The 72,089-nt window shown below is 41.6% G+C and overlaps 1 pseudogene; it reads right to left on the bottom strand.

Moving 5' to 3' along the window:
- Positions 1–11,700: 11,700 nt before the first annotated feature.
- On the bottom strand, positions 11,701–70,858 carry LOC138851671 (zinc finger protein 84-like; annotated as a pseudogene).
- Between the last annotated feature and the right edge of the window lie 1,231 nt (positions 70,859–72,089).

Here is a 72,089-nt window from a genome sequence, read left to right as displayed (position 1 = left end):
GACTAGGTTTTGGTTCTCGACCTTTACTGCTAAAACTTCCACTACATCATTTGAGGCATTAAGCAGTTCTGTGCAAACAAGTGACTCTGCAATGTACAGGCCAACCCCCCCCTTTTGCCTGTTCACTCTGTCACATCTGTATAGGTTGTAACCTGGGATCCATATTTCGTTGTCCAAGTGATCCTTTATGTGGGTCTCAGTGAAAGCCGCGAACATTGCCTTTGCCTCTGCAAGCAGTCCACGGATGAAAGGTATTTTGTTGTTTGTTGCTGGCTTTAGACCCTGTATATTTACAAAGAAGAATGTCATCGGACTGGTTGTATTGTTGGTAATGGGGTGGATTTTTTTTCCGGCATTAGTATCTGTATCTGTTGGTTTGGAGTGGAGGCCATCGACTGTGGTTCCACTCCAGGAATGACTGGATTTGGTGTACGATTTCTGCCATTTCCTGCCAGCTTTTTTTCCTTCCTGGTACTAAAAAACCTCTCCCTATTGAGTGGCTGTGGTTACCCAGGTTTTCCCATGGCCTGGATGTTTTGTATCTTTTTGTTCCCTTTAGATGGTGTGCCTGGCAATTTAAGTTATAGCACAGTCTTTCCTCTACTGAAGAGGTACACATTTCAGGGTGAAAAAGTTTACATGTAGGGAGTTTGCATTTTCCTGTTGTCATATGGGCATGGCATTTTCAAGGGTGGTCATAGTTACACGTAATTTTAGAGTAATGAGCAATTCACACTTCCACACCCGGTCACAACTGTAGTGAGTTATTGGTGCAAATGTTGATTGCTGAGTCTCTCTCTCTCACACACACACACACACACACATACAAATTCATACACACACACACACACATATCCAGACACACATACACTCCCCCCTCACCCCCGACCTCTCACTACGGCCCCTGAGCCCTCCCCTCCCTCGATCACCCTCCCCTCCCCCGTTCACCCTAAACCCTCCCCACCCCTCCCCACTCAGCTCCCACATAGCCACAGTTCCTCCACTACTTCCCCCCCCCACACTCTGACACACACACTACTAACCTAACATACAGAACTACATAGGTTTCCCACTCTAAGGCAATCAGGATAAAACAAAAATGGGTTGCCAGAGAGCAACAAGAAAAACCAAGGGACAGGAGGAGGAAAATGCAAAGGAAGATTGGGCAGCAGAGCTCATAAAAAGGGATCATGAATGGGAAAAGAAACTAGAAGAACTTAGCATGAGAATGGAAGAGAGGATAGATATGGAAAGCAGGAAGTGGGAGGTGCATGTCAAAGCAGCAGAAGCTAGGATACAGAGTTTAGAAGAGGAATTGAAAAATCTGAAACAGCCTAAAGAACTAAAGAACATTTTGGGATTGACAACAGAGACTGCTACCTCAGCCACAAATAAGGGGACTGTAGGGAAAGAAGGGGCACAACTGCATGGAGATGCTCTATCAGAGGAGACTGTAGCAAATGAAAGAGCTAAGCTTTATGTGGAGGCCCTAACAGACAACAACAGAGCCCAAGGAAAGCCGAGAAGGGAAAATGACAGGCCACTGAGCCCAAGTACATTAGTCAGTGAAACTGATGAAAGGAAAGCTGCAGTGGAGGAAACCAAATTAAATGAGGGGATACACAGGGATATGCAGTGGGAGAATGAAAGGGTGAGGTCAGTCTTTGTGTATGGGCTCCAGGAAGTCGAAGGGGAAACATATGAAGCAAGAAAACAAGGGAAAAAAAAAGCAATTGAAAGCATCATGAAAGCAATAGAAGACGATATGACCCAGCTGGAAAATTTTCGGAGAATAGGGGGGTTTGTAAAAAAAAGAACCCGGCCAGTGAGAGTGACCTTCAAGGCAGAAGTGACTCGGACCAGGATCCTGCAGGAGAAAGCACGATTAAGGGACATGACGGCATACAGGAGGGTGTATCTCGACCGCGACAGAACACAAGAAGAAAGGAAGAAACTGAGAGAGATGGTACAAAGGCGAAAGGAGGAAAGAGAGGGGATGGAGAAGACAGACAGGAGATCCCAGACCAAGGAAGAAGATCAAATACAGCCTCCTTCACAACTTTCTATAGAAGCCTCCCAACCAGGTCAACCCCAGTGCAACCAAACACTCTAAATCAAAACACCCATGCCACATCCAATGCCCCCACCCACTACATTACAAACTTCACCCCCACAGGAACAACCCATAGTTCCTTACCAGGTCTCCCACTTCCCCAACCCCAATATACTTTCCAGACCACAGTCTTAGAAAAGAAGTTGAAGGTGTGGTATACAAATGCAGATGGAATAACAAACAAGTATGAGGAGTGGCACGAAAGAATCAAAGAGACATCCCCAGACATAATAGCACTCACAGAAACAAAACTCACCAGAATAATAACAGATTTAATCTTTCCATCCGGATATCAAATCTTCAGGAAAGACAGAGGGAGGAGAGGGGGAGGAGGAGTTGCACTGCTCATTAAAAACCAGTGGGGTTTTGAGAAAATGGAAGGAATGGATGGCATGGGTGAAAGGGACTACTTAGTAGGAACAATCCAGTCTGAGGGACATAAGGTGATAATTGCAGTAATGTACAACCCACCACAGAACTGCAGGAGGCCAAGAGAAGAATACGATGAGAGCAACAGAGCAATGATCAACACACTAGCCGAGGTGGCCAGGAGAGCACACATGGGGGGAGCAAAGTTACTAGTTATGGGTGATTTCAATCACAAGGAGATTGACTGGGAAAACCTGGAGCCCCATGGGGGTCCCGAAACATGGAGAGCCAAGATGATGGATGTGGTACTGGAGAACCTCATGCATCAACATGTTAGAGACACTACCAGAGAGAGAGGAGAGGATGAACCAGCAAGGTTGGACCTTGTATTCACCATGAGTAGTTCGGACATCGAGGGTATCATGTATGAAAGGCCCCTGGGAGCTAGTGATCATGTGGTTCTGTGCTTCGACTACATAGTTGAGCTCCAAGTGGAGAGAGTAGCAGGAATAGGCTGGGAAAAACCAAACTACAAAAGGGGGAACTACTCAGGCATGAGGAACTTCCTTCAAGACATTCAGTGGGAGAGGGAACTGACAGGAAAACCAGTACAAGAAATGATGGACTACGTAGCAACAAAATGCAAGGAGGCAGAGGAGAGGTTTGTTCCCAAGGGAAACAGAAATAATGGGAAGAACAGAACGAGTCCTTGGTTCACCCAAAGGTGTAGGGAGGCAAAAACTAGGTGTACTAGAGAATGGAAAAGGTACAGAAGACAGAGAACTCAGGAAAATAAAGAAATCAGCCGAAGAGCCAGAAACGAATATGCACAGATAAGGGAGGCTCAGAGACAATATGAAAATGACATAGCATCAAAAGTAAAGACTGACCTGAAGCTGTTGTACAGCCACATCAGGAGGAAAACAACAGTCAAGGACCAGGTAATCAGACTGAGGAAGGGTGATGGGGAATTCACAAGAAACGACCGAGAGGTATGTCAGGAGCTCAACACAAGATTTAAAAAGGTATTTACAGTGGAAACCAGTAGGACTCCAAGAAATCAGAACAGGGGGGCACACCAGCAAGTGCTGGATGAGGTACATATAACCAAGGAGGAGGTGAAGAAGCTGCTATGCGAACTTGACACCTCAAAGGTGGTGGGACCAGACAACATCTCTCCATGGGTCCTTAAAGAGGGAGCAGAGATATTGTGTGAGCCATTAACAAAGATCTTCAACACATCATTTGAAACTGGGCAACTTCCTGAGGTATGGAAAATGGCAAATGTAATCCCAATTTTTAAAAAGGGAGACAGACATGAGGCACTAAACTACAGACCTGTATCACTAACGTGTATAGTATGCAAGGTCATGGAGATCATCAGGAGGAGAGTGGTGGGGCACCTGGAAAGAAACAAGTGTATAATTGACAACCAGCACGGTTTCAGGGAAGGAAAATCCTGTGTCACAAACCTACTAGAGTTTTATGACAAGGTGACAGAAGTAAGACAAGAGAGAGAGGGGTGGATCGACTGCGTATTTTTGGACTGCAAGAAGGCCTTCGACACAGTTCCTCACAAGAGGTTACTGCAAAAGCTAGAGGACCAGGCACACATAACAGGAAAGGCACTGCAATGGATCAGAGAATATCTGACAGGGAGGCAACAACGAGTCATGGTACGCGACGAGGTGTCAGAGTGGGCGCCTGTGACAAGCGGGGTTCCACAGGGGGTCAGTCCTAGGACCTGTGCTGTTCTTGGTATACGTGAACGACATAACGGAAGGGAGAGACTCAGAAGTGTCCTTGTTTGCAGACGATGTGAAGTTAATGAGAAGAATCGAATCGGACGAGGATCAGGCAGGACTACAAAGAGACCTGGACAGGCTACAAGCCTGGTCCAGCAACTGGCTCCTTGAATTTAACCCTGCCAAATGCAAAGTCATGAAGATTGGGGAAGGGCAAAGAAGACCGCAGACACAATATAGTTTAGATGGCCAAAGACTGCAAACCTCACTCAAGGAAAAAGATCTGGGGATGAGTATAACACCGAGCATATCTCCTGAGGCGCACATCAATCAGATAACTGCTGCAGCATACGGGCGCCTGGCAAACCTACGGATAGCATTCCGATACCTCAGTAAGGATTCGTTTAAGACTCTGTACACCATCTACGTCAGGCCCATACTGGAGTATGCAGCACCAGTTTGGAATCCACACCTAGTCAAGCATGTCAAGAAATTAGAGAAAGTGCAAAGGTTTGCAACAAGACTAGTCCCAGAGCTACGGGGATTGTCCTATGAAGAAAGGTTGAGGGAAATTGGCCTGACGACACTGGAGGCCAGGAGGGTCAGGGGAGACATGATAACGACATATAAAATACTGCGCGGAATAGACGAGGTGGACAAAGACGGGATGTTCCAGAGATGGGACACAGACACAAGAGGTCACAATTGGAAGTTGAAGACTCAGATGAATCAAAGGGATGTTAGGAAGTATTTCTTCAGTCATAGAGTAGTCAGGCCATGGAATAGCCTAGAAAGTGATGTGGTGGAGGCAGGAACCATACATAGTTTTAAGGCGAGGTATGATAGAGCTCATGGGGCAGGGAGAGAGAGGACCTAGTAGCAATCAGCGAAGAGGCGGGGCCAGGAGCTGTGACTCGACCCCTGCAACCACAAATAGGTGAGTACAAATAGGTGAGTACACACAAACTCATACACACATATGCACACACACTCATACACACACACACACACTCATACACACACACTCATACTCACACACACACACACACACACACACACACTCACACACTCATACACATACACACAAACACACACACACACACACACACACACACACACACACACACACACACATGCACATATGTGGTAATGCTTTATTTACAGCTAGCAAAGTCAGGGTATTTCTCCAGAATGGTCTGTAATATACCACTGTGGATAAAATACTTAGCCATTTCTTGAACACTTCTGAGTGAGTTGTTTCTAAATTCATTAATTTTATCGCACTCCAGTACATAATGACGCAGGGTGTGACAATAATCCATCTGGCAAAGTTTACATTTCGTTTGGTCTACATCTGGTGGTGGTGATTTAACCTGCCAAAGATACTTGTAACCCAGCCGGAGCCGGGCGGTAGTGACATCCAAGAGTCTGCTTATTTTGTTGGATGCACCATAGACATGTGGCTCCTCCTGCATGATAGAATGATGATAGATGGACTCACTGGTGCCAATCTCCCTGAGCCTTAAGTCCATAAAATTCAGCTGAAGTTCTTTTCGTATTATTGTTCTCAAACTACTACCTGACAAGCAAAGATTGTAATCTACTCCCTCTTTGAAAGCATACAGCTTAGCCAATTTATCAGTTCTATCATGCATCTGAAGACCAATGTGAGATGGAATCCACAGCATGTGCACTCTGACTCCACTATACGATACATCCCTCTAGCGCCAGGAACCAATCTTGGGCGGAAAACATTATATACTGAGTCAAAAAAGGAGAATTAGTGTGCACTACCTAGCAGAGTTTACTGCCAGAGGGGAATCAGGCCTGTGTCCTGTGTGAAAAAATAATAATAATTGAACTTTGTGTCAGAGGAAAGAAAGTCTCCCTGAAAACATTGAGTATACATAATATATAGTGTATACTACAGTGCCTCCCTAGTATATTGATGATAAAGGCTAAAGTGTCATTTGAAAACAGGTGAATTTGTAAATGAAGTGATAAGCCTATAGAGGCAGGTGCCAGAAATCGCCAGAAACTTACCACAGGTCAGCTGTTTTTAATAATCTTCCTGGCCTGCTAGTGTACTCGCATATAATCTAGTGATACCAGTGAATAGCAGAATACAGTGTTGTAGTAGCAACTAACCAGTGTTATAATGGTACTTAGTGGAGTGGAGTGACTTTCATTAGTTTCTTTTTTCATGAAATACCAGACGTATACTGTGAACTTCATATAACCTGTAGTTACCAGCGGTCGCAATATACACAAAGAGAAGCAATTATTACTACAGAAAAAGCGTCCTTCCTCCAAAATTTGCACCAGTCAACTATAGTGATAATATAGCATTTATTGTGGTGGAGACGGAAAAAAAAAATAGAAAAGCTAGATACAGCGATTGATAAACAAGGGTGGAGGTCGACCGTTCGTCATTGTAGGAGTGCCAGCAGTCACCGGCTCTTCAACACGCAAGTTATACTTTTGTATCAATCAAATCACATATTACTCGGGTAGATAATTTCCAGTAGATCCTTCATGTGTTAGCTCAAATCACCGACCAGTATGGTTTAAATAAGTGACCCACTGATCAGATCAGAAAGACTGGTCCGAACCCTTGACTGGTCCGAAACCTTGACTGGTCCGAATCCTTGACTGGTCCGAACCCTGGACTGGTTTCAAACGGTTTCGTTGTGCACTACCTAGCAGGTAATTAATAGAATATTCAAGAGGTTGCTAGTAGAATTGCAGTAAATCAACCATTCAAATCATTATGAAGCTGTGTGTAGTCTGTGGTCAGTCAAACAAACGGGCTTCCACATGCATAAATTGTCATTTTTGTGGAAATTGGTGTCACGCCCCTTGTGCAGATATCCAAGAACTAGCTACAAGCAGTATTAAAACAGGGAAGTGTTTTTGGGTATGCCCAAATGAGATAAATCTGTGGACTAAAATCACAAGGGTATTAAAAGAGGTCAACATCAAAGCTGCTTTCATAGAAAACCTGGAAGCTTTCTACAACAGATGGGAACATAAAAAGTCTGGGCTGAATGGTACTGCCCTTGATACTGGCCATGTAGTCAGAAACTGTAAGGCTGGAGATGATGTCCTGGTAGTCAGTAAATGGGGGGCTGATAGTGCTGTCCTGGGAGACAGTAATGGTGAACCTGGAGGTGCTGTCCTGGGAGACAGAAATGGTGAAGCTGGAGGTGCTGTCCTGGGAGACAGTAATGGTGAAGCTGGAGATGCTGTCCTGGGAGACAGTAATGGGGAAGCTGGAGAAGCTGTCCTGGGAGACAGTAATGGTGAAGCTAGAGATTTTGTCCAGGTAGTCGGGAATTATACGCAGGAAGGAATACATATAAATGACCTCATAGGGGACAGGAGCCATAGTAGGGAAACAAGTGTAGTCAAAGATAAGATAAAACCAATATTGCAAACTAGAAATACTGCAGGAAATAGCAAACAAGAGGACTCCACTAGCAATAGTGAGGATATACTACCAAAAACAACTGGTGGGAGCTCCATTGTTGGTGCTAGGGAGGATAGAAGTAAGACAGGGAAACATGCACCAACAGGGAATACAGTCACAGAAACCCAAGGCAAACGGAAACCAAGCCTGTGCACATACTATGCACTCGGTATCTGCTGGCATGGGAAATCTGGAAAAACAGATGGGACGTGCAACTATGACCACCCTAGAAAATGCCATGCCCATATGACAACAGGAAAATGCAAACTCCCTTCCTGTAAGCTTTTTCACCCTGAACTGTGTACCTCTTCAGTACAGGAAAGACTGTGCTATAACTTAAATTGCCAGGCATACCATCTAAAGGGGACAAAAAGATACAAAACATCCAGGCCATGGGATAACCTGGGTAGCCAGAGCCACTCAAGAGGGAGAGGTTTTTTAGTGCCAGGAAGGAAAAAAAACTGGCAGGGAATGGCAGAAATCGTACACCAAATCCAGTCATTCCTGGAGTGGAACCACAGTCGATGGCCTCCACTCCAAACCAACAGATACAGATACTAATGCCGGAAAAAAAATCCCCCCCCAGTACCAACAATACCACCAGTCCGATAACATTCTTCTTTGCAAATATACAGGGTCTAAAGCCAGCAACAAACAACAAAATACCTTTCATCCGTGGTCTGCTTGCAGAGGCAAAGGCAATGTTCGCGGCTTTCACTGAGACCCACATAAAGGATCACTTGGACAACGAAATATGGATCCCAGGTTACAACCTATACAGATGTGACAGAGTGAACAGGCAAAAGGGGGGGGGGGTTGGCCTGTACATTGCAGAGTCACTTGTTTGCACAGAACTGCTAAATGCCTCAAATGATGTAGTGGAAGTTTTAGCAGTAAAGGTCGAGAACCAAAACCTAGTCATTGTGGTAGTCTACAAGCCTCCGGATGCAACATCCCAGCAATTCCAGGAACAGCTGTTAAAAATTGACCACTGTCTGGAAAACCTTCCAGCTCCTGCACCCAACATCTTGCTCCTGGGGGATTTCAACTTAAGGCACCTAAAATGGAGGAATATAGCAAATAATATTGTTGCAGTAATGACACCAGGAGGCAGCTCTGATGAAAACTCACACTCACGCGAGCGTTTAAATGTCTGCACAAAATTCAATTTAAACCAGCAAATAATAGAGCCTACTAGACTGGAGAATACACTAGACCTCATCTTCACTAACAATGATGATCTGATAAGAAATGTCACCATATCAAAAACAATATACTCAGATCACAACATAATTGAGGCTCAGTCATGTATGCGCGGAGCCCCAGACTGACATAATGAGATTAGTCACAAGGGAGCATTCACCAAATTCAACTTCAATAACAAAAACATAAAGTGGGACCAAGTAAACCAAGTCCTAACCGATATAAGCTGGGAAGATATACTAAGCAACACAGACCCTAACTTATGCCTAGAACAGATTAACTCGGTGGCACTCGATGTATGCACAAGGCTTATTCCTCTAAGAAAAAGGAGGAGTAGATGTAAAACAGAAAGAGACAGACGCTCCCTTTACAGGCGACGGAAAAGAATAACAGAGCGGCTAAAAGAGGTCAATATATCTGAAATGCGTAGGGAGACACTGGTCAGAGAAATAGCAAGCATCGAACTTAAGCTAAAAGAATCCTTTAGGAGTCAGGAATCGCGGGAAGAACTAAAAGCCATAAATGAAATCGAAAGAAACCCAAAGTATTTCTTCTCCTATGCCAAATCAAAATCGAGAACAACGTCCAGTATTGGGCCCCTACTTAAACAAGATGGGTCCTACACAGATGACAGCAAGGAAATGAGTGAACTACTCAAGTCCCAATATGACTCAGTTTTTAGCAAGCCGCTAACCAGACTGAGAGTCGAAGATCAAAATGAATTTTTTATGAGAGAGCCACAAAATTTGATTAACACAAGCCTATCCGATGTTATCCTGACGCCAAATGACTTCGAACAGGCGATAAATGACATGCCCATGCACTCTGCCCCAGGGCCAGACTCATGGAACTCTGTGTTCATCAAAAACTGCAAGAAGCCCCTATCACGAGCCTTTTCCATCCTATGGAGAGGGAGCATGGACACGGGGGTCGTCCCACAGTTACTAAAAACAACAGACATAGCCCCACTCCACAAAGGGGGCAGTAAAGCAACAGCAAAGAACTACAGACCAATAGCACTAACATCCCATATCATAAAAATCTTTGAAAGGGTCCTAAGAAGCAAGATCACCACCCATCTAGAAACCCATCAGTTACACAACCCAGGGCAACATGGGTTTAGAACAGGTCGCTCCTGTCTGTCTCAACTATTGGATCACTACGACAAGGTCCTAAATGCACTAGAAGACAAAAAGAATGCAGATGTAATATATACAGACTTTGCAAAAGCCTTCGACAAGTGTGACCATGGCGTAATAGCGCACAAAATGCGTGCTAAAGGAATAACAGGAAAAGTCGGTCGATGGATCTATAATTTCTTCACTAACAGAACACAGAGAGTAGTCGTCAACAGAGTAAAGTCCGAGGCAGCTACGGTGAAAAGCTCTGTTCCACAAGGCACAGTACTCGCTCCCATCTTGTTCCTCATCCTCATATCCGACATAGACAAGGATGTCAGCCACAGCACCGTGTCTTCCTTTGCAGATGACACCCAAATCTGCATGACAGTGTCTTACATTGCAGACACTGCAAAGCTCCAGGCGGACATCAACCAAATCTTTCAGTGGGCTGCAGAAAACAATATGAAGTTCAACGATGAGAAATTTCAATTACTCAGATATGGTAAACATGAGGAAATTAAATCTTCATCAGAGTACAAAACAAATTCTGGCCACAAAATAGAGCGAAACACCAACGTCAAAGACCTGGGAGTGATCATGTCGGAGGATCTCACCTTCAAGGACCATAACATTGTATCAATCGCATCTGCTAGAAAAATGACAGGATGGATAATGAGAACCTTCAAAACTAGGGAGGCCAAGCCCATGATGACACTCTTCAGGTCACTTGTTCTATCTAAGCTGGAATATTGCTGCACACTAACAGCACCTTTCAAGGCAGGTGAAATTGCTGACCTAGAAAATGTACAGAGAACTTTCACGGCGCGCATAACGGAGATAAAACACCTCAATTATTGGGAGCGCTTGAGGTTCCTATACCTGTATTCCCTGGAATGCAGGAGGGAGAGATACATGATTATATACACCTGGAAAATCCTAGAGGGACTAGTACCAAACTTGCACACGAAAATCACTCACTACGAAAGCAAAAGACTTGGCAGACGATGCACCATCCCCCCAATGAAAAGCAGGGGTGTCACTAGCAGGTTAAGAGACCATACAATAAGTGTCAGGGGCCCGAGACTGTTCAACTGCCTCCCAGCACACATAAGGGGGATTACCAACAGACCCCTGGCAGTCTTCAAGCTGGCACTGGACAAGCACTTAAAGTCAGTTCCGGATCAGCCGGGCTGTGGCTCGTACGTTGGTTTGCGTGCAGCCAGCAGCAACAGCCTGGTTGATCAGGCTCTGATCCACCAGGAGGCCTGGTCACAGACCGGGCCGCGGGGACGTTGACCCCCGGAACTCTCTCCAGGTAAACTCCAGGTAAACTGTCCACAATACTACCATACCTGTGTCTGGCTTCTGACACAAGCATGCCACAATTGATGCTTAATGAGTTGAGAGCATTTATGGATGACAGAGAATCAGTTACAATTAAACTGTCAATCTTTGATACATAGATGCATTTCAGTGCAAGGAGTATGGCAAACAGTTCTGTCTGAAGGGTAGAGGCCCAATTATTGATGCATGCTCCAATTTCTTTAAGAGAGCCATCACTCTGTACGACAACAGCAGCACTACCAGCTGCACCAGTGGATTGGTGAACAGAACCATCAACGTAAATAATTTGCGAGAGTGTGTGCTGTGTGACTAAGTTATCAATACAGCTTAAGGATGACTGATCTTTTTACATAATATACAAAATATTCTGAACATTAAAACAACTTATCTCCTCTACGAACTTATATGATTTATATGACTGATATTTCATTAACATATTTCACTCTCAACACTGTTATTGTATATCACTTTTATGTATTCTGATGAGTTTATAACTAAAATATTTCTTGAAACATTAAACACTAACATGTTTTATCTCCTGAATGTTCTCGTGCATGTCTCACAAGACTGCTTTTTTGACAAAAGCATTTCAGACACTCAGAGCACTGATGGGGTTTATCTCCTGTATGTACTCTCATATGAGTCACAAGACTTCTTTTTTCAGTGAAACATTTCAGACACTCTGAACATTGATATGGTTTATCTCCTGTATGTACTCTCATATGTGTGGATTTTTTGACAAGACTTCATTTTTTTATCAGTACTCTCATATGAAAAGATTTCAGACACTCTGAACATTGATATGGTTTATCTCCTGTATGTACTCTCATATGTGACACAAGATGGCTTTTTTGACTAAAACATTTAAGACACTCTGAACATTGATATGGTTTATCTCCTGTATGTACTCTCATATGAGTCACAAGACTTCTTTTTTCAGTAAAACATTTCAGACACTCTGAACATTGATATGGTTTATCTCCTGTATGTACTCTCATATGAGTCACAAGACTTCTTTTTTCAGTAAAACATTTCAAACACTCTGAACACTGATATGGTTTATCTCCTGTATGTACTCTAATATGTGACACAAGATGGCTTTTTCGACTAAAACATTTAAGACACTCTGAACATTGATATGGTTTATCTCCTGTATGTACTCTCATATGAGTCACAAGACTTCTTTTTTCAGTGAAACATTTCAGACACTCTGAACATTGATATGGTTTATCTCCTGTATGTACTCTCATATGAGCCACAAGATTTCTTTTTTCAGTAAAACATTTCAGACACTCTGAACATTGATATGGTTTATCTCCTGTATGTACTCTCATATGTGACACAAGATGGCTTTTTTGACTAAAACATTTCAGACACTCTGAACATTGATATGGTTTATCTCCTGTATGTACTCTCATATGTCTCACAAGATTACTTTTCAGACTAAAACATTTCAAACACTCTGAACATTGATGTGGTTTATGTTCTTTATCTTTCTCCATATTTTTTAAATAAAGATATTTCATTTAAAATATTTTAGTCATACAACAGTGGTATAGTTAACCTTCCTTGTGTACTCACATGTCTATTTCAAGAATTTTTTTAATTTTTTAGGACACTGAGCACAGTTTTTCTTATGAACATATTCCCATGTTAAGATATATTCAGGAAAACTTTTTCTACTTATGAGCAACAATAAAGTTTATATTGTGTGTTAAAAGACTATTATAATTTTTATTTTGTGTCACAAGATTAATATATGTACTAGAACACTGCAGATACACTCAACAACATTTGTATTATTATTTTCTTTTGTGTTCATTAAATAGATTTTTCTGAAAATTATTACAGTTTTAGTAACTTGTATTGATGTATTAACTGCAATGGATATTTAGATAGAATTCCCAATATCAAAAACAAAATTGTTTAATTAGCAATACTTGGCAAGTCACAAATTCACAAGAATAACAGGTGTTGCCTTGAAGTACTGAAGATATAGTGTCTGGCAAGACACAACCTGCAGTTGTTGTTCAAGACACACTGGTGCTTCTTGAAGTACTGAAGATATAGTGTCTGGCAAGACACAACCTGCAGTTGTTGTTCAAGACACACTGGTGCTTCTTGAAGTACTGAAGATATAGTGTCTGGCAAGACACAACCTGCAGTTGTTGTTCAAGACACACTGGTGCTTCTTGAAGTACTGAAGATATAGTGTCTGGCAAGACACAACCTGCAGTTGTTGTTCAAGACACTTACACTGGTGCTTCTTGAAGTACTGAAGATATAGTGTCTGGCAAGACACAACCTGCAGTTGTTGTTCAAGACACACTGGTGCTTCTTGAAGTACTGAAGATATAGTGTCTGGCAAGACACAACCTGCAGTTGCTGTTCAAGACACACTGGTGCTTCTTGAAGTACTGAAGATATAGTGTCTGGCAAGATACAACCTGGTAGTAAGACACACTGGTGCTTCTTGAAGTACTGAAGATACAAGACACAACCTGCAGTCAGACAATATGCTTCTTGAAGTACTGTTGTTCAAGACACTTACACTGGTGCTTCTTGAAGTACTGAAGATATAGTGTCTGGCAATACACAACCTGGTAGTCTTCCACAAAATACTTCTGCAATATCAGTTGTTCAAGACACACTGGTGCTTCTTGAAGTACTGAAGATATAGTGTCTGGCAAGACACAACCTGGTAGTCTTCCACAAAATACTTCTGCAATAAAAACCTGAGTCAGAATAGTACAATATTTCACAATTACCAACACAACATACAGAACAAGAAAATAATTTTTTCTATTATCACATGTTTCACTAAATAAAATTGTCACTTTTAACCCATTCACTGTCAGTCCCATGATACAGTATTAGGGCTTAGAAACCAGTGTTGATCCTGTAATACTACTCCAAAATTATAGTGGCTTCCAGTCTTGCAGGAGATAACTGGTAGGCCTACATATGAGAGAATGGGTCTGATTGGTCAGTATGCATAGCATAAAGAAAAAATCCTACAGCACTAGGTGCATGAGAAAAAAACTGGGACCATGTTTTGGTTTAAAACAGCAAATTTGCAGTGTATTTTTGTATGGTATTTATGGCTGTATTCTCCTAGGTAGTAGGTTGGTAGACATCAACCGCCCAGGGAGGTACTACTGTCCTGCCAAGTGAGTGTAAAACTGAAACCTGTAAATGTTTTACATGATGGTAGGATTGCTGGTGTCTTTTTTCTGTCTCATAAACATGCAAGAGTTCAGGTACATCTTGCTACTTCTTCTTACACTTAGGCCACACTACACATACATGTACAAGCATATATATACACACCCCCCTGGGTTTTCTATTTTCTTTCTAGTTCTTGTCTTGTTTATTTCCTCTTATCTCCATGAGGAAGTGGAACAGAATTCTTCCTCTGTAAGCCATGCGTGTTGTAAGAGGCGACTAAAATGCTGGGAGCAAAGGGCTAGTAACCCCTTCTCCTGTATAAATTACTAAATTTAAAAAGAGAAACTTTCGTTTTTCTTTTTGGGCCACCCTGCCTCAGTGGGATACGGCCGGTTTGTTGAAAGAAAAGATTTATGGTTGTATTCTCATTTTTCTTCATGTCATTTGAAAGAATGGGAGATATATTACAGAAATAGAGACGATTTTTGAATTGTTAACAGACAAAAAGTAGCTTGAAAGTGAGCTCAAATTACTGGAAGTGTTCGAGTTTTGACGATGTTCAGGAATAAACAAATCATGTCACACATCCAATACACATCAACTGGTTGGACTAATATGCTTTCACAAATGCACTGATATTATTTATATTATTTTTTACAATAATGCAGTAGTTTGCATAACAATAAATTTTATATTTTTTTGTGAATAAAAATTCAATATGGAAAGCAAACATAATATAAAAGTGGCCTGGAGACATGACTAATGAACAAACAAAATGCTATTTTAGTGCTAGGTATGAGAGCTTTGTTTATTATAGGCCCAATTTTGAAATATTGGCCTTTCTTGAATTTTGTATGAAATTGGCCAAATTACCAATTTCTCATCACTTTATTGGGTAGAAGAAAAGGAGTTTTAATGAAACTGCTATAAGCTTGATCAAATGGAACAATGGAGTAATATTATACTCAAATAAAGCTTAAACTGACAAGGGTCATGCTGCGCTGAAGGGCAGAAAATAGTGCTGGGGATATATAAACAGCTAGGTGGAGAGGGGATCAGAGGTGAGGGGAGAAAAGGGCTGGAAGAGACACAAGGGGCTATTTGTCAAAGTTTGTATAGTAAAGCAGCTGCTGACAAAAAGTAAAAATGTGATTGTAAGTCAAAGGCAGAGCCATCTGTAAGAAGGGAAGATAAGGTAAGAGCGACAGGGCAGTGGTGTCAGTGGAGGTAACTCCTGCAAATTTGCTTGTAAACCAGACAATCCACAAGAAAGTGATGAACTGAAATAGGGACCTGACAAGCCTTGTAGAGAGGGACAGGATGTCGTTCCATTGAAGGTAGGAAATCACTTCTCTGTTCTTCAGAATGAGTGTACTTCAGTAGCCAGTGAAGGTAAAGGTACTACTTCCCCTGCTAATAGAGGTAAGTAAATTCTTGTTGTTGGTGACTCACAGCTAAAATATATGGACTGTGCTTTCTGTAATATGAATAAGAAGGTGAGAGAGTGTGCATCACTGGGGCTGGTGTTGGTGACATAGTCAACAGGTTGGATAATATGTCAGGTAATGGGAACAAGCCCATTATCTGTTACAGTGCTGGTGGAAATGATGTTGGGAAGGGTAGGAGAAAAGAGCTGCTAGATAAGTACAGGTCAGCTTTGGATTTAGTTAGGGCTAAGGGAGGTACCCCAGTCATATGTAGCATCTTGCTAAGAAGGGGTGTGGGCAATGAATGGTTATCTAAGGCAATTGGTGTAAATTGCTGACTGGACAGATACTGCAAGGAACTTGCAATTCCATTCATTGGCAACTGGAACAACTTTTATGGCAAACATGATATGTATACAAGGGATCAGGTACATCTTTCTGGGGCAGGACCATTGCTGACATATCTAAGATTTTAAACTGATAGAAGATAGAGGTATGGGTGTGTGTGGAAAACAGTCAAGTTGCAATGCTAGGGTTGAAAACACTAAATGTTTAAAAGACATTCATCATAAAATTACAAATAGAGACAATGGATCAGGTCAGCAAAGGGAGACAGCAGAAGGCAGCCAATTTCACACAAATTTCAAAAGATGCCAATTTCCAAATAGGGTCCAGAATAAACAAGAAAGACATTCCTGGCACTAAAATGACATTTCCTCTAGTCATTAGTCACGTCTCAAGGCCCCTCTTATATTCTTTTGCTTTCCACTTTGAATTTTTATTCTCACAAAAAATATAAGATTTACTGTTATGCAGACTACTGCATTAGTGTAAAAAATGGTATAAATATTATTGGTGCACTTGTAAAAGAATATTAGACTCACCAGTTGACGTGTATTGCACGCTTGGCACGATTTGTTTACTTTTGAAGTTTGGTAAAAATCGAACATTTCTGCTACTTTGAGCTCAATTTCAAGGCACCTTTCATTGTAAAACCAGTCAAAATCATCTCAATTTCTGTAATATGTCTTCCATTCTATAAAATGAGACCAAGAAAACTAGAATACAACAATAAATACCATACGAAAATACACTGCAAAGTCGCCGATTTATTAAAAAAAAATGGTCAAAGTTTTTTTTTTCTCATTATGCACTGTGTGCTGCAGGATTTTTTTTAGACTGTGCACACTGACCACATAGACCCATTCATTCATATGAAGGCCTACCAGCTTTCTCCCACTAGATTTGAGGCCGCTAGAATTTATGAGTACTAGTACGTCAAAAACCCCTACGCGTAAAACGTACTAGTACGACCAAAACCCTCAAAGGGTTAAGGGGATAATGTGCCAAAGAGTGATTATTATTATGTACACTTGACTGTTATTTAGCTCGGTAGTTACATTCCTGAAAATGCTGTGTTAGGTAAAAATCGAGCTAAATGAACTGAAGAGCTTATGGGAAAAATAGGGTTATGTTCCTGGGAGCCCCAAAAAAAGCCAAACAACTTTTTATAGACCAACTGGTATTACAAAAATAAAAGTGAACATGTAATTGTAGTTCATTGTCGTGATATATTACTGCTTAAGACTACAAATGCAATAGAAATAATAGTATTTCTTACTTTAACCCTTTAACAGTCCAAACGTATATATACATTCTTATGCGCAGCACCCGAAACGTATATGTAAGTTTTATTTTTCCTGCCTCCAAATTTGGCACGATTGGCCTGAGATGCCTGGTCAGCATAGAATTGGTCTTAACACTCAGTGTGCACAGTATTAAAAAATCTGTGACCACTTAGTACCTTGTGGGAGCGCCAGTTAAATTGAGCCCCAGCTAGAGCAAACAGTGTCGCAAACATCGAGAATTCACTGATGTAATGTCATATTAACACTCCTCTTTTAAGAGGAAAGTGATGTTAACCCCAACTTTATGGTTTGTCGATCTCTATCTCTGTCTCTGTCTATCTGTCTGTCTGTCTCTATCTGTCTCTGTCTCTATCTGTCTCTGTCTATCTGTGTCTGTCTCTGTCTATCTCTTTCAATCTGTCTTTGTCTATCTCTGTCTCACAGATACACATAAATACAAGTACACATAGTGTAAATTACCTAGGATAAACCCAAAATCCAGACAAAGTGCTATATCCTGCTTGAAGATGTGAGTAAATGTGATGACGCAGTCTTGTGGCTCTCTCTGACACAGAGAGCTAGACAGATAGACAGACAGACAAGGAGCTTGACAGACAAATAGACAGAGAAATGTTTGTGTACCAGCAAAAACAAAGCCAGGGCAATGCTCATCAAATTTCACCTCTAATCTTTTCTTATCAGCTGCACCCTCCTCCACCCTCTCAGCTCTTATCAGATGTTATCTCCTCTTATCATGTCATTGTCAGGAGTGGACTTTGTTTTCCATGCTTCAAGGCAACTTATTATTACCTATTATTATTATTGTTATTATGAATTCTTCTCCTCCTCTCCTCCTGCTCCTCCTCCTTCTCCTCCTCCTCCTCCTTTTTCTCTTCCTCCTCCTCCTCCTCCTTTTCCTCCTCCTCCTCCTCTTCTTCCTCCTCCTCCTCCTCCTCCTCCTCCTCCTCCTCTTCCACCTCCTCTTCCTCCTCCTAATCCTCCTCCTCCTCCTCCTCCTGTTCCTCCTTCTCCTCCTCCTCCTCCTCCTGCTCCTCCTCCTTCTCCTTCTCCTCCTCCTCCTTTTTCTCTTCGTCCTCCTCCTCCTCCTCCTTTTCCTCCTCCTCCTCCTCCTCTTCCTCCTCCTCAGGTCTCCCCTCATTCTTCGTCTAACAAGTGAATGTAACTTAAGAGTCTTCAATCTTTCTTCATAAGGAAGATTTCTAATGCTATGTATTAATTTAGTCATCCTACGCTGAATGTTTTCTAACGAATTTATGTCCATTTTGTAATACAGAGACCAGAACTGAGCTGCATAATCTAGGTGAGGCCTTACTAATGATGTATAAAGCTGCAGTATGACCTCTGGACTTCTGTTGCTTACACTTCTTGATATAAATCCCAGTAATCTATTTGCCTTATTACGTACGCTTAGGCACTGCTGTCTTGGTTTAAGGTTGCTGCTCACCATAACCCCCAAGTCCTTTTCGCAATCTGTATGGCTAAGTTCTACATCATTTAACTTATAAGTACTAGGGTTATGGGCACTCCCAAGCTTCAGAACCTTGCATTTATCTACATTGAACTGCATCTGCCACTTTTCTGACCAAGAATAGAGTTTGTTTAAATCCTCCTGAAGTTCCATAACATCTACGTTTGAATCAATTATCCTACCTATTTTTGTGTCATCGGCGAACTTGCTCATATCACTAGTAATTCCCTCATCAAGATCATTGATATATATTATAAACAACAACGGGCCCAAGACTGATCCCTGTGGAACGCCACTTGTTACAGATCCCCACTCGGATTTAACCCCATTTATGGACACTCTCTGCTTCCTGTCAGAGAGCCATGACTCGATCCACGAGAGCACTTTTCCCCCAATGCCATGAGCTGCCACTTTCTTTAACAGTCTATGGTGCGGAACTCTATCAAAAGCCTTACTAAAATCTAAGTAAATAATATCAAATTCTTTATTGTGGTCAACAGCCTCAAAAGCTTTACTGAAGAAAGTTAATAAATTAGTTAGACAAGACCGGCCTCTTGTGAATCCATGCTGAGTATCATTAATCAAGCTATGCTTATCGAGATGGCTTCTTATAATCTCAGCTATAATTGACTCTAGCAATTTGCCTACAATTGAGGTCAGGCTTATTGGGCGGTAATTTGACGGTAACGACTTGTCCCCTGTTTTAAAAATAGGAATTACATTAGCCATCTTCCACATATCAGACACTACACCTGTTTGAAGAGATAAATTAAAAATATTAGTTAATGGTTCACAGAGTTCCATTTTGCATTCCTTAAGAACCCTTGAAAAAACCTCATCAGGACCCGGCGACTTATTTTGCTTCAGTCGGTCTATCTGCTTCACAACCATCTCACTAGTGACTGTGATGTTACATAATTTATCTTCTTCTAGCCTCACTGAAAGCTCTTGACTCCTATAATGACTCCAACAACATGCTCATTGGAGAAGCCAGGTATAGATGCTCAAAAATCCAGGACAAAGGAATTAATGTACAATTGCTATGGATCCCATCACACATTGAATTACTCCTTCATGATAAAGCTGATATGTTAGCTAAGAAGGAGAATGTAGAATATAACTTTGGTATATCTGTGTCTAGCATTAGGAATTTTATTAGGAGAGAAGTAAATAATGAAAATGATTGTTATAGGAATGCAGTTAGAAGCCTGAGTAGATCTATAACCCACTATGATAACATGAACGTAGATAAGTATGTTTATGGAGCAACTTGCAATGTGAACAGACTGACTGATGTTGTAGTGGCCAGGCTTAGGCTTGGTAGCAAGTACTTCTGGCAGTTTGGGAGACACACAGATGATGATCAAACTAAATGCAAATTATGTGATCAGTCATATGGTCACTGTCTTGAACACTATGCTCTTAATTGTCTACTTATTGAGGAATACAGAGAGAGACAGTATAATAACCTATGTGACATGTCAAGATATCTTATTAATGAAAATAAGATACCAGATATACTAAGCAAATTTCCTAAATTTGCTTGTAAGAGATAAGTGAACTGTAGATAAGTAGATATAAATTCATATGTACACTGTCAACCCTTTTGAGGAACAGTTCCTAGGCCTTTTGTGTATCCATAAGCTCTTGCTCGACCATCCACAGGATGGATATGAGGTGCACAATAAACTAGCCACTTCGGTGGCAAAATCTAAAAAAAAAGAAAAGTCTGGCACGTAATATGTATTTACACTTGCTGAGGAATCAGATAAGACGATGCAGTCATGTGTAATACCTGTTGGTTCACAAGTGGCTCTCTCTGAGACAGAGAGAAAAAGAGAGACAAGCAGACAGAGAGAAAGACGTAAGCAGAGGACTAGACAGACAGATAAACAGAGCTAGACAGACAGACAGAGCCAGCCAGCCAGTCTGCCTACCTGCCAAACATGTTTTGCACATTCCAGAATTGTTTTTCTTTACTTAGGGCATAGAATATATGACATTCTGGCAGGATGACACTACAAGTGGTACCAAAATTGAAAGGGTGTTGCATAAATGTTGCACATGGGTTATTATCGAGGTTTCTGATATTTCCTCAAACGCTTGTGGCCACATCCACCTCAAAGCCACTAAACTCAGGGTCAACATCACTTTCCTCTTAAAATGGGAGTGTTAATACTACATGACATCAGTGAATCCCTGGTGTTTGCCATGTTGTTTGCTCTAGCTAGCACCTAATTGAACTGGTACTCCCACAAGAACAAAGTGGTCCTAGATTTTTTGATACTGGGAACACCAAGAGTTAAGACCCATTCTATGTTGACCAGGTATCTCAGGCCAATTGTGCCAAATTTGGAGGCAGGAAAAATAAAATGTAGATCTACATTTGGTGCACTAGCAGCAAGAACGTAAATCTATTTTGGACAGTTAAGGGGATAATGTGCCAAAGAGTGATTATTATTATGTACACTTGACTGTTATTTAGCTCGGTAGTTACATTCCTGAAAATGCTGTGTTAGGTAAAAATCGAGCTAAATGAACTGAACAGCTTATGGGAAAAATAGGGTTATGTTCCTGGGAGCCCCAAAAAAAGCCAAACAACTTTTTATAGACCAACTGGTATTACAAAAATAAAAGTGAACATGTAATTGTAGTTCATTGTCGTGATATATTACTGCTTAAGACTACAAATGCAATAGAAATAATAGTATTTCTTACTTTAACCCTTTAACAGTCCAAACGTATATATACATTCTTATGCACAGCACCCGAAACATATATGTAAGTTTTATTTTTCCTGCCTCCAAATTTGGCACGATTGGCCTGAGATGCCTGGTCAGCATAGAATTGGTCTTAACACTCAGTGTGCACAGTATTAAAAAATCTGTGACCACTTAGTACCTTGTGGGAGCGCCAGTTAAATTGAGCCCCAGCTAGAGCAAACAGTGTCGCAAACATCGAGAATTCACTGATGTAATGTCATATTAACACTCCTCTTTTAAGAGGAAAGTGATGTTAACCCCAACTTTATGGTCTGTCGATCTCTATCTCTGTCTCTGTCTATCTGTGTCTGTCTCTGTCTATCTCTTTCAATCTGTCTTTGTCTATCTCTGTCTCACAGATACACATAAATACAAGTACACATAGTGTAAATTACCTAGGATAAACCAAAAATCCAGACAAAGTGCTATATCCTGCTTGAAGATGTGAGTAAATGTGATGACGCAGTCTTGTGGCTCTCTCTGACACAGAGAGCTAGACAGATAGACAGACAGACAGGGAGCTTGACAGACAAATAGACAGAGAAATGTTTGTGTACCAGCAAAAACAAAGCCAGGGCAATGCTCATCAAATTTCACCTCTAATCTTTTCTTATCAGCTGCACCCTCCTCCACCCTCTCAGCTCTTATCAGATGTTATCTCCTCTTATCATGTCATTGTCAGGAGTGGACTTTGTTTTCCATGCTTCAAGGCAACTTATTATTACCTATTATTATTATTGTTATTATGTATTCTTCTCCTCCTCCTCTCCTCCTGCTCCTCCTGCTCCTCCTCCTTCTCCTTCTCCTTCTCCTCCTCCTCCTCCTAATTTTTCTCTTCCTCCTCCTCCTCCTCCTCCTTTTCCTCCTCCTCCTCTTCTTCCTCCTCCTCCTCCTCCACCTCCTCTTCTTCCTCCTAATCCTCCTCCTCCTCCTCCTCCTCCTTTTCCTCCTCCTCCTCTTCTTCCTCCTCCTCCTGCTCCTCCTTCTCCTACTCCTCCTTTTTCTCTTCCTCCTCCTCCTCCTCCTCCTCTTCCTCCTCCTCCTCCTCCTCTTCCTCCTCCTCCTACTCCTCCTCCAAATCCTCCTCCTCCTCCTGTTCCTCCTTCTCCTCCTCCTCCTCCTCCTCCTGCTCCTCCTCCTGCTCCTCCTCCTGCTCTTGTTCCTCCTCCTCCTCCTCCTCCTCCTCCTCCTTCTCCTCCTCCTCCTCCTTCTCCTCCTCCTTCTCCTTCTCCTCCTCCTCCTTTTCCTCCTCCTCCTCCTTTTCCTCCTCCTCCTCTTCCTCCTCCTCATCATCCTCCTCCTCCTCCTCCACATCCTCTTCCTCCTCCTAATCCTCCTCCTCTTCCTCCTTCTCCTCCTCCTTCTCCTCCTCCTCCTGCTCCTCCTCCTCCTCCTCCTTCTCCTCCTCCTCCTCCTCCTCCTCCTTCTCCTCCTCCTTCTCCTCCTCCTTCTCCTCCTCCTTCTCCTCCTCCTCCTCCTTTTCCTCCTCCTTCTCCTCCTCCTCCTCCTCCTCCTCCTCCTCCTCCTCCTCCTCATTATTATTATATACTTCCACATATCCAAAACATTGCTGGGTGTTGCAACCCCTGAATGGGTTACAATGATTATTATGTATATATATAATGTACAGTGGACCCCCGCATAACGATGGCATCACATAGCGATTAATCCGCATACCGCTTGCTTTAATCGCAAAAATTTTGCCGCGCATACCGATTAAAAACCCGCTCACCGATTTTTGTCCGAGACGCGTCCAATGTGCGCCCTCAGCCAGCCTCACATGTGCCGCCCGTGCCATTGTTTACCAGCCAGCCTCCGCGGTAACATCCAAGCATACAATCGGAATATTTCGTATTATTACAGTGTTTTCGGTGCTGTTTCTGGAAAATAAGTGACCATGGGCCCCAAGAAAGCTTCTAGTGCCAACCGTACACCAATAAGGGTGAGAATTCCAATAGAAATGAAGAAAGAGATCATTGATAAGTATGAAAGTGGAGTGCGTATCGCCGACCTAGTCAAGTTGTACAAGAAACCCCAATCAACCATCGCTACTATTGTGGGCACCAGAAAGACAATCAAGGAAGCTGTTCTTGCCAAAGGTTTAACTGTGTTTTCGAAACAAAGATTGCAAGTGATGGAAGATGTTGAGAGACTCTTATTGGTGTGGATAAATGGAAAACAGCTAGCAGGAGATAGCATCTCTCAAGCGATCATATGTGAAAAGGCTAGGAAGTTGCATGAGGATTTAATTAAAAAAATGCCTGCAACTAGTGATGATGTGAGTGAATTTAAGGCCAGCAAAGGTTGGTTTGAGAGATTTAAGAAGCGTAGTGGCATCCATAGTGTGATAAGGCATGGTGAGGCTGCCAGTTCGGACCACAAAGCAGCTGAAAAATATGTGCAGGAATTCAAGGAGTACATAGACAGTGAAGGACTGAAACCTGAACAAGTGTTTAATTGTGATGAAACAGGCCTGTTCTGGAAGAAAATGCCAAGCAGGACCTACATTACTCAGGAGGAAAAGGCACTCCCAGGACATAAGCCTATGAAAGACAGGCTTACTTTGTTGATGTGTGCCAATGCTAGTGGTGATTGCAAAGTTAAGCCTTTATTAGTGTATCACTCTGAAACTCCCAGAGCGTTCAGGCAAAAGAATGTCCTCAAGGATAATTTGTGTGTGCTGTGGAGGGCAAACAGTAAGGCATGGGTCACTAGGGACTTTTTCTATAACTGGTTACACCATGCATTTGCCCCCAATGTGAAAGATTACCTAACTGAAAAGAAATTAGAACTTAAGTGCCTCCTGGTGTTAGACAATGCCCCTGGTCATCCTACAGACGTGGCAGAGCGACTTTATGGGGACATGAGCTTCATTAAGGTGAAGTTTTTGCCTCCTAATACCACTCCTCTCCTGCAGCCCATGGACCAGCAGGTTATTGCAAACTTCAAAAAACTGTACACAAAAGCTCTGTCTGAAAGGTGCTTTGTAGTGACCTCAGAAACTCAACTGACTCTAAGAGAGTTTTGGAGAGAGCACTTTAATATCCTCAATTGTGTAAACCTTATAGGTAAGGCTTGGGAGGGAGTGACTAAGAAGACCTTGAACTCTGCTTGGAAGAAACTGTGGCCAGAATGTGTAGACAAAAGGGATTTTGAAGGGTTTGAGGCTAACCCTGAGAGGATTATGCCACTTGAGGAATCCATTGTGGCATTGGGAAAGTCCTTGGGGTTGGATGTTAGTGGGGAGGATGTGGAAGAGTTGGTGGAGGAGGACAATGAAGAACTAACCACTGATGAGCTGATAGATCAACTTCAAGAGCAAGAGGCCAGACCTGAGGAAACTGGTTCAGAGGAGGGGAGAGAGAAATTGAAGAAGTTGCCTACTACAAAGATTAAAGAAATCTGTGCAAAGTGGCTTGAAGTGCAAACCTTCATGGATGAAAATCACCCTCACACAGCTATTGCAAGCCGTGTTGGCAACCTGTACACTGACAATGTTGTGAAACACTTTAGGGAAGTCATAAAGGAACGAGAGGTACAGGCCACTATGGACAGATATGTTGTGCGAAAGAAGTCCAGTGACTCTGAAGCTGGTCCTAGTGGCATTAAAAGAAGAAGGGAAGTAACCCCAGAAAAGGACTTGCCACCTCAAGTCTTAATGGAAGGGGATTCCCCTTCTAAACACTAACACTCTCTCTCCCCTCCTCCCATCCCATCAATCATCACCAGATCTTCAATAAAAGTAAGTGTCATGTAAGTGTGCATGCCTTTTTCAGTTTGTGTGTATTAAAATTAACATTTCATGTGGTAAAAAAATTTTTTTTTCATACTTTTGGGTGTCTTGCACGGATTAATTTTATTTCCATTATTTCTTATGGGGAAAATTCATTCACATACCGATTATTTCGCATACCAATGACCCCTCTTGCACGGATTAAAATCGTTATGCGGGGGTCCACTGTATATTATCTTTTCATATAATTTTATATTGCTTATATTTGCGATAATAGCTAAATCGTAAATATATTGCTTTATATTGTTATTTGACGTAGCTTATGTTGTGAGGTAGGATGAAACTTATTATGTGCTCAGTTCAAGTCTTGATTGTCTAACTACTGTAATTATCGCTCTTTGCTCGTTAGACTGCCGGCTTCTCGTTGTTACTGAGCAGTGCTGTCCACGGAGCTATCACGTGATCGAGGGGGGGGTGTCCTCACCTCGTCGGAAGTATTCAGTCTGCTCTAGACTCGCTTGGTGGTTGGACAGATTGTCTGTCTCATTATTCTTGTTAGTTCTGTAGAACTCTGTTCACAGAACATTGTATAGACTTAGTGATTTTCGACGTTGTACTGAGGTTGTGTGTCACAGACACTCTGAGCATCTCAGGTCCTTAGCTATAGCTTCTGACCTAATTTTGTACTGGTTGCTGTGTATTGTCACAGTCAGGGTTTTTCCTATGCTGAACTTAGATTCAGTAGTATGGGAGTTTTGTAACTTTTGTGGAGGATCTGCTGATGGTCCCTACTTAGTCGTTATATTATCTCCTTGATCCTGATTGTGTCGCAGTCGCTTGTTATATGGCTATTGGGCTTAGCATTCTTTTCATTGTTCAAGCAGACTGTTGTGGTTACCAGTCGGTCAAGAAGTTATTTATGTGAGGACTTTGTCAGTCACTTGTTCAAGTCTAGTCGAGTCGTGAGACATAGTGAACTACTTAGAGCACTTACACGCATACACAAACTTGCTTGTACATATTTGCAATATCTTATTAAATATTAATGTACCAGACGGTACTTAAGAATTATAAATGTGATATGTGCTTTCAGCACAATAATATTGAACTCAAGAGATTGATTTTATTTTGATTGCTGTGATTAATTTAATTTGATAATATACCTCTAGACAACTTAATGATTAATAAATTTATTAAATTTTAATTTCTCTAGTTAGTAGCCTACCAGTTGTAATCCTGAAGCACTATTGAATCTTAATGAATTCTAATGGATAATTGGACAAGGATACTGACTACTTCTTACGAAAACCCAGTAACAGGCTGGATGCTAGAAGGGTAGTCCTTTCTAGTATTCACTGGAGATCTCTAAGCTTTTAGAATCGCATTTTTTGTAACAAATGGGGGCCTGTCCGGGAGGCTCTTAATCCAAGGTGTTGGAGAAATTGTCCAGTTTGACATACTAGTAACTCTATGGTCAAACACTTTGAGTACTTTCCTAATCTGAAGACTTTGAGTTTTGTCTTGTACAACATACCAGGTGGATGTATGTACCTGACTGAGTCTCTTGATCCAAGGAGATGGAAATACTGTTTATGAGTTCTAGCTCTAAGACAACCAACACCAAAATTCCTATTAGGATTATAGTTTCCCATAATCACTCTCTCGTAGTACAATTATTTTTGTGATGTATGCCAAAGTGAAACAGTTAATTGATACTCTGACTTTGTCTGAGTTAAGTACATTAAAACTTCAGACGTGTTGGCAAGTAGCCAAGTATCTCGGTATGACGTATAACAGGAATTACACAGCTGAAACTGTCAGAGCATTAATTAAAGATATATTGTTTCCTGCTCATACAGAGATGTCTGATTATGATTCAGATTCTGAAAGCCTAGTGTCACAATTAGGAAGTATGGCTCTATTTGAAGTTGAAGAAAGAGCAACTAGAGCAGAAGTGAGCCTAGTGTCTGAGCCTAGTGTAGATCAGTTCTCGCTCGCTCCTTCCTTCACTGACACAATAGTACAGAGTATAGCTGGTAGTATGACACAGCCTAATACTAGTACAGTGTATGCTACACCTCTATTTACTTATCCTAGACCAGATCTAGACATTCTAGAGATGTATAACTTGTTACCTGTAAGTTATCAAAGAGCATTTCGTACGTTACAACGACGACAAGATCAAACTTGTGTAGAGTTTGCTCGTGAGAAAAAAGTTGCATTTGAGAGATGGTGTAGAGCTGCTAAATGTAACAACTATGACAGCCTTGTTCAGTTGTTACTACATGAAGAGTTTAACAACTGTATGTCTGCTGACATACAAGAATATCTGATCGATCATACTACCTCGGATATTCTGGAAACTGCAGCATTAGCAGACAATTACGAGATTTCTCACAAATTTGTACGTACTAAAACACAAAAAAACAAGGTAACTAAAAACTGTCCTAGAAGTTGGCAACCTAAATCAGCTGCTCATTGCCGGCCTGATGTACCTGCTACTGTAACTTCTCGTACCTTTACCAGGAAAACTCACAATCCTGAATCTGTCTCTGTGGCTAAACAGAAATCTGATATCGAGAAGAAGAAAGTTAAATGTACCTATTGTAACAGAAAAGGACATACTAGAGAGTATTGCTATAAGTTAGAAAGAGATACGAGAAACAGTCGTGCGGCTGGCGCCCCCACTCAAGTCGTATCCTCTTCCGAGCAACAAAGGCACTAAAATCCTATCAATTCCTCTTATCCTACTGTTTTAGATAATGTTACTCAGGATAGATGACTAGCGTCAGAAAGTGTATCTGATGAAAAGATTCGTTCAGCGATGAGTCCTTACTTTTCAAGAGGCAGAATAGGATTTGACGAATCACATCTGACTGAGATAATTACTTTCAGAGACACTTGCAGTTATCTCACCTTATTAAGAGAAGATGTACTGCCCATAACTGATGATACCTATTGTAAGATAGATGTATTGTTAGAAGCCTATGGTGGGGCTGTTATAAAAGTACCTCTTCACAAAGTTTATATTCAAACAAGCTATTATACTGGTTATATTTCAGTGGGTATATCCAGTGGTGTATTTCCCATCAGGTCAGTGGACTTGTTGATAGGGAACGATATCCTTCATGCTGGTATATGTAAAGAACCACTTGTGATTGAAAATAACACTGATGATAATTTTGCCATTGAAGCTTGTAGAGAGAAGCCTATTTTATTTCCTCTCAGTGCAATTACTAGAGCTATGTCAAAGATTCAACAACCATCCTTGTCTCCTGTTGAGTTAGTTGATGACAATGATTTGGGCTTGAATATGTTGTTTAGTGACACTCTGCGCCCAGGGTCATTAACATTGACTCCCCCTGGTCATCAACCTAGTCAGGACACAACTGACGTTAAATTTCTAACTCATGATGATTTAATCAAGGATCAGTTTGTTGATCAGTCACTGGAAAGACTGAGAGATATAGCAGTTACTGAGAGTGAAGCAAAGGATCTTGATAATTGTTACTATTATAGTAATGGTGTACTGATGGAGAAAAATACATGTAAGTTGTCAGCTGATAGTGTTTCCACCACAGTCAAGCATTTCGTAGTGTTACCAGTTACATTTCGTGAACAAGCCATTGATTTTGCTCACAATAGTCCCATAGGAGGACATTTGGGTGTCAAGAAGACACTCGGTAAACTGGCAAAACATTTTACTTGGCCAAAGATGAAGGAAACAGTAGCTGATCATGTGCGACGTTGCCACGTGTGTCAAGTGACAGGCAAGCCAGCGCACACACCTCCACCTGCGCCTCTCATTCCTATCACCGTGCATGGTGAACCATTCTCACGTCTTATTATTGATTGTGTTGGTCCTTTGCCTAGAACCAAACTAGGAAACCAATACTTATTTACTATTATGGACGCTGCAACACGCTATCCTGAAGCTATTCCTATGAGAAAAATTAATGCTCGTGCTATTGTGAGAGCGCTGATGAAATTTTTCTCCCAGGTTGGATTGCCACGAGAGATACAATCAGATCAGGGATCTAACTTCACTTCTAAGATCTTTCGAGAAGCATTATCCCACCTAGGAATAAAGTCTGTACTTTCAACCAGTTATCATCCACAGTCACAAGGGGCTCTAGAGAGATTTCATCAGACACTGAAGTCCATGATGAGAGCTTATTGTGAACATTTTTCTAGAGACTGGGATGAGGGTATACCTTTTCTTCTGTTCACTATGAGAGAAAGTAAGCAAGAAAGTCTCGGATTTAGTCCGTTTGAATTAATATTCGGACACCAAGTGTGTGGTCCTCTCACAGTGTTAAAAGACGTGTGGACAGGAAAATCAAATCCATCATTGAGTACTTCACCTTCATTAATGCAGCAACATTTGACAGCCGCTAGAGAGCTAGCTTCGAAAAACCTAGTTTCAGCCCAAGCTAGAATGAAGCAACATTATGACAAGCGTGCTGTCTCTCGTTCTTTTAAAGCACAAGATAAGGTGATGGCTCGGAAATTAGTACCAGGTCATGCTCTACAAGCCAGGTATGATGGTCCCCTGGAAGTAGTGAAAAGGCTTAGCGACGTAAATTATTTGGTACGTACGCCTGGGAAAAAGAAATCTAATCATGTGTACCATGTTAACCAGCTTAAGGCATACTACGCTAGTCCTCTACCTACTACTTCTATTCTTCCTAGGACAGAGGAAGAAAACGTCAGTCTACCTGACATCTCTAGAGGTATAGAGGTTCGTTTAGAAAATTCAGTGACTCTACAATCACTAGACGATTTTCTTAGTAACCTTGGGAGTGATAAAGCTGGTGATATTAAAAACATGATTTTGCATTTCCCTGAATTGTTCGGTGATGTTCCTAAACGTTGTACTCTGGGTGTACATGACGTTGATGTACAGGGAGCATCACCCATTAAGCAATCACCATATAGGATGAGTCCAACAAAGCATAAAGCATTGAGAGAAGAGGTTGATTTTCTGTTATCTCACGGACTTATTGAGCGCAGTAAAAGTCCATGGGCATCTCCCTGTATTTTAGTGCCTAAACCTGACGGTAGTTTCAGGATGTGCACTGATTACAGGAAAGTGAACTCTGTCACCTTGCCTGATGGTTATCCTCTACCTCGCATTGACGACCTTATTGACCGTGTGTCAGGAGCCCAGTTTGTCAGCCGTTTAGATCTCTTACGAGGCTATTATCAAGTCCCGCTTACTGAATGTGCTCAAGAAATATCTGCTTTTACTGTTCAAGATGGATTGTTTAACTACCTCATCACCCCCTTCAGCCTATGTAACGCGGCTTCTTCATTCCAACGTATAATGAACGAGTTGACCCACAACTTAGAAGGAGTAGAAGCCTACCTTGACGACTTAGTGGTGTACAGTGACGAGTGGGAACAGCACTTGACGCGTCTCAGAGCATTGTTTGAGAGACTGGCGCACTACAACTTCACTGTCAACTTAGCCAAATGTAGTTTTGGTCAAGCCAAGATTACCTATCTAGGCTTTTGTATCGGCCAAGGTGAGGTTGCTCCTATTGAGGCTAAGGTTCGTGCAATTTCTGAATTTCCAGTGCCACAGGATAGGAAAGAAGTACAGAGATTCCTGGGTATGGCAGGATATTATCGCAGGTTCTGTCCAAACTTTTCTCAGAGTGCAGCTCCTCTCACTGAGCTTACTAGTAGCAAAGTTCAGTTCACCTGGACTAGAGATTGTTCAGACTCGTTCAAAAGGTTGAAACGTTTGCTCTCCTCTGTTCCTGTGTTGAAAAGTCCTAATTTCAATCTTCCCTTCTTTTTACATATAGATGCGAGTGGCTATGCAGTGGGTGCTGTGCTGCTCCAACAGTCAACATCCACTGATATTCTCCATCCTATATGTTACTATTCATCTAAGCTTAAATGACACCAGAAAAATTATGCCACTATTGAGAAAGAGGCTCTAGCTCTTGTGGTGTCCTTGGAACATTTTGACGTGTATTTGGACACTTCCCCATTTAAAATTAACGTTTTTTCTGACCACAATCCACTCACTTATATAAATACTATGAAGAGTAGAAATGCTAGGATCATGAGGTGAGCTCTCAGAATCCAACCTTATTCCATTAGTATAAAACACATAAGTGGTCATTGTAATGTAATTGCTGACGCTCTGTCACGTCCTTAATAATTATCAGTTACATTAAATTAACGTAATTTTATGCCCAAATACCTTTTGTTACTTGCTATGTCAAATTCAGTAAAGTAACGTAATCCCTCCAGCCCATATTAACTATGTATACTCATGTCTAATTATTATATTTATATATTCACAGTATTGTTGTGTATGAGGAGGAGACAAGCTGAGTGTTGAGTGGGTAGTGTGGTGTGGGTGATGTACTGCGTGACGCAACACTGTCCTGTCGCAGCCCCCCCCCCCTCACTACACACCTTAAGCTGTTTCATACTCAGATGTCCATACTGCATAGCATTCCACAACCACTACTTAAGAGTGGAATGCAGTCTCCTCTACTATGATCGAGCCTCAGTGCCCTGCTCGTCTACGCTATCCTGTCTCTACACTGATGTATATAACGACGAGTATGCAGAGATACGATACTGTGTACTGCCCTAGTACTAGGGGCATATCCTAGTGACGGACGCTGTGAAATTGTAGTGGTGCTTGGCACAAGAGAGACTTTGATTAATATTTATATTAAATTGTATTGATATAAGTAATCAGTAATAATGTGAAAGACCTTAATGCAACTCCTAGTGCGACCGTCTGTCGTGTTGGGGGGGGGGTGTGTGTTGCAATGATTATTATGTATATATATATATAGTGTGATGTATATTATCCATATAAGGACTTTTTTATATTGCTTATACATTTCAGCGATAATAGAATGTGTGCCATGGGTTACAGCTTATGTTTACCTAACTGTGATAGACAATGATATTATGTGCTCAGTAAGTCTTGATTTTGTGACCACAGACACTATATAATATCCTCAGTGTATATTATCTAAGAGAACCTTTCATATAATTTTATATTGCTTATATTTGCGATAATAGCTAAATCGTAATATATATTGCTTTGTGTGCATATTGTTATTTGACGTAGCTTATGTTGTGAGGTAGGATGAAAGCTTATTATGTGCTCAGTCCTAATGGAAGGGGATTCAAGTCTTGATTGTCTAACTACATGTAATTATCGCTCTTTGCTCGTTAGACTGCCGGCTTCTCATTGTTACTGAGCAGTGCTGTCCACGGAGCTATCACGTGATCGAGGGGGGGGGTGTCCTCACCCCGTCGGAAGTATTCAGTCTGCTCTAGACTCGCTTGGTGGTTGGACAGATTGTCTGTCTCATTATTCTTGTTAGTTCTGTAGAACTCTGTTCACAGAACATTGTACGTTGTACTGAGGTTGTGTGTCACATAGACACTCTGAGCATCTCAGGTCCTTAGCTATAGCTTCTGACCTAATTTTGTACTGGTTGCTGTGTATTGTCACAGTCAGGGTTTTTCCTATGCTGAACTTAGATTCAGTAGTATGGGAGTTTTGTAACTTTTGTGGAGGATCTGCTGATGGTCCCTACTTAGTCGTTATATTATCTCCTTGATCCTGATTGTGTCGCAGTCGCTTGTTATATGGCTATTGGGCTTAGCATTCTTTTCATTGTTCAAGCAGACTGTTCTGGTTGCCAGTCGGTCAAGAAGTTATTTATGTGAGGACTTTGTCAGTCACTTGTTTATGTCTAGTCGAGTCGTGAGACATAGTGAACTACTTAGAGCACTTACACACATACACAAACTTACTTGTACATATTTGTAATATCTTATTAAATATTAATGTACCAGACGGTACTTAAGAATTATAAATGTGATATGTGCTTTCAGCACAATAATATTGAACTCGAGAGATTGATTTTATTTTGATTGCTGTGATTAATTTAATTTGATAATATACCTCTAGACAACTTAATGATTAATAAATTTATTAAATTTTAATTTCTTTAGTTAGTAGCCTACCAGTTGTAATCCTGAAGCACTATCGAATCTTAATGAATTCTAATTGATAATTGGACAAGGATACTGACTACTTGTTACGAAAACCCAGTAACAGGCTGGATGCTAGAAGGGTAATCCTTTCTAGTATTCACTGGAGATCTCTAAGCTTTTAGAATCGCGTTGTTTGTAACACTGGGACATATAAATACTTTGTATATATTCCAAGAAAATAGTAAATGGCCAAGGCAGGTGTAAATGTCCACCTGTCAGTGTGTTTGTGACAATGTGAGTACAATTTCAGTACGTAATACTAGTGTCAGAACAAAGATTGGTTATGAAATGAGAAGAACTACTACAAATTGTAATTATCAGAACATAAAAATTATATATGAAAAATATAAAAAAAAGTATATGGGCAACACTTCTGCAAGTGGCAGGACTCCATGTTGCTGCCACTTGAGCATCCAGTGCCATGTTGCTGCCACTTGAGCATCCAGTGCCATGTTGCTGCCACTTGAGCATCCAGTGCCATGTTGCTGCCACTTGAGCATCCAGTGCCATGTTGCTGCCACTTGAGCATCCAGTGCCATGTTGCTGCCACTTGAGCATCCAGTGCCAACTTCTCAGCCTCATATCAAGGTAAGTACTGACCCTAATTTTTTTTATTCTAAAACATGACAAAAAATGTATTCTTTTTTATAAAAAAAAACTTTTTTTTTTCAAAATATTTGGGGCGCTGCGCAAGTGAACATATACATACGTTTGAAAAGTTTAAGGGTTAAATTGTGGGTAATGGTGTGTGTGGATGATTGTGAAGAGAGTGGATATGGATGGTGTGGCCCTACTGGGCTGAGGTGGATGGTTGTTGGTTGTCAACAGAAGTGGATGGTAGAGGTTCTGGTACTGAAGTCGATGGTTGTATTGGAGTGTGCATAAATTCTGTAATGGTTCTCTGGGCTGTTTTACCCTGCAATATATTATACAACTGACAGTAAGGCATCATCAGCTGGTCTAGACCATGTTTCAAAGCACTGCTTCTAGATTTGTTAGGGTTTTCTTCAGTGAAAAAATCTGCAACCTAACCAATAATATGGAACTGCTCATGTAACTGCTGCAATGTTAACTGTTTTTCTTCATGTTCTTCTTCATCTTCTTCTGTTATGTCCCTCCCTTGTATCTGTGCATCGAGCTCTGCTAACATTTCCTCTGGACTCCTGTCTTCATCATCATTATCTTCTAAGAGCTCATTCACATCGTCTTCATTCATATCTTCAAAACCATCACATGGTAATCTCCTTGTTAGCTGAACAATTTCTTGAACCTGACTCTCAAGCAAGGGGAAACCAGTAAAAGAAGGCCATAACTTTCCCCAGCCTGCATTTAATGTTGATTGAGGCACTTCATTCCATGCACTTCTAGCATAGCTGATAACATCTGCAATGTTAAATTTATTCCAGAAGCTTGGTACTTCCAAGTTGGAATCATAGTCCATTGATGCAACTAGTTTTTTTCATAACTTTTTTTGTGTAGTTACACTTGAATGACTTAATAACTCCCCAATCCAGTGGTTGTATTAAAGATGTTGTATTTGGAGGTAAAAATACAACTTTTACATGTGGGGTCACATTCAGCAAAGCTTGTGGATGAGTATGGGAATTATCAAGAATGAAGAGAGCCTTGAATGCAAGGTTCTTGCTGTGCAGGTAAAACTTGACTTCAGGAATAAAGTGATGCTTAAACCAGTCAATATATATTTCCTCTGCCATCTATGCTGACTGGTTTGACCTCCAAATTACTAGTAAGGTGTTTTTATCTACACCTTTCAAAGCAAGAGGATTCTTAGAGTGGTAAATAACTATGGGCCTATACTTGAAATCACCTGATGCATCACTGCAAAGGAGCAAGGTGAAGTGGTCCTTTGCTGTCTTGAAGCCTGGTGCACTCTTCTCTTGCTGACTGATATAAGTTCATGTTGGCATTTTTACCAAAAAATACTTGTCTCGTTAGCATTAAACACTTGATGTGGCTCATAGCCATCCTCATCAATAATTTCCTGCAATTAAGCAGGAAACCTACTTGTTGCTGATTGATCAGCTGAAGCACTTTCACCAGAAAACTTAATATTATGTAACCTATTATGCAACTTAAAGGTGTGGAACCAGCCTGTGCTAAACATACACTCTTTTTCAGGACTTCCTTCCTTATCACACACTGCTTTAAGCAACTGTAAAGCCTTTTCCCTAATTAAGAGGAAATTAAGTCTTGCACCTTTCTTTGTCTTTTGTTCAATCCACTCAAGCAACAAGTTTTCTGTTTTATTTGCTTGTTGGGACCTATGTGTCATTCTTTTCATGAGATGACATCTTGGGTTATTCATTACACAAGCTTGTAAATTCACCTCGTTCTTTTTAATTGTATGAACCAATGCTTCATTAAGGCCATAGGCCCTCACTATATTCACCACAAGTGATCCACTCTTAAGCTTGTCTAATACATATCTCAATATTCATCGCAATTCCTAGTCTTGAATGCTTAAAACTTTTCTTGTCACTTTCAGAAACACTTGCATGCTTACTGGGTGCCATGACTGCTTGGCAGATTTAACAGATGACAATAAAAAAATAGGAAAATATGTATGTAAATAAACACAGCTAGGTTTCCGAGTATCTTCGTCCTGCACACATATGAACCAAACTGAAGACTGGGAGCATGGTTGGGGTGGGTGTGGGTGGCAGGGGGATGGCAGTAGGCCTACCCCATTTACTCAATGGTATAACCCACCGCCGTGTGCTCAAAATTTTTTCCCCTCCAGTGAATCGTGTTAAACGGATCATACGACGAGTTACATAAAAATGTGTCTCAATTCTTCAATCGTGCTATATTCAAATTGTGCCAAATAAACTCATGCTGAATGATGGTCTACTGTACTGTTGGTATTATTACTATGACATTAAGACTAGAGGGACACTCATAGTGATTTTAATGTGTACCTGCACACCAGCACAGTGTATAAGCATATTTAGGCACCGATGCACATAATAGACCATAATAGACCATAATAGACCACATATGGACCAATATACTAGCCCCCCTTAAATCAGGGATAATCACAGATAGCACTACAGACCACTACCCTACCTTCCTCTTGACAAACATTAGTAAACCACCACTTGAATACAACAAAGTTTCATTTAGACTCCATGACAAGGCCTCAATAAGGAATTTCACAGCTGACCTAGAGACTGTTGACTGGCCTACAGAATTCTCCAAGGCCAATGGTATTGATGACTGGACAGACATTTTTCTAAACAAATTACTTAGACTATACAACGAACATTGTAATATAAAAACGAAACAGATCACGAACAAACAGCTTGGTTGCCCATGGCTAACCAGCACCATTCTGAAATCCATTGATAAGAAACACCAATATGAAAAGCAATGTAGATGGGGCTTAATACACAAAGATATTCTTAAACACTATTCATCAGTTCTCACCAAAGGATTAAAGAAAGCCAAACAACTATACTACTCCAGCAGATTCACCAACACAAAAGGAGTTATAAAAAAGACCTGGAAAACACTCTCTCAGATTCTAGGGAACCACAAACTGAAAAAACCAAGAATATTATCCTAACTAAACCTAATTAAACACCACTGCATCCCACTGACACAGCTAACAAGAAAACAACTTAAACAACTTCTTCTCAACCATAGGATCTAATCTCGCCAATAAAATCCCACGTACCAATGCCCATGCCGAGGACTACCTAGATGGGAATGTCCCAAATTCCTTCTATCTTGTACCAACTGAACCCGCGGAAGTCACAGAGATTATAAAATCACTTAAAAATAACTCAGGAAATTTGTCTCATGTCCCACCATCATTGTACAAGCGAGCGGCACATGTTCTTTCGCATGCTATTTCATTACTGTTTAACAAGTCACTAAAACCTAGCACCTTCCCGAAACTACTCAAGACAGCAAGGGTTACACCAATACATAAAGGTGGTGACCCTACAGATGTAAACAACTACAGGCCAATATCAAACTTGCCATTGCTATCCAAAATCTTTGAGAAACTTGTGCACAGGAGACTATATTCATTTATAATGGCACAAAACATACTCAACCCCTGCCAATTTGGATTCAGGAAAAATAAAAGCACTAATGATGCAATTATAAAAATGCTAGATCTGCTTTACACAGCATTGGAAAATAAGGAATATCCACTAAGAATTTTTATTGACCTGAGAAAAGCTTCTGGCGCAGTAGACCATGACATCCTACTCCACAAACTTGACAATTATGGTATAAGAGGCTATGCACTTGCATATTTTAAATCTTACCTTACTAATAGGTATCAGTATGTCATCATTAAAGACACAGCATCAACAACTCGGCCACTTGATACTGGAGTTCCACAGGGAAGTGTCCTTGGTCCCCTGCTCTTCCTCATATACATCAATGATCTTCCAAACGTATCCCAACACCTGAACCCCATTCTCTTTGCTGATGACACGACTTATGTCATCTCTCACCCTAATCTTGCCACCCTCAACACCATTGTTAATGGGAGCTGATCAAAATATTAACTTCGATGACAGCCAATAAACTTACACTTAACACTGACAAAACCTACTATATTATGTTTGGTAGCTAGCAGAGCAGGAGTTGCACAAATTAACATTAAGATCGACAACACTCTAAATGCCAGACATAATGAGGGCAAATTCCTAGGCCTATACCTAGACAACAACCTGAATTTCAGCACCAATATCCAACACATAACCAAAAAAGTATCCAAAACGGTTGGGATCCTCTCCAAGATTAGATACTAAGTGCCGCAAAATGCCCTTCTCACACTATACCACTCACTTATTTATCCACACCTCACCTATGCTATTTGTGCTTGGGGATCAACTGCAGCAACACACCTAAAGCCAATAATAACCCAACAAAAAACTGCAATAAGAATAATCACTAAATCCCATCCCTGGCAACACACCCCCAAACTCTTCATAGATCTAAACTTACTCCCTGTTCAGTACATCCACACTTACTACTGAGCAATCTACATCTAGAGGACCTTAAATTCCAATATTAACCTTGACCTAAAATGCTTTCTTGATAGTTGTGACAGAACCCACAGGCATAACACCAGACACAAACATCTCTATGACATTCCCCGTGCCTGACTAAACCTTTACAAAAATTCAATGTATGTCAAAGGCCCTAAAATCTGGAACACCCTACCTGAAAACTCTAGAACTGCAGACACATTCATCACCTTCAAAACTACCATTAGAAAACATCTTATCTCCCTGATACACCCCGTCAACTAATTACACGAATACCACCTGGTGGTTCACACTTACACTCACTCACCCATTTGACCAAAAACAGAAATATCAATCTCAATCTTAAAATAATGAATCCTAACAAGTCATAAGTTGGCCTGTGATACTCCAATACTGAAGCTATGTATTTTGCAAAAACAAAAGCATTCAAAATGCTAAACTCACAAACTAGTATTTAGTCACTTAGCCATAATACCAACTTACCTCATAATTTGTAATATTTTAAAGTTAAGAATTAATCTAACTCTGCCCGAAATGCCTAGCCATGCTAGGCATTCTAGTGCCCCCTCTGTAATTATTATTTTACTACATGTAAACCACACAATAACCAAATTCTGTAAACTCAGCATTGTAATCCTTATAGAGAATTAACTTTAAATTTTAATTTGAATTTGAATTTGAAAGTACAGTAGGGCCCCACTTATATGGCGGGTTAGGTTCCAGGCTGTCGCCGGAAAGCAGATATTGCCGGAAGGCAGCACGCCATTTTTTCCATTTATAAATGCATATAAATGCCAGACAACAAGTTTACACTGAATTATATTAGATTAGTAATAGAACTAGGCATTAGAAGCACAAAGTAAAATACAGTCACAGTAAATTCATTACTTTTCTTAAAGTATTTGTAATCTTAATGTAGGGAGAGAGGTGAGTAGTACTTATTTGTAGGAAGTCAGGTGCAGGTAGCCCAGGTGTAGGTAGCCCGGCTCCCGCTCTCATACTTAATATATGATATTTAAAACATCCCAGAGGTAAAATACACATACAGTACACTCATTATTTACCTTAAAATATGTGTAGTCTTAATATAGGAAGAGAGGTGAGTAGTATTTATTTGTAGAAAGTCAGTGTAGGTAGCCGGTAGGTGTAGCCCAGGCGGGCTACACCTACTGGCTACCTACACTGTGGCCCAGAGCCATATTATTAACATCGACATGCCTTGTTCACTGAATTTAATCATTTCTAACTACTACCTTTAGATGCCATCATAAACGAAGGTAGAAGTAATTAATAATTCATGCCAAAAATTGTAAACAAAAGCAGAGTTAGGGAGTGGCTGGGCCAAACGATGATTCATACACGTTTTCTCTGATGGCTGAACAGAGAAAACGTAATGTTGTCCCTCCACCCGGCTACCACACAGCTCCACAAGTATTATTATCAGAGCACACATAAAATATGCAATAAATGCCAGACAACAAGTTTACACTAACTTATATTAAGTTAGCAATAGAAATAGGCATTAAAAACACAGTAAAAAGTAAGATACACATAGAGTACACTTATTACTTACCTTAAAATATTAATATTAATGTGTGAGAGGTGAGTGGCAGGGTGTTTATCGAATAAAATCAGAATGGCACACCATCATCCTCTATCTTGGCACTTAAAGCATGAGGTTTATGACTTCTCTTTTTATTACAGCTAACCTTAGACGCCATCGTCAATGAGAGCCAACTAGTTAACGAAAGAGTAAACGAGAGAGAGAACGAGATACAGAGTTGAGACAATGTAAGAACAAACTGAACAGGTAGTGGACGATCACTTGGTCAGGCGAAATAAATGCATATTAATGTGTCTACTTTCAGTTCATTCAAGTCCATTTGTAAGAGTTTGTAAAACATTTACCTCAATACCTTTTTATTTTAATAATAATTACAGTGGTCCCTCGTTTATCGTAGTTAATCCATTCCTTGAGTTGCTACTATTATCGAAATCTATGATTTTCTAATCAATTTTCCCCATAAGAAATAATGTAAATACAATTAATCCGTTCCTGACTCCCAGAAGTATTAAAACAAAAAAAATATTTACATGAAATATAGATATAGTACATAAACAACACAATGGGAAATGATGAATGAAACATTAACAGGATAACACTTACCTTTATTGGAGATTCTTCTTAGTGTATGGGAGACTGGAGGAGGAGAGAGATTGGATTGTTTACAGTTTGGAAGGGGACTCCCCTTCCAGCAACTCCTCAGGAAGCAATTGCTTTTCTGGGGTTGCTTCTCTTCTCTGTTTCTTAATGCCACTAGGACCAGCTTGAGAGTCACTGGGGTCCTGTCTCGCAAAATAACTGTCGAGAGAGCTCTGTTTCTGGTGTCTCTTTAACACTTCCCTAAAATGGCCCAAGACTTTATCACTGTACATGTTGCCAACATGGCTTGCAACAGCCTTGTCAGGGTGATGTTTCTCCATAAATCTTTCCATCTTGCCCCACATAGTAAAAATCTCTCTAATTTCTGAAGAAGGCACCTTCTTCCATCTCTCTTCCTCCTCCTCTTCAGCAAGATTCTGAGCTGTGATCTGTTGCTCTTCCTGCTGAAGCTCTTGCAGCTCCTCAGTGGTGAGCTCTTCGTTGTGGTCTTCCACCAACTCTTCCACATCCTCCAAACTCGCATCCAACCCCATGGAACTCCCCAGTGCCACAATTGATTTAACAACAGACATAGGCTGATCAGGGTCAGTCCCAAACCCTTCAAAATCCCTCTTGTCGACACAATCTGGCCACAATTTTCTCCAAGCAGAGTTCAAAGTCCTGGTAGTCACTCCCTCCCAAGCTGTACCTATAAGGGTTATGCAATGAAGGATGCTGAAGTGTTCTCTCCAAAATTCTCTTAGGGTCAAGTGAGTGTCTGTGGTCACAGTCAAGCACCTTTGAAACATTGCTTTGGTGTAGAGTTTTTTAAAGTTTGCAATGACCTGTTGGTCCATGGGCTGGAGGAGAGGAGTGGTATTCGGGGGCAAGAACTTTACTGTGATGAACCCAAGCTCCTCAAAAATTAGGTCATCCAAGTTTGGAGGATGAGCAGGTGTACTGTCCATTACTAGGAGGCACTTGAGATCCAATTTCTTTTCCAGGAGGTAATTCTTCACACTAGGGCCAAACACTTCATTGAACCACTCGACGAAAATTTCCCTCGTGACCCATGCCTTACTATTAGATTTCCAAAACACACACAATTTACTCTTCATAACATTGTTTTTCCTGAACACTCTGGGATTTTCAGAATGGTACACTAGTAATGGCTTCACTTTGAAATCCCCACTAGCATTAGCACATAACATGAGCATCAGCCTGTCTTTCATAGGCTTGCATCCTGGCATTGCCTTTTCCTCCTGTGTAATGAGGGTCCTCTTTGGCATTTTCTTCCAAAAGAGGCCTGTTTCATCACAATTGAACACTTGTTCAGGTTTCAGTCCTTCAGCCTCTATGTACTCCTTGAATTCATGCACATATTTTTCAGCCGCTTTGTGGTCCGAACTGGCAGTCTCACCATGCCTTACCACACTGTGTATTTGTAGATGAATGGTTCAGAGAACCGACATGTTGATAAATTAGACACATGTGCAACTCTTGGGTATCTTTATTGAGGAAACGTTTCGCCACACAGTGGCTTCATCAGTCCATACAAAGGAGAATCTTGAAGAACAGGAGGAGAATGAGGTAATCAGTCCCTCAACCTTGAGTCGATGTGGTCAGTCCATCAATCTTGAATAGAAGATTGATGGACTGACCACATCGACTCAAGGTTGAGGGACTGATTACCTCATTCTCCTCCTGTTCTTCAAGATTCTCCTTTGTATGGACTGATGAAGCCACTGTGTGGTGAAACGTTTCCTCAATAAAGATACCCAAGAGTTGCACATGTGTCTAATTTATCACACTGTGTATGCCACTACGGTTCTTAAATCTCTCAAACCAACCTTTGCTGGCCTTAAATTCACAAATATCAGTACTCGTTGGAGGTAATTTCTTTACCAGGTCGTTGTGCAACTGCCTAGCCTTTTCACAAATAATCTAAGTCATAAGAGTATCTCCTGCTAATTGTTTCTCGTTTATCCACACCAATAATAACTTCTGGTGATCTCATTTTTGTCAGCATATTTACCCCCTTTGCAACAACAGCATCCTTGATTTCTTCTTTCTTGGCCATGATGGAACATATGGTTGTGTAGGGTTTCTTATACATCCTGGCCAGTTCGGCCGCACTTATGCCACTTTCATATTGTTCAATGATGTTTTTCTTAAATTCAACCATATTTCTCACTTTCTTTACCACAGGCTTGGCACTAGGAGCTTTCTTTGGAGCCATGGTAGCTTATTTAGTACTTGCAAGCACTAAAATGAGTGGAATATTATGAAATATTTCGTAGGAGCACTTGAGGGGACCATCGCTCACTGGTAAACAATGGCACACTGGCTGGGTAGGGAGGCTGCCCCGGCTCACACCGTGCGTACGCATCCCGGACGACCTACTATTTGCGAGCCAACCTATGATTAGCAAGCCCATGTTTATACGAAAATATCCCTATGATTTCCGAAATCTACGATTCTCGAGAACTACGATTATTGAGGGACCACTGTACCTCACAATACAAATACTCTTACATTGTGTACAAGTTGTACAAGTTAGTTCAGAATAAACAAACAGCAACACACCATTTTTAGAGTGAATGAAGTTAATAATATTAATAATAATAATAATAATAATAATATTATTATTATTATTATTATTATTATTAATATTAATAACAATATTATTATTATTATTATTATTAATTATAAAAAGTACTAAACCCACAAGAGTCGTGAATTGCTATAGAGTAAAGGCATATGAAAAGAATATTTTTCTACAGTTACCCCCCAGTGTTTGACTAGAGAAAACATAATTCTTCCGACACTACCTACACAGCTGCTTTGTAAACAAATCTCATATTTACATAAATTTTTATTCTGAGTGTATGTATCGTGTTTATATGCTATGTAACGGGTTTCATATATAATTTTGAGGAAAATATCATAGATGGATTAATGAAAATGCCTATATTGATGCAAAATAAGACATTTAGTGTGCCCAAGAGTGATTATTATTACGTACTATTGGCGTCATGAGTAGAGAGAGACTTAGCAATTTTAATGTGTACCTGCACAACAGCACAGTGTGTAAGTATATTTAGGTACAGGTACACATAAGTATAATTATCAGAGTACATATAAAATATGCAGTAACTTTAAAACACTTGAAATTTTGGAACGTTTCCTGACATAATAGATGTGGTCACGGAAAATGTAAACAAACTGGGTGGGGGGTGCCGTATTTGAAAGATTGCTTGCCATATAGCAAATTTTGGTCATAATTTGACATCGCTGTATTAGCGGATCGCCGTAAGGCGAAACACCGTAAAGCGGGGCCTTACTGTATAACTATCTGAGTGCATATAAAATACAGGTCTCCCTCAACATTCACATATTCAACTTTCATGGGCTTCACACATTCACGAATTCCCAACCGCTAAATTCCCAGCAGCCAAATTCCCAGCCGCCAAATTCCCAGCCGCGAAATTCTCAGCCGCCAAATCGTATTTAAGTTTCCCGCCACCCGTGAGTCCCTACTAAGATAAGATAAGATTTCGTTCGGATTTTTAACGCCGGAGGGTTAGCCACCCAGGATAACCCAAGAAAGTCAGTGCGTCATTGAGGACTGTCTAACTTATTTCCATTGGGGTCCTTAATCTTGTCCCCCAGGATGCGACCCACACCAGTCGACTAACACCCAGGTACCTATTTGCTGCTAGGTGAACAGGACAACAGGTGTAAGGAAACGTGTCGAAATGTTTCCACCCGCCGGGAATCGAATCCGGGCCCTCCGTGTGTGAAGCGGGAGCTCTAGCCACCAGGCCACTAGGCCTGGTGGCCTGGTGGCCCTCCCTCCGACCCCCACAACTGGCAGCCAGCCCTCCTGCCACTCAGTGTGGTGAGTGTTTTGTTTGTTCACTATTTGTTATTAAACTACAGTATAAATAATGTCAACCCATTCATGACTGCATATTGGAATGGCTATTCAGACAGGTATTGGAAGGTGACATCATGTGTTTACTCTTGAACACAGCAAAGAATCAAACATTTCTGCTACAGTTAATAATAATAATAATAATAATAATAATACAGTGGACCCCCGCATAACGATATTAATCCGTTCCTGAGAGCTCATTGTTATGCGAAATTATCGTTATGTGAATGAATTTTCCCCATAAGAAATAATAGAAATCAAATTAATCCGTGCAAGACACCCCAAAGTATGAAAAAAAAAATTTTACCACATGAAATATTAATTTTGATACACACAAACTGAAAAAGGCATGCACAGTTACATGACACTTACCTTTATTGAAGATCTGGTGATGATTGATGGGATGGGAGGAGGAGAGAGTCTTAGTGTTTAGAAGGGGAATCCCCTTCAATTAAGACTTGAGGTGTCAAGTCCTTTTCTGGGGTTACTTCCCTTCTTCTTTTAATGCCACTAGGACCAGCTTCAGAGTCACTGGACTTCTGTCGCACAACATATCTGTCCATAGTGGCCTGTACCTCTCGTTCCTTTATGACTTCCCTAAAGTGTTTCACAACAGTGTCAGTGTAATAGTCACCAGCACGGCTTGCAATAGCTGTGATAGGGTGACTGTCATCAAAAAAGGTTTGCACTTTAAGCCACATTCCACACATTTCCTTAATCTTTGAAGTAGGCAACTTCTTCAATTTCTCTCTCCCCCTCCTCCGAACCAGTTTCCTCAGGTCTGGCCTCTTGCTGTTGAAGTTGATCTAGCAGCTCATCAGTGGTTAGTTCTTCATTGCCCTCCTCCACCAACTCTTCCACATCATCCCCACTAACCTCCAACCCCAAGGACTTTCCCAATGCCACAATGGATTCCTCAACTGGCATACTTCTCTCAGGGTTAGCCTGAAACCCTTCAAATTCCCTTTGGTCTACACATTCTGGCCACAGTTTCTTCCAAGCAGAGTTCAAGGTCCTCTTAGTCACTCCCTCCCAAGCCTTACCTATAAGGTTTACACAATTGAGGATATTAAAGTGCTCTCTCCAAAACTCTCTAAGAGTCAATTGAGTTTCTGAGGTCACTACAAAGCACCTTTCAAACAGAGCTTTTGTGTACAGTTTTTTGAAGTTTGCAATAACCTGCTGGTCCATGGGCTGCAGGAGAGGAGTGGTATTAGGAGGCAAAAACTTCACCTTAATGAAGCTCAAGTAACCATAAAGTCGCTCTGCCACGTCTGTAGGATGACCAGGGGCATTGTCTAACATCAGGAGGCACTTCAGGTCTAATTTCTTTTCAGTTAGGTAATCTTTCACATTGGGGGCAAATGCATGGTGTAACCAGTCATAGAAAAAGTCCCTAGTGACCCATGCCTTACTGTTTGCCCTCCACAGCACACACAAATTAGCCTTGAGGATATTCTTTTGCCTGAATGCTCTGGGAGTTTGTGAGTGATACACTAATAAAGGCTTCACTTTGCAATCACCACTAGCATTGGAACACATCAACAGAGTAAGCCTGTCTTTCATAGGCTTATGTCCTGAGAGTGCCTTTTCCTCATGAGTAATGTAGGTCCTGCTTGGCATTTTCTTCGAAAACAGGCCTGTTTCATCACAATTAAACACTTGTTCAGGTTTCAGTCCTTCACTGTCTATGTACTCCTTGAATTCCTGCACTTATTTTTCAGCTGCTTTGTGGTCCGAACTGGCAGCCTCACCATGCCTTATCACACTGTGTATGCCACTATGCTTCTTAAATCTCTCAAACCAACCTTTGCTGGCCTTAAATTCACTAACATCATCACTAGTTGCAGGCATTTTTATAATTAAATCCTCATGCAACTTCCTAGCCTTTTCACTTATGATCACTTGAGAGATGCTATCTCCTGCTATCTGTTTTTCATTTATCCATACCAATAAGAGTCTCTCAACATCTTCCATCACTTGCGATCTCTGTTTCGAAAACACAGTTGAACCTTTGGCAAGAACAGCTTCCTTGATTGCCGTTTTGTTGCCCACAATAGTAGCGATGGTTGATTGTGGTTTATTATACAACCTGGCCAGCTCGGAGACACGCACTCCACTTTCATACTTAGCAATGATCTCTTTCTTCATCTCTATAGTAATTCTCACCCTTATTGCTGTAGGGTTGGCACTAGAAGCTTTCTTGGGGCCCTTGGTCACTTATTTTGCAGATAAAATCACCAAAAACACTGTAATAATACGAAATGATCGGATTGTATGCTTGGATGTTACCGCTGAGGCTGGCTGGTAAACAATGCCACTGGCGGAACATGTGAGGCTGGCTCAGGCCGCACATTAGACGCGTCTTGGACGAACAGCGTTGAGCGAGTTTTTTAGCGGTATGCGAGGCAAAATCTTAGCGATAAAATATATTGGTATGCGGATTTAACGTTATGTAATGCCAACGGTATGCGGGGGTCCACTGTAATAATAATAATAATAATAATAATATGATGGAACTGAAGAAGGAAATTGTACAAAAATGTGAGGGTTGAAGCGGTAGTGGAGGAAGTGGTTGATGCATCGTCAGTGTGGCTTTGTTTATGCTGGAGTGAGCATTAGTCTCTGTGCTCTTCCAAACATTTCACAATAATTCATAGTGTTTGGTGCTTGTAGATTGAGTGCGACTGGAGTGGTAGAGGCAGTGGCTGAGGCATTCACTGAGGCAGTGGTTAAGGCAGTGGTTGAGGCAGCAGTTGAGGCAGTGGTTGAGGCAATAGTAGAGGCAGTGGGAGAGGCAGCAGCTGAGGCAGTGGTATTTAATAACATATGTTATTAATAATAATAATACAGTGGACCTCCGAGTGTCGTGATTAATCCGTTCCAGAGAGCCTGCCGAAAGTCGAAATTCACGAAACTTGAAGCCATTTTCCCCATAAGAAATAATGGAAATAAAATTAATCCATTCCAGACACCAAAAATATTAAAATAAAATATTTTCTTTCATATTAAATAAAGATTTACATACTGAAAACAATCAGAAATCAAGTACATGCATATAAAAAATAATAATAGCATTATGCTTACCTTTACCGAAGACTTCTGGGTGGATGGAAGATGGGAGGAGGGGATAGAAGGAAGGTGTACACTATTGTTTGGAAGGAGAATCTCCTTCCATTAGGACATCAGGTAGCAAGTCCTTTTCTGGGGTTGCTTCTCTTCTTCTTTTAATGCCACTGGGAACAACTTGAGAGTCACTGGACCCCTGTCACACAAAATATCTGTCCAGAGAGGTCTGTTTCTGGCATTTCTTTATGATTTGCCTGAAGTGGGACAAGGTTTTGTCACTGAACATGTTGCAGATATGGCTTGTTTCAGCTTGGTCAGGGTGATACTTTTCAACAAAACTTTGCAACTCATTCCACTTTGAACACATGTCCTTATTCATCGAAGAAGGCACCTCCTTCACTCTCTTTTCCTCCTCCTCTGATGCAAGTTCCTCAGCTGTGGTCTGATGCTGTTCCAGTTGAAGCTCTTGCAGTTCATCAGTGGTTAGCTCTTCCCTGTGGTCCTCCACCAACTCTTCCACATCCCCATCACTCACCTCCAACCCCATGGACTTGCCCAATGCCACAACACCTTCCACAACAGGCAGAGGGTCGGCAGGGTCAGGGTCTGCCTCAAACCCTTCAAAATCCCTCTGGATTGTTCTTCACTTTCTCTTCCAAAGGGCTTGCACTAGCTTTCCTTGGGCCCATGGTGACTTATTTAGCAGTTGTAATCACAAAAAAACAATGGATTATTACGTATGAACCCGTGGGGTGATGGTCACTTGTTGGTAAACAATGGCACACTGAGCGTGAAAGGCGTGGGAGACTGGCTTTGTTTGCACGGTGATGGGCGGACAGGTACCGGATGGTCGCTGAATCACGAGTCTAATCACGAAACTCGAGGCCAAATTTTGCCGAAAAAACTTGCCGAAAGTTGAATTTCATGAAAGTCGATGCTGCCGAAACTCGGGGGTTCACTGTACATGTTATTATTAATAACACATTATTATTCTTATTGTTATTATTATTATTATTATTATTATTATTATTATTATTATTAATAAGATGCATGTTATTAAATACTACTGCCTCAAAAACTGCCTAAACCACTGCCTCAACCACTGCCTTAACTGCTGCCTCAACCACTGCCTCAACCACTGCCTCTACCACTGCCTCTACCACTGCCTCTACCACTGCCTCTACCACTGCCTCTACCACTGCCTCTACCACTGCCTCTACCACTGCCTCAACCACTGCCTCAACCACTGCCTCTTCCACTGCCTCCACCAATGCCTCAATCACTGCCTCTACCACTGCCTCTTCCACTGCCTCCACCAATGCCTCAAATGCTGCCTCTACCATTGTCTCACCCACTGCCTCAACTGCTGCCTCAACCACTGCCTCTACCACTCCAGTCACACTCAATCTACAAGCACCAAACACAATGAATTATTGTGAAATGTTTGGAAGAGCACGGAGACTAATGCTCACTCCAGCATAAACAAAGCCACACTGACGATGTGTCAACCACTTCCTCCACTACTGCTTCAACCCTCGTATTTTTGTACAATTTCCTTCTTCAGTTCTATCATATTAATCATAATAATAATAATAATAATAATAATAATAATAATAATACAATAGAATTGAAGAAGAAAATTGTACAAAAATACGAGGGTTGAAGCAGTAGTGGAGGAAGTGGTTGACACATCGTCAGTGTGGCTTTGTTTATGCTGGAGTGAACATTAGTCTCCGTGCTCTTCCAAACATTTCACAATAATTCATTGTGTTTGGTGCTTGTAGATTGAGTGTAACTGCTACATAATTAACCATGGGCCCAAAGAAACTTGCTAGTGCCAGCCCTTTGGTAAAGAAATTGAGAAATACGATAGAACTGAAGAAAGAAATTGTATCAAAATACGAGCAGTGCGCCGCAGTGGTTGAGGCAGTGGTATTTAACCCTTTGAGGGTCGACAGGCCCTCTCCGAAACTCGTTCTCAGGGTCGGCCAAATTTAAAAAAAAAAAAAAATTATTTTCTCTTATGAAAAGATAGAGAATCTTTTCCCGATCATAAAGACACCAAAAGTTTGAAATTTGATAGAAAACTTACGAAATTATGCTCTCGCAAAGTTAGCGGTCTCGGCGATGTTTACGCATCGGCGATTTTGCCCACTTTGAGCCCCATTTTCGGCCAATTTCGCTGTACTAGTCGACAAAAAACATGAATATTTCGCTAGAACTCCATTTTTTCTATCGAATGGGTGCAAGAAACCACCCATTTATGAAATTCAACTATCCAGTACAGTGGTCAGAATTTAGCAATTTTGCCAATTTCACACAAATTTCAAAAGATGCCAATTTCCGAATAGGGTCCAGAATAAACAAGAAAGACATTCCTGGCACTAAAATGACATTTCCTCTAGTCATTAGTCACGTCTCAAGGCCCCTCTTATATTCTTTTGCTTTCCATTTTGAATTTTTATTCTCACAAAAAATATAAGATTTACTGTTATGCAGACTACTGCATTAGTGTAAAAAATGGTATAAATATTATTGGTGCACTTGTGAAAGAATATTAGACTCACCAGTTGACGTGTATTGCACGCTTGGCACGATTTGTTTACTTTTGAAGTTTGGTAAAAATCGAACATTTCTGCTACTTTGAGCTCAATTTCAAGGCACCTTTCTTTGTAAAACCAGCCAAAATCATCTCAATTTCTGTAATATGTCTTCCATTCTATAAAATGAGACCAAGAAAACTAGAATACAACAATAAATACCATACGAAAATACACTGCAAAGTCGCTGATATATTCCAAAAAAATGGTCAAAGTTTTTTTTTCTCATTATGCACTGTGTGCTGCAGGATTTTTTTTAGACTGTGCACACTGACCACATAGACCCATTCTTTCATATGAAGGCCTACCAGCTTTCTCCCACTAGATTTGAGGCCGCTAGAATTTATGCGTACTAGTACGTCAAAAACCCCTACGCGTAAAACGTACTAGTACGACAAAAACCTCAAAGGGTTAATAACATACATGTTATTAAACCATAACATTTATGTATTTAGTACAATATTTTATGATGTTTTCATGTATTTTATGATTGTTCATGGTTCAACAAGTTAAGGAAGCAGTATTGTAATATATTTCCCTACAATATATTGGGGCACCTAGCCCTCATGAATGTTGAGGGAGACCTGCATACAATACCTTTAAAACACTTGAAATTGTGGAAAGTTTCCAGACATAATAGACAGATGTGCTCACAGAGAAGGTAAATAACTTGGGTGGGGTACGCCATATTAGAATGATGGGAGGAGCCATATAGCGAGTTTTGGTCATAATTTGAAATAGCAGTATTACCAGAATGCAAACTGGTCAGAGAGTCCATTGTAAGTTTACCATATCAGGCGGCAGGCGGCAGTGGCAGCAACGGTATCCTACCAGCTCTTCTTTCTCAAAAAAAAACATCGCTCATCAAAACTTGTGATGGCCTAAGTGAAAGATCAACTACATGAACCCACGTAGACCACAACATGACCCAAGAATACTAAGAATGTAACCCAAATCTTGACAAAATTAGAAGATCTAAGGAAGACAGCCCTGCTAACCCAAACACTGCCTCCGCTGCCAGACAACCACTTAACCCAAGCTCCGAGAAAACAAGCCTTCTCCATTGCTACACAGTATCTACTTCAGTGATACTATGAAAGGATATCGCAGAAGAAACAACACCAGTAATAATAGAATAACAGCAAGGACCCTAGAACTCAACTTGTCTACCCAGCAGGACGCCGGTGTATCATCAACCCCCCTCACCGCCGCCACCCAGGGAACAACAACAACAACAACAAACATGGCTGACTCCCCCTCCAACTCCACTCCCTTCAAAGGATTCACCCATGATAACTCAGGTATGATTATTCCTGACAATATCAAGGACTACATCGTTGCTCTAGAAAATGAAATCAAAGATATCAAAGCAACACTCGAGCGACGAGAATCCAAGATAACCAACCTCGAGAACAAGATCCAAAACCTTGAAGAGAAGATTACATCGGGAAGTGTTGACACAGAAAATACTCTAAAAGCAGCTATAGCCGGTTACACTGAGCAAATAACAACAATAAATATGAAGGTTGAAGAAGCAATCAAGGACTGGAATCAGAACATGCACACTCGTCTAAATGAATACCTTGATTTCCAAGACGACAAAACTCAACAAGATAAGTTGTCTGATGCAGTTATAATAAACAATCCACACATTCCAAGTGACATAACACAAGCACAGTGCAAAGAAACTGCTATCAGGATAATACAGAACCACGTACAAGTCATCGTGCAAAACAATGAAATCAAAGAAACACGTTTGCTAGGAAAACCAGGAAGTAAACACAGTATAATGATCCGACTTCATTCATACGATAAAAGAAAGGACCTAATTAAATCAGCAATTACAATGAAAAATGGAGTGTACATAAATGAGTGTCTAACAAAAAAACGTCAAAACCTTCTGTTCAGGCTGAGAAAACTTAAACAGGAAAACAAAATACATCGGTGTTTCACGCGAGATGGGAAAATACTAGTAAGGAAAACATCAACAGGACAACAATATACCATCTCAAACGAACATGATTTCTCTACCTTCCTTAGAAAAGCTGACATTTCTGTAACAGATTAGATAAGTGCCCTTAATACATATATACGTGTGGTGCATATAGTGTACGTTACTATTATATTGTGCATTATTATTTTTATTATTTTTCATCACTAGCTAATGCCAACTACCTCCAATACTCTATACTTCTTTCTTACTGCTATTAATTGCTCATAATTTTAAATTACAAGTCAAATCTTACTCCAAATTAATAATATTCATTATTCTTACCTGTCCATTTAATTTTGTTTATCACTACTTGTTTTTTAGTCACTTTTCATTGTGTATGCAATTAGTATATATTCCAATTACTTTTTTGCAAGTACCAAAACTATCTTTGCTAGCTAGTACCAACTACCTCATTTTTTTTTTCTTTTTATTGTGCAATAAAGTGCTCAATTTATTTAATATTACAAATCAGATCTTACTCCTAAACCAATATTATTTCATAGTGACCATCTGTCCATTTAACTTTGTTTACCATTACTTAATTTTAGTCCCTTATATATTTTCTCCTTTATTTTAGCTTTATATAACTACCCTAGTTTATATATTCACAATTGTTAAAATAATCAAGGTGCTATTCTCAGGTGCTAAAGTAGAATAAGTTCACAATTTTGCCATTATATTCCAAAGCTCATTTATTTGATTACCACTTTATTGTTCACCACAACTTATATTAGTCCCTTTTATATTATAATTTTATACTATAATTCTAACTTTAAAGAATTACCTTTATAGTACTACCTACTATTATATTCCCAAGCTCCATTATTTGATCATCACTTTATTTGTATTAGTCCCTTTTATACTGTCTCCTTTATTTTAGCTTAAAAAAAAAAAAACTACGTTAACTCATTATTTTACATTTGTTAAATAATTCAGGTGCTTTTTTTTAGCTATTTACTTTGTTTTATACTTAATTCTAACTATAGATTCACTACAAATCTTATGATTACAAGCATTGATCCTGATACCAACCTCTTATTTAATGACTTAAATGAATCAAACAGTTACTGTAATTACTACACTGCAGAACAATCAAAGGCACTTCTCAGTGCCAACAACAACATAACTATCTTTAACTACAATATCAGATCTTTAAGCAAGCATTACGATGACCTCATAGCATTACTAAATTCCTTACATGCCAATATGTCCATCATTACACTAACTGAAACCTGGCTAAAGCCTGATACTACAGATGTCTATGCCATTCCTGGTTACACAGCCATACACAACTGTAGGCCAGACCAACAAGGGGGTGGCACAGCCATATACTACTCAGACCAACTAGAATGTATCACTAATACTTGCACAAGGGATGAACATGGGGAATATATAATAGCTAAATTCAAATCCAAATACCTACAAAAAACCTCTCACATTGATAAACATCTACAGAGTTCCACAGTCAAGCATTAGCCAATTTAGTCAAAACCTAGGAAGTATGATAACTGATGCACGCATGAACAAAGATCACTTACTACTCTCAGGTGACTTCAATATAAATCTCCTGCAAGACCAGGACCCACACGTTACTGAATTCACAAACACAATGAGTAACTGTATGTTGCTACCAACAGTAACAAAACCTACAAGAGTTACAGAGACTAGTGTTTCCCTACTTGACCACATCTGGACCAACACCATATCCCCTTTAAAATCGGGCATAATTACAGATAATACCACAGACCACTACCCTACTTTCCTCATAACAACTCTTGGTAAACTACCCCAAGACACTACTAAAGTCACCTTCAGACTTCACAATGAGGCAGCCATTAATAACTTCACAACAGCAGTAGCAAACATTGACTGGCACACTGAGCTAGAAATCAATACAGATATTGACGAATGTATTAATAATTTTCTAAAAAAGACCCAATACCTCTATAATAAGCACTGCCCTAAAAAAAACTAAACAGATGACAGCTAAGAGACTGAACAGTCCCTGGCTAACACCCAGCATTCTCAAATCCATAAATACAAAACACCAATATGAAAAACAGTACAGAATGGGTCACATAACCAGAGACCAAACAAAATGTTACTCGTCAATCCTAACCAGCCTGATAAGAAGGGCAAAAAAATTGTATTATGAGAACAGATTATCCAACTTACGAGGTGATATAAAAAAGACCTGGAAAACCCTATCAGAAATTCTGGGAACAAAAAAGATATCACGAAATAGCGAAATAAAATTAGCAAAATCAGATGAACCCCAACTCCCACCAACAGAAACAGCAAACAGACTCAATGATTTCTTCTCCACTATAGGACAAAACCTTGCCAATAAAATCCCAAGCTCAGATACCCCACCAAATGACTACCTCAACGGCAACTACCCGAACACACTGTTCCTAGCTCCGACTAACCCATACGAAGTCTCCCTTATTATCAACGCACTAAAAAACAAGGCAGGAGATTTAAATACCTTACCACCCTTTATATACAAAAAAGTGTCACAAGTGCTATCACCAATCATTGCAACACTCTTTAACAAATCCATTGAATCCTCCACCTTCCCTACAGTACTCAAAATAGCAAGGGTCACCCCGATCCACAAAGGAGGAGACCAAACAGAGTTGAATAACTATAGGCCAATATCCAACTTACACCCTCTCTCAAAAATCTTCGAAAAATTAATTCATAAACGAATCTACTCCTACCTTATCTCCCAAAACATACTCAACCCCTGCCAATTTGGATTCAGGCCTAATAAAAATACTAATGATGCTATTATACACATGCTAGAACATATATACACTGCAATAGAGAAAAAAGAAGTCCCACTGGGGATCTTCATTGACTTACGTAAAGCTTTTGATACAGTTGACCATGACTTGCTCCACGTAAAATTGTCACACTATGGTATAAGAGGGCACTCCCTCAACTACCTCAAGTCATACCTCAGCAACAGACGCCAATATGTGTACGCAAATGGGGCAAACTCTTCTGCACAACCAATTACAGTTGGTGTCCCACAGGGAAGTGTCCTTGGCCCTCTTCTCTTTCTCCTATACATAAATGACCTACCAAATGCTTCGCAATTACTCAAACCCACACTATTTGCAGATGACACTACATACGTCTTCTCCCATCCGAGCCCAGTCATGCTAGCCAATACTGTAAATACCGAATTACAGAAAATATCTACCTGGATGAGGACTAACAAACTTACACTAAACATTGACAAAACCTACTTCATTCAGTTTGGTAACAGAGCTACAGATGTCCCTCTTAACATAATGATAAACGGATCACCTATCACAAAGCTAACAGAGGGAAAATTCTTAGGAATCCACCTTGATAATAGACTCAAATTTCATACACATATACAACAAATTTCTAAAAAAATTTCCAAGACTGTAGGCATACTATCGAAGATACGGTACTATGCTCCACAGTCAGCCCTCCTGGCCCTATATCACTCTCTTATTTACCCCTATCTCACCTATGGAATTTGTGCACGGGGCTCAACAACAATTAACCATCTCAGACCACTAATTACCCAACAAAAGGCTGCAGTTAGAATGATAACAAATTCTCACTACAGGCAGCACACTCCACCAATATTCAATACACTAAACCTACTCACCATACAAAACATCCATACTTATTACTGCACCTATTACATACATAGAACACTTAACTCTGATATTAACCCTCCCCTCAAACATCTCCTTGCCAACCTCAACAGAACACATGACCATAACACAAGGCACAGATCACTCTTTGATGTTCCTCGTGTCCATCTCACACTATGCAAAAACTCAATGCACATAAAAGGCCCTAAAATCTGGAATTCATTACCTGTAAATATAAAAGAGACACTACCTGTTTATAAATTCAAGTCTCTTCTCAAAGATCACTTACTCACCCAAAACCAAATAAATACTGAATAACTGAACCTTATAAATTGTATATCTTAAATGTTTCTCACAATTATATCACATAAATGTTAAACCTAAAACCCAATCTAACTTTACTATTTTTTAAATACACTACCTAACAGAATACTTCATACGACTGAATGTACAACAATGCATGCAACCATATGACCTGTCTTTGTAATACTCACTTGTGCTTTATAGTAATCTGTTTACATTAATGTTTTATCACTGATTTCATCATTGCTTAGTTAATCTTAAGTTAATTTTAAGCCTGCCCGTAATGCTATGCATAGTATAAGTGGCTTTGGCATGCTGCTCTTATCTGTATTTTTTTTGTACCTCTGTATGTGTGCTCAAATTGTAAATAAATAAATAAATAAATAAATAAATATAAAAAGTCTGAGTCGTCGGTAAACAAGTACATCACTCAGTGAGGAGAGGCTGCACACAAATATCTTTTTACATTTTTCAATACATACAACCTATGAACATCATGGAATAATTATAAAGTAAGGCCCCATTTATACAGCAGGTTAGGTTCCAGGTTACTGCCATAAAGCAGAAATCGCCATTAAGTGGAATACTTTTTTTTTCCAGTTGCAAATGATTATAAATGCTAAATAACAGGTTTACACTAACATATATTAAGTTAGGAATAGAACTAGGCATTAAAAAAACAATAAAAAATAAAATACTCACAGTACACCTGTTGCTTACCTTAAAAAATTAATATGAATATGTAAGAGATGAGTGGCAGTATAAAAGTTTTTTCCTATGTCAGCAATAAGTCACTTTGTCTCATTTTATTTTTGGGTTATCCCAGGTTCTTTACATATATGCTACTAAATGTAACTGTATTTATGCATACCTGAATAAACTTACTTGTGGTCACTGGTGTAACACTTTTAATTTCCTGCAACACTTTCTCCTTATTGTTCACAACTGTACTAATTGTCTGATGAGCCAAACCAAGCTGACGTGCTATCTCAGCCATCCACATAGCTTGTTAGTAAGCAAATTTATTCAGGTATACACAAATACAGTTACATAGATTATCATCATATGCGTAGAGAACCTGGGATAACCCAAAAAAGTCAGCTCACTAACAGAGGCTTACGACTCTTATTTTTATTACAACTAAGGTTAGACACCATTGTCAACAAAACAGTAAATGAGAGAGAATGAGACACACAGAGTTCAGATAATGTAAAATCACAAACCGAACGGGTGGTGGGGGATCACTCAGTCAGGTAAAATAAATGCATGTTAATATGTGCCCAATTTTAGTTCATTAACATACGTTTGTAAAACTTTTACCTCACAATATTTGTTTTTATTATAATAATTATTATAATAATAAAAGGCGTATTACAGGGTGGATAGGGGGGCAATGTGGCAGATGTTGCAGGTGTATGGTATAGGAGGTAGGTTACTGAAAGCAGTGAAGAGTTTTTACGAGGATAGTGAGGCTCAAGTTAGAGTATGTAGGAAAGAGGGAAATTATTTCCCAGTAAAAGAAGGCCTTAGACAGGGATGTGTGATGTCACCGTGGATGTTTAATACAGTGGACCCCCGGTTAACGATATTTTTTCACTCCAGAAGTATGTTCAGGTGCCAGTACTGACCGAATTTGTTCCCATAAGGAATATTGTGAAGTAGATTAGTCCATTTCAGACCCCAAACATACACGTACAAACGCACTTACATAAATACACTTACATAATTGGTCGCATTCGGAGGTGATCGTTATGCGGGGGTCCACTGTATATTTATAGATGAGTAGTAAGAGAAGTAAATGCGAGGGTCTTGGCAAGAGGCGTGGAGTTAAAAGATAAAGAATCACACATAAAGTGGGAGTTGTCACAGTTGCTCTTTGCTGATGGCACTGTGCTCTTGGGAGATTCTGAAGAGAGGTTGCAGAGGTTGGTGGATGGATTTGGTAGGGTATGTAAAAGAAGAAAATTAAAAGTGAACACAGGAGAGAGTAAGATTATGAGGATAACAAAGAGATAGGTGATGAAAGATTGGATATCAGATTGGAGGGAGAGAGTATGAAGGAGGTGAATGTATTCAGATATTTGGGAGTGGACGTGTCAGCAGATGGGTCTATGAAAGATGAGATGAATCATAGAATTGATGAGGGAAAAATGTGAGCTGTGCTATTAGGAGTCTGTGGAGACAAAGAACTATGTCGAGGCAAAGAGAATGTGTGAGAGTATAGTTTTACCAATGCTCTTATATGGGTATAAAGCATTGGTGATGAATGTTGCAGCAAGGAGAAGGCTGGAGGCAGTGGAGATGTCATGCCTTAGGGCAATGTGTGGTGTGAATATAATGCAGAGAATTCGTAGTTTGGAAGTTAGGAGGAGGTGCGGGATTGCCAAAACTGTTGTCCAGAGGTGGTTCGGACATGTAGAGAGAATGGAGCAAAACAGAATGACTTCAAGAGTGTATCAGTCTGTAGTGGAAGGAAGGCGGGGTAGGGGTCGGCCTAGGAAAGATTTGAGGGAGGGGGTAAAGGAGGTTTTGTGTGCGAGGGGCTTGGACTTCCAGAAGGCATGCGTGAGCATGTTTGATAAGAGTGAATGGAGACAAATGGCTTTTAATACTTGACGTGCTGTTGGAGTGTGAGCAAAGTAACATTTATGAAGGAATTCAGGGAAACCGGCAGGCCGGACTTGAGTCCTGGAGATGGGAAGTATAGTGCCTGCACTCTGAAGGAGGGGTGTTAATGTTGCAGTTTAAATCTGTAGTGTAAAGCACCCTTCTGGCAAGACAGTGATGGAGTGAATGATGGTGAAAGTTTTTCTTTTTCGGGCCACCCTGCCTTGGTGGGAATCGGCCGGTGTGCTAAAAAAAAAAATAATTACCTCACAATGCAAATACTCTTACACTGTGCACAAGTTGTACAAGTTAGTACAGAAGAATATACAAACAGCAACACTTCCATTCTCATGCAATACACTATTCATAGAGTGAATGATATTATTATTATTATTATTATTATTATTATTATTATTATTATAAAAAAGAAGTGCTAAACCCACAAGGGTCATAAATAGCTAGAGTGACAGCATACGAAAGTAATATTTTTCTACAGTTATCCCCCAGTAACTGGTGTTGGACTCGAGAAAATGTAATTCTTCTGACACTCCTACAAGTTGCTTGGTAAACACATCTCATATTTATGTCAAGTTTTATACTGTTTCAGTATGTATCATGCTTGTGTGTTATCTAAGGTTTCTTATATGATTTTGAAAAAAATACCATAGATGGATTAATGGATATTTCTATATACAACATTTAATGCACCAAGATTATTATTATTATTATTATTATTATTATTATTATTATTATTATTATTATGGCATCTTGAAGAGCAGAGACTCTTAGTGATGTTAATATGTACCTGCATGCCAGCACAGTGTGTAAGTATGTACCTGCATGCCAGCACAATGTGTAAGTATGTACCTGCATGCCAGCACAATGTGTAAGTATGTACCTGCATGCCAGCACAATGTGTAAGTATGTACCTGCATGCCAGCACAGTGTGTAAGTATGTACCTGCATGCCAGCACAATGTGTAAGTATGTACCTGCATGCCAGCACAGTGTGTAAGTATGTATCTGCATGCCAGCACAGTGTGTAAGTATGTACCTGCATGCCAGCACAGTGTGTAAGTATGTATCTGCATGCCAGCACAGTGTGTAAGTATGTACCTGCATGCCAGCACAGTGTGTAAGTATGTACCTGCATGCCAGCACAGTGTGTAAGTATGTACCTGCATGCCAGCACAGTGTGTAAGTATGTATCTGCATGCCAGCACAGTGTGTAAGTATGTACCTGCATGCCAGCACAGTGTGTAAGTATGTATCTGCATGCCAGCACAGTGTGTAAGTATGTACCTGCATGCCAGCACAGTGTGTAAGTATGTACCTGCATGCCAGCACAGTGTGTAAGTATGTACCTGCATGCCAGCACAATGTGTAAGTATGTACGTGCATGCCAGCACAATGTGTAAGTATGTACCTGCATGCCAGCACAGTGTGTAAGTATGTACCTGCATGCCAGCACAGTGTGTAAGTATGTACCTGCATGCCAGCACAGTGTGTAAGTATGTACCTGCATGCCAGCACAGTGTGTAAGTATGTACCTGCATGCCAGCACAGTGTGTAAGTATGTACCTGCATGCCAGCACAGTGTGTAAGTATGTACCTGCATGCCAGCACAGTGTGTAAGTATGTACCTGCATGCCAGCACAGTGTGTAAGTATGTACCTGCATGCCAGCACAGTGTGTAAGTATGTACCTGCATGCCAGCACAGTGTGTAAGTATGTACCTGCATGCCAGCACAGTGTGTAAGTATGTACCTGCATGCCAGCACAGTGTGTAAGTATGTACCTGCATGCCAGCACAGTGTGTAAGTATGTACCTGCATGCCAGCACAGTGTGTAAGTATGTACCTGCATGCCAGCACAGTGTGTAAGTATGTACCTGCATGCCAGCACAGTGTGTAAGTATGTACCTGCATGCCAGCACAGTGTGTAAGTATGTACCTGCATGCCAGCACAGTGTGTAAGTATGTACCTGCATGCCAGCACAGTGTGTAAGTATGTACCTGCATGCCAGCACAGTGTGTAAGTATGTACCTGCATGCCAGCACAGTGTGTAAGTATGTACCTGCATGCCAGCACAGTGTGTAAGTATATTTAGGTACACATAAGTATAATTAACAGAATACATATAATATATGCAATAACCATAAAATGCTCGAAATTTTGGTCAGTGACCAGTGAAGAGGCGGCGCCAGGAGCTTGGACTCGACCCCTGCAGCCTCAACTAGGTGAGTACAGCTAGGCGAGTACAGAGAATGCGAACAAACCAGGTGGGGCGCAGTGACCATATTAGAAAGTCAGGTGGGGGTAGCCGTATAGCAAGTTTAGGTCATAACTTGAAATGTCTGTATTAGCAGAACACCACAAACCAAACACTGTAAAGTGGGGCTCTACTGTACAAGTATTTCTTGTGCAAATTTATATTTTGTGATATATTTCCAATAATCAGTAATGTTGGGCTAGGTTTGGTCTGGTAGGGTTATGTTAGGTTAGGCATCATTTACTTTAGGTAAGGTTAGGTTAGACTAGGTTAAGCTAAGTAACATTTGGTTAGGTTACATAACTTAACCAGAAAATAATGAGCTCATTTTCCTTATACACAGTTCAAAAATAATAATTTGCACAGGAAATGATTACATGTTCCATGATGTATATTGGTTGTATGAATTAAAAAGTATAAAATATTGACTAAATTACATTTAGAATTTGTTACTAAAATAACTATTTTTGTGCAAATGGTAAAAAAAAAAATAAACAAATAATAATAATAATATATTTATTTCAACAAGAACATGAACAAGGTATACAGATCATAGCTGACATCCATTTTACTGATGGGTGAACAGGGACAACAGGTGTATGGAAACACACCCAATATTACCATTCTTGACAGAAATCGAACCACAGACCATCAACTTGTGAAGTGAGAGCTTTGCCTACCAGGCCAAGGGCCACCTTATAGGCCTGTATTCGAATTGTTCCCGCGATAGCGCGCGCTCTCAAAAAAAAATCGAAAAATTATGTAAATTAAGTTATTCATACAGAAAAATAGCTTAACTCTTTGGCAACACAATGGTACAAGAATCAATGTTCTTCGATGTTTCTACAAGAAATTATAGTCATTTATATAAGGTATGGTTACGGCAATATGGGTAGCGCGTCTCCTTACGGCCCATATATTTTTTGGAATATTTTCCTTGTTTTTTATTGCTTTTTCTTACATTATTCTTTCTAATATCATAACTGACTATTTGGCATCATATAAGAGTAGGCAGAACTTATCCTTAGAGTACCAGCCATCTGGGACCGCTCGGCAGTAATTCACGCTCAAGTGCCAAGAGAAATCACTTCATTATTATGCTTATATCAACTCTACGGCTTATTTATCTATCAGAATTGATCTTATATGATATAATAAACACTATAAATAACATACAAACATGTTATATACTCTAGACTGAATAAAATAGGCCATAATATGGCGAGAGTCCACCAGCAATATTCGATATAAAATTGTTACCCTTCGACTCCATGTCGTATGACTTGGTCTTCAGTGATAGAAAACGGTGTTTTGAAGAGGGTAACTTCACTAGAACACCAGTTTACTAAGAAATACACCCAAACAAATGCAATTTTCGCGTTTTTTATTTTTTTTTCCGAGACGTCGGGCCGGCCGGTGCTCCAGGCCAATATCTCGGAAGTAACTTATTCACTTATTTCACTTCACAACTTCTTTATTACTTAATTAAGTGGAATAATATTCACAGAAATTGTAGAATAGTGGTTTCTCTAATTTCCAAAGGACCAATTTTGGAAATATTTCAAATATTTTAGGATTTATGTGGAGTAAAGGGAAGCTTTTTTTGCAACATTTCGTGAATTAACAAACTTTATTTTTTCGTCTAAAATAAAGATAAGATATTTAGAGGAAATTAGTCCTATATAAATTTGTATAAGCATTGTTCTCTCGGCACCAAGTGTCCAAACAACCTTACGTCGTCCCATATACGACCGTCATCCTGCCAAAGGACATTTTTCAGTAAATCAGTCCTTTTTCAGTCTTTTCTCAGTTGTTGTTTGAGGTATATTTTTGATAAATATTTTTGTTCATGAGAGAAACCACTTCATCTTGTGCACCAAAACTGGAGGAAATCGGACAGCAAACAAAAGAGCAACAATTAATTGCAACAGGCCTTCCTTAGCTAACAAAACCAGCCTAAGTTAATTTAACCTCTGCCATCGACTTAGTGCATCTTTGTTTACAATGTCAGTGACATAATTCAATACCAAGTGTTCACTCGATCATATCTGCTGTACAAAAAAAATTAAGTACTATTTTTACAAATACAATATTTCCAAAATTACAATTTGCACAAAAAATACTCAATGTGTTAACATTAACATAAGTAAAAACAAATTAAAGAATAGACTTAAAGGAAAATAATTGGATGTCTACTGATGTTAAAGACATTCTTTATATAAACTAGTTTAGAAAGTGCTAAATAAAATATACTGAATAAATACTACTACTACTACTAATAATAATAATAATCTTTATTTACTACCAGTACATGTACAAGGTATAATAATAATAATAATAATAATAATAATAATAATAATAATAATAATAATAATAATAATAATAATAATCTTTATTTACTACCAGTACATGTACAAGGTATACAGACATAGCTGACATCAGTGACATACTACTATATAAAAAGCCACTTGTTATGCTGAGCATTTCGGGCAAATTAGGTCAGTTTTGTCCCAGGATGCGACCCGCACCAGTCCACTAACACACAACCTGCTTGCCAGGTGAATGGGTCACCTAGTGTAAGGAAACACTCCTAAAGTTTCTACCTTTACCAGGTCAAAGGTCAACCTTATTCCTAATTTATCTTCCTGTGGCCTGGCTGGCAAGGTTCTCACTTCACACTCTGAGGGTCCAAGTTCGGTTCCCGGCGGGGCTGAAACTTACACCTGTTGTCCAGCTCACCTAGCAAGTAGGTACCTGGGTGTTAGTGGACTGGTGTGGGTGGCATCCTGGGGGACAACAGTGTAAATAAGACAGACAGTCCTGATGACACACTGACTTTCTTGGGTTATCCTGGGTGGCTAACCCACCCTACCCTGGGTTATCCTGGGTGGCTAACCCACCCTACCCTGGGTTATCCTGGGTGGCTAACCCACCCTGGGTTATCCTGGGTGGCTAACCCACCCTGGGTTATCCTGGGTGGCTAACCCACCCTACCCTGGGTTATCCTGGGTGGCTAACCCACCCTACCCTGGGTTATCCTGGGTGGCTAACCCACCCTACCCTGGGTTATCCTGGGTGGCTAACCCACCCTACCCTGGGTTATCCTGGGTGGCTAACCCACCCTACCCTGGGTTATCCTGGGTGGCTAACCCACCCTACCCTGGGTTATCCTGGGTGGCTAACCCACCCTACCCTGGGTTATCCTGGGTGGCTAACTCACCCTACCCTGGGTTATCCTGGGTGGCTAACCCACCCTACCCTGGGTCCACCCTACACTGGGTTATCCTGGGTGGCTAACCCACCCTACCCTGGGTTATCCTGGGTGGCTAACCCACCCTACCCTGGGTTATCCTGGGTGGCTAACCCACCCTACCCTGGGTTATCCTGGGTGGCTAACCCACCCTACCCTGGGTTATCCTGGGTGGCTAACCCACCCTATCCTGGGTTATCCTGGGTGGCTAACCCACCCTATCCTGGGTTATCCTGGGTGGCTAACCCTCCCTACTCTGGGTTATCCTGGGTGGCTAACCCACCCTACCCTGGGTTATCCTGGGTGGCTAACCCTCCCTACCCTGGGTTATCCTGGGTGGCTAACCCTCCCTACCCTGGGTTATCCTGGGTGGCTAACCCTCCCTACCCTGGGTTATCCTGGGTGGCTAACCCACCCTACCCTGGGTTATCCTGGGTGGCTAACCCTCCGGGGTTAAAAATCCAAACAAAATCTTAACTGTTTTTCACACAGTTGAGTTACTTATTATGTAACATAAACCTTAAAACTTACTAACTTAAACCTGCTGCTGCCTGAGCACCTAACACCTGCTGCTGCCTGAGCACCTAACACCTGCTGCTGCTGCCTGAGCACCTAACACCTGCTGCTGCCTGAGCACCTAACACCTGCTGCTGCCTGAGCACCTAACACCTGCTGCTGCCTGAGCACCTAACACCTGCTGCTGCCTGAGCACCTAACACCTGCTGCTGCCTGAGCACCTAACACCTGCTGCTGCTGCCTGAGCACCTAACACCTGCTGCTGCTGCCTGAGCACCTAACACATGCTGCTGCTGCCTGAGCACCTAACACCTGCTGCTGCCTGAGCACCTAACACCTGCTGCTGCCTGAGCACCTAACACCTGCTGCTGCTGCCTGAGCACCTAACACCTGCTGCTGCCTGAGCACCTAACACCTGCTGCTGCTGCCTGAGCACCTAACACCTGCTGCTGCTGCCTGAGCACCTAACACCTGCTGCTGCCTGAGCACCTAACACCTGCTGCTGCTGCCTCACCACCTAACACCTGCTGCTGCTGCCTCACCACCTAACACCTGCTGCTGTTGCCTGACCACCTAACACCTGCTGCTGCTGCCTCACCACCCAACACCTGCTGCTGCTGCCTGAGCACCTAACACCTGCTGCTGTTGCCTCGTCACATAACACCTGCTGCTGCCTGAGCACCTAACACCTGCTGCTGCCTCACCACCTAACACCTGCTGCTGCTGCCTCACCACCTAACACCTGCTGCTGCAGCCTGCTGCTGCTGCCTCAGCACCTAACACCTGCTGCTGCGGCCTGTGCACCTAACACCTGCTGCTGCCCTGAGCACCTAACACCTGCTGCTGCCTGCACCTAACACCTGCTGCTGCACCTGCTGCTGCCTGAGCACCTAACACCTGCTGCTGCTGCCTGAGCACCTAACACCTGCTGCTGCTGCCTGAGCACCTAACACCTGCTGCTGCTGCCTGAGCACCTAACACCTGCTGCTGCTGCCTGAGCACCTAACACCTGCTGCTGCCTGAGCACCTAACACCTGCTGCTGCTGCCTGAGCACCTAACACCTGCTGCTGCTGCCTGAGCACCTAACACCTGCTGCTGCCTGAGCACCTAACACCTGCTGCTGCCTGAGCACCTAACACCTGCTGCTGCCTGAGCACCTAACACCTGCTGCTGCTGCCTGAGCACCTAACACCAGCTGCTGCTGCCTGAGCACCTAACACCAGCTGCTGCTGCCTGAGCACCTAACACCTGCTGCTGCTGCCTGAGCACCTAACACCTGCTGCTGCTGCCTGAGCACCTAACACCTGCTGCTGCCTGAGCACCTAACACCTACTGCTGCTGCCTGAGTACCTAACACCTGCCACTGCCTCACCACCTAACACCTGCCACTGCCTCACCACCTAACACCTGCTGCTGCTGCCTGAGCACCTAACACCTGCTGCTGCTGTCTGAGCACCTAGCACCTGCTGCTGCCTCACCACCTAACACCTGCTGCTGCATCACCACCTAACACCTGCTGCTGCCTGAGCACCTAACATCTGCTGCTGCCTGAGCACCTAATACCTGCTGGTGCCTGAGCCCCTAACACTTGCTGCTGCCTCACAACCTAACTCCTGTTGCTGCTGTCTGAGCACCTAACACCTGCTGCTGCTGCATCACCACCTAACACCTGCTGCTGCTGCCTGAGTACCTAACACCTGCTGCTGCCTCACAACCTAACACCTGCTGCTGCTGCCTGAGCACCTAACACCTGCTGCTGCTGTCTGAGCACCTAACACCTGCTGCTGCTGCCTCACCACCTAACACCTGCTGCTGCCTGAGTGCCTGACACCTGCTGCTGCCTGAGTGCCTGACACCTGCTGCTGCCTGAGTACCTGACACCTGCTGCTGCCTCACCACCTAACACCTGCTACTGCCTCAGAACCTAACACCTGCTACTACCTGAGCACCTAACACCTGCTACTTCCTGAGCACCTAACACCTGCTGCTGCATGAGCAACTAGCACCTGACATACTCAACACCTGAGCACCTAACTCCTGACACACCAATACCTGAGCACTTAAAACCTGACACTCAACACCTGAGCACCTAACACCTGACACACTCAACACCTGAGCACCTAACACCTGACACTCAACACCTGAGCACCAAACGCCTGACACACTCAACAGCTGAGAACCTAACACTTGATACACTCAACACCTGAGCACCTAACTCCTGTGCACCTAACACAGTTAACAACTGAGCACCTAACACCTGACACAGTCAACACCTGAGCAGGTAACACAGTCAACACCTGAGCAGCTAACACAGTCAACACCTGACCAGGTAGCACAGTCAACACCTGAGCAGGTAAGACAGTCAACACCTGAGCAGCTAACACAGTCAACACCTGAGCAGGTAACACAGTCAACACCTGAGCAGGTAACACAGTCAACACCTGAGCAGGTAACACAGTCAACACCTGAGCAGGTAACACAGTCAACACCTGAGCAGGTAACACAGTCAACACCTGAGCAGGTAACACAGTCAACACCTGAGCAGGTAACACAGTCAACACCTGAGCAGGTAACACAGTCAACACCTGAGCAGGTAACACAGTCAACACCTGAGCAGGTAACACAGTCAACACCTGAGCAGCTAACACAGTCAACACCTGAGCAGGTAACACAGTCAACACCTGAGCAGGTAACACAGTCAACACCTGAGCAGGTAACACAGTCAACACCTGAGCAGGTAACACAGTCAACACCTGAGCAGGTAACACAGTCAACACCTGAGCAGGTAACACAGTCAACACCTGAGCAGGTAACACAGTCAACACATGAGCAGGTAAGACAGTCAACACCTGAGCAGCTAACACAATGCCTGAGCAGCTAACACAGTCAACACCTGAGCAGCTAACACAGTCAACACCTGAGCAGGTAACACAGTCAACACCTGAGCAGCTAACACAGTCAACACCTGAGCAGGTAACACAGTCAACACCTGAGCAGGTAACACAGTCAACACCTGAGCAGGTAACACAGTCAACACCTGAGCAGGTAACACAGTCAACACCTGAGCAGGTAACACAGTCAACACCTGAGCAGGTAACACAGTCAACACCTGAGCAGGTAACACAGTCAACACCTGAGCAGGTAACACAGTCAACACCTGAGCAGGTAACACAGTCAACACCTGAGCAGGTAACACAGTCAACACCTGAGCAGGTAACACAGTCAACACCTGAGCAGGTAACACAGTCAACACCTGAGCAGGTAACACAGTCAACACCTGAGCAGGTAACACAGTCAACACCTGAGCAGGTAACACAGTCAACACCTGAGCAGGTAACACAGTCAACACCTGAGCAGGTAACACAGTCAACACCTGAGCAGGTAACACAGTCAACACCTGAGCAGGTAACACAGTCAACACCTGAGCAGGTAACACAGTCAACACCTGAGCAGGTAACACAGTCAACACCTGAGCAGGTAACACAGTCAACACCTGAGCAGGTAACACAGTCAACACCTGAGCAGGTAACACAGTCAACACCTGAGCAGGTAACACAGTCAACACCTGAGCAGGTAACACAGTCAACACCTGAGCAGGTAACACAGTCAACACCTGAGCAGGTAACACAGTCAACACCTGAGCAGTCACAGTCAACACCTGAGCAGCTAACACAGTCAACACCTGAGCAGTCAACACCTGAGCAGGTAACACAGTCAACACAGTCACAGTCACCTGAGCAGGTAACACAGTCAACACCTGAGCAGGTAACACAGTCAACACCTGAGCAGGTAACACAGTCAACACCTGAGCAGGTAACACAGTCAACACCTGAGCAGGTAACACAGTCAACACCTGAGCAGGTAACACAGTCAACACCTGAGCAGGTAACACAGTCAACACCTGAGCAGGTAACACAGTCAACACCTGAGCAGGTAACACAGTCAACACCTGAGCAGGTAACACAGTCAACACCTGAGCAGGTAACACAGTCAACACCTGAGCAGGTAACACAGTCAACACAACACCTGAGCAGGTAACACAGTCAACACCTGAGCAGGTAACACAGTCAACACCTGAGCAGGTAACACAGTCAACACCTGAGCAGGTAACACAGTCAACACCTGAGCAGGTAACACAGTCAACACCTGAGCAGGTAACACAGTCAACACCTGAGCAGGTAACACAGTCAACACCTGAGCAGGTAACACAGTCAACACCTGAGCAGGTAACACAGTCAACACCTGAGCAGGTAACACAGTCAACACCTGAGCAGGTAACACAGTCAACACCTGAGCAGGTAACACAGTCAACACCTGAGCAGGTAACACAGTCAACACCTGAGCAGGTAACACAGTCAACACCAGAGCAGGTAACACAGTCAACACCTGAGCAGGTAACACAGTCAACACCTGAGCAGGTAACACAGTCAACACCTGAGCAGGTAACACAGTCAACACCTGAGCAGGTAACACAGTCAACACCTGAGCAGGTAACACAGTCAACACCTGAGCAGGTAACACAGTCAACACCTGAGCAGGTAACACAGTCAACACCTGAGCAGGTAACACAGTCAACACCTGAGCAGGTAACACAGTCAACACCTGAGCAGGTAACACAGTCAACACCTGAGCAGGTAACACAGTCAACACCTGAGCAGGTAACACAGTCAACACCTGAGCAGGTAACACAGTCAACACCTGAGCAGGTAACACAGTCAACACCTGAGCAGGTAACACAGTCAACACCTGAGCAGGTAACACAGTCAACACCTGAGCAGGTAACACAGTCAACACCTGAGCAGGTAACACAGTCAACACCTGAGCAGGTAACACAGTCAACACCTGAGCAGCTAACACAGTCAACACCTGAGCAGGTAACACAGTCAACACCTGAGCAGGTAACACAGTCAACACCTGAGCAGGTAACACAGTCAACACCTGAGCAGGTAACACAGTCAACACCTGAGCAGGTAACACAGTCAACACCTGAGCAGGTAACACAGTCAACACCTGAGCAGGTAACACAGTCAACACCTGAGCAGGTAACACAGTCAACACCTGAGCAGGTAACACAGTCAACACCTGAGCAGGTAACACAGTCAACACCTGAGCAGGTAACACAGTCAACACCTGAGCAGGTAACACAGTCAACACCTGAGCAGGTAACACAGTCAACACCTGAGCAGGTAACACAGTCAACACCTGAGCAGGTAACACAGTCAACACCTGAGCAGGTAACACAGTCAACACCTGAGCAGGTAACACAGTCAACACCTGAGCAGGTAACACAGTCAACACCTGAGCAAGTAACACAGTCAACACCTGAGCAGGTAACACAGTCAACACCTGAGCAGGTAACACAGTCAACACCTGAGCAGGTAACACAGTCAACACCTGAGCAGGTAACACAGTCAACACCTGAGCAGGTAACACAGTCAACAAGACACAGATATGATCATGTCTGGCGACTTAATACACAATATTTCATGGGTCAAACTCTCTCTATGTATCATCTAGCACATGAATGTTGTATTGTAATAAAGGCAGGTGTTACTCACCTGTGTTAGACACCACAGGTGTTACTCACCTGTGTTAGACACCACAGGTGTTACTCACCTGTGTTAGACACCACAGGTGTTACTCACCTGTGTTAGACACCACAGGTGTTACTCACCTGTGTTAGACACCACAGGTGTTACTCACCTGTGTTAGACACCACAGGTGTTACTCACCTGTGTTAGACACCACAGGTGTTACTCACCTGTGTTAGACACCACAGGTGTTACTCACCTGTGTTAGACACCACAGGTGTTACTCACCTGTGTTAGACACCACAAACACTGTTTATTGTTCACTTTATCACAACAACAACAACACAAGTTCTTCTTTGTTGGGTTTATAAGAGTCACTGACGACTTACTCAGTATCGACTCCGGCTTCCCGATGTTCCACTCTGGCTTCCCGATGTTCCACTCCGACTTCCCGATGTTCCACTCCGACTTCCCGATGTTCCACTCCGACTTCCCGATGTTCCACTCCGACTTCCCTATGTTTCATTCTGGCTTCTCGATGTTTCACTCCGGCTTCCCGATGTTTCATTCTGTCTTCTCGATCTTTCACTCCGGTTTCTCGATGTTCCACTCAGTCTTTCCGATGTTTCATTCTGGCTTCTCGATGTTTCACTCCGGCTTCCCGATGTTTCATTTTGGCTTCTCGATGTTCCACCCGGCTTTCTGATGTTCCTGGAGTTCAACTGGAGAGAGTTCCGGGGTCAACGCCCCCGCGGCCCTGTCTTTGACCAGGCTTCATGGTGGATCAGGGCCTGATCATCCAGTCTGTTACTGCTAACTGCATGCAAACCAACATACGAACCGCAGCCCGGTTCGTCAGGTACCAACTTTAGGTGTTTGTCCAGTGCCTGCTTAAGACAGCCAGGGGTCTATTGGTAATCCCCTTTATGTATGCTGAGAGGCAGTTGAACAGTCTTGGGCCTCTGACACTTATTGTGTTGTCTCTTTATGTGCTAGTGACCCACTCCAGCTTCCCGATGTTCACCCAACATTTGTTGCTCAAAAGATTTTTCAGATATTGCCACCGAAGTGGCTAGTTTATTGTGTACCCCATATTGCACACCCCATATTGTGCACCCCATATTGTGCACCCCATATCGTGCACCCCATATTGTGCACCCCATATCCATCCTGTGGACGGTAGCGCAAGAGCATATGGATACACAAAAAACCTAGGAACTAGGCCCAAAAGGGTTAACAGGAATACATATGGATTTATATTTACATTTCTATAGTTCACTTATCTGTTACAAGCAAATTTAGGAAATTTGCTTAGTATATCTGGTATCTTATTTTCATTAATAAGATATCTTGACATGTCACATAGGTTATTATACTGTCTGTCTCTGTATTCCTCAATAAGTGGACAATTAAGCACATAGTGTTCAAGACAGTGACCATATGCCTGATCACATATCTTACATTTAGTTTGATCATCATCTGTGTGTCTCCCAAACTGTTAGAAGAACTTGTAACTAAGTCTAAGCCTGGCCACTACAACATCAGTCAGTCTGTTCACATTGCAAGTTGCTCCATAAACA

Source organism: Cherax quadricarinatus, unplaced genomic scaffold (assembly GCF_038502225.1).
Source record: "Cherax quadricarinatus isolate ZL_2023a unplaced genomic scaffold, ASM3850222v1 Contig1504, whole genome shotgun sequence".
Classification (NCBI taxonomy): domain Eukaryota; kingdom Metazoa; phylum Arthropoda; class Malacostraca; order Decapoda; family Parastacidae; genus Cherax; species Cherax quadricarinatus.
This window is presented reverse-complemented; position numbering and strand designations above follow the sequence as displayed.